The sequence below is a fragment of the Coregonus lavaretus genome (genome assembly GCF_964263955.1).
Source record: "Coregonus lavaretus genome assembly, contig: HAP1_SCAFFOLD_1257, whole genome shotgun sequence".
Lineage (NCBI taxonomy): Eukaryota > Metazoa > Chordata > Actinopteri > Salmoniformes > Salmonidae > Coregonus > Coregonus lavaretus.
Window position 1 is genome coordinate 50,583 of NW_028161821.1, and position 72,089 is coordinate 122,671.

Consider the following 72,089-nt stretch of genomic DNA (forward strand, 5'->3'; position numbering starts at 1 on the left):
CTGATTGAGGGGAGGCATCCCCTCTTATAGGGACACCTGTACTCCTATTGGCTGCAGGTGTGTGCATAATTTTGTCTCAGGCTGATACTGCCTTAGGGCAGTGGGTAAACCAATAGGAGCAGAGCTCCCCTATGGGGCGGAGCTCCACGATATAGAACCTGCAGTTGAATCTCACTGACATCATCCGGCAATAAGAAGATGTCCACTCCACACCAGTATTTCCCAGCATCCTTCAGGCTCAGCATGTCTATAATGACAGTGAAGACCGCAGCAGTGGTGTTGTCGTACATAGAGAATCTCCCCTCTCTCACCCAGACGTCATGCTTCCCGGTCCGGATCAGGTCCCGGCAGGATAGGTGGTCATCGATCCGACAGAAGTACTTGATATTGTCCTGGTTGGTGAAGGAGTATTCACAACGAAGCTCCTTCATCTGTCCCTCCAGTACTTGATATTACTTGACACTAACTGACCCATAGAAGGTTGACTGATCCAGGTCCAGTCTCTAGTGTAACAGTGTAGACCTGATCTAGGACCAGTCTCTAGTGTATCAGTGTAGACCTGATCTAGGACCAGTCTCTAGTGTAACAGTGTAGACCTGATCTAGGACCAGTGTCTAGTGTAACAGTGTAGACCTGATCTAGGACCAGTCTCTATTGTAACAGTGTAGACCTGATCTAAGACCAGTCTCTAGTGTAACAGTGTAGACCTGATCTAGGACCAGTCTCTAGTGTAACAGTGTATTCCTGATCTAGGACCAGTCTCTAGTTTATCAGTGTAGACCTGATCTAGGACCAGTCTCTAGTGTATCAGTGTAGACCTGATCTAGGACCAGTCGCTAGTGTATAAGTGTAGACCTGATCTAGGACCAGTCTCTAGTGTATCAGTGTAGATCTGATCTAGGACCAGTCTCTAGTGAAACAGTGTAGACCTGATCTAGGACCAGTCTCTAGTGTATCAGTGTAGATCTGATCTAGGACCAGTCTCTAGTGTAACAGTGTAGACCTGATCTAGGACCAGTCTCTAGTGTAAAAGTGTAGACCTGATCTAGGACCAGTCTCTAGTGTATCAGTGTAGACCTGATCTAGGACCAGTCTCTAGTGTAACAGTGTAGATCTGATCTAGGACCAGTCTCTAGTGAAACAGTGTAGACCTGATCTAGGACCAGTCTCTAGTGTATCAGTGTAGATCTGATCTAGGACCAGTCTCTAGTGTAAAAGTGTAGACCTGATCTAGGACCAGTCTCTAGTGTATCAGTGTAGACCTGATCTAGGACCAGTCTCTAGTGTATCAGTGTAGACCTGATCTAGGACCAGTCTCTAGTGTAACAGTGTAGACCTGATCTAGGACCAGTCTCTAGTGTAACAGTGTAGACCTGATCTAGGACCAGTCTCTAGTGTAACAGTGTAGACCTGATCTAGGACCAGTCTCTAGTGTAACAGTGTAGACCTGATCTAGGACCAGTCTCTAGTGTAACAGTGTAAATCTGTAAACCTACCTGAGAGGAGATATAGTATAGTGATACAGACAGTCATCATGATTCTCTCCCAGTGAAGTCTCATCTCTCCCTGTACTGTCTCCAATCACTCAACCCTTTACTACTCCTGTTACAGTACCTGTGATGCTATTGAGTCTGCTCTCTCTGTGGTTTTTCAGTGTGTGTGTATCTGTGTGTGTGTGTGTGTGTGTGTGTGTGTGTGTGTGTGTGTGTGTGTGTAAGGTGTGGGTGTGTCTCAGTCTTCCTCTTTCTCTACATGTCCACACACACTAATACTACACATTCACACTGTTTTAAACATTTTGATGAGTTTTATTGAAATATTTTAAAAGTTAAAAGGCACAGTCTATGTACAAATATAATAGATATGTAAATCTCAAAGGTACAACTGACTAATATGGTATTACTGTCTTCATTATTATAACAGCCAAAATGAAGCCAAAATGATATTACTAAATACATAGTTCATATTTACACAAATATTTACAAAAATGTTGGTTGACTTTCACAAAATCTGGAGATAAAATTGATTTTAAACTCAGATGTTCATATTTTACATACATTATATACAGTAAAACCACATGAGCTGTTTGAATACAATATGTCAAGGAGGATTTGAAACATGAAAGGGATTTCTTTTTTTTTCGTGTCATTCCAAGATGGCGGCTCTGTGGTGACAACCCTTCATCTCTCTACAGGGAGCTTCCCTTCATCCCAAATGGCACCTTGTTCTCTATAGAGCACTGCCTTTGACCAGGGCCATATGGGGGATAGGTAATAGAGTGTCATTTGAGACGTATCCCTTGTATAGATTATATAGTCCTACATTATTTTGGGTAGCTGGGCTGTAGAGTAGATGGCGTCTTCTGGAGTGTCTTTAGAGAGGTGTACAGCAGGGTATCTTGTAGATTCTACAGTATCTTTGGGTAGCTGGGCTGTAGAATAGATGGAATCATCCTGGGTTCCACTGGCTGTTGGAGGGCTTGAAGAGACTCTAGAATCTTTGGATAGATCCACATTGGAGTAGATGAGAGAAGCTGGGCGATCTGCAGTAGAATAGCTTGGATTTATATCATCTTTGTTGTAGCTAGCGCTAGCATGGATGTCACAGTGTGGGACACTGGTAGCATGGCCAGCAGGGTAGGTTGTCGAGTCTTGGCCAGCAGGGTAGGTTGTAGAAGCTTGGCTAGCAGGGTGGTTTGTAGAGTCTTGGCCAGCAGGGTAGGTTGTAGAGTCTTTTCCAGCAGGATAGAGTTGAGAGTTGGTAGGTGAGTTGACAGTAGAGTAGACTGAAGAGATGACCACAGGGAGTGTGTCTGTCTGTCTGTCTGCCTCTCTGATCTCCTCATACACACAGTCAACCTGCATAGAGAACCAATGACAATAATACATGGTCAGATATGGCCCTCAACCATCAACAACATGTTAGCCACTGTTTTGTTTCTTCATGGAATGATATTAAGCTACAGTACAATCCAACTCAACACACACACACACACACACACACACACACACACACACACACACACACACACACACACACACACACACACACACACACACACACACACACACACACACACTCACCTCTCCAGTAGGGTCAGGTTGTGTGTTGGAGGAGACTGGTGGTGGTGGTGGTGTTCTCCTGGTTCCTCTCCTCTGTCTGTAGAACAGGAGCAGGACCAGTCCTAACACTGTCACCATGACTACCAGACCAACACTGATCCACACCATCAGACCTGACCACAGACAGGAGGAGAGACTTTACAGAGTACTGTATATATCATAGATACCATCAGACCTGACCACAGACAGGAGGAGAGACTTTACAGAGTACTGTATATATCATAGATATCATCAGAAAGACAAAAACACAGACAGACAGACAGACAGACAGACAGACAGACAGACAGTCAGACAGACAGACAGACAGACAGACAGCCAGACAGACAGACAGACAGACAGACAGACAGACAGACAGACAGACAGACAGACAGACAGACAGACAGACAGACAGACAGACAGACAGACCGGCAGGCAGGCAGGCAGGCAGGCAGGCAGGCAGGCAGACAGACAGACAGACAGACAGACAGACAGACAGACAGACAGACAGACAGACAGACAGACAGACAGACAGACAGACAGACAGGCAGGCAGGCAGACAGACAGACAGACAGACAGACAGACAGACAGACAGACAGACAGGCAGGCAGGCAGGCAGGCAGGCAGGCAGGCAGGCAGACAGACAGACAGACAGACAGACAGACAGACAGACAGACAGACAGACAGACAGACAGACAGACAGACAGACAGACAGACAGACAGACAGACAGACAGACAGACAGACAGACAGACTGATAATGGAGTAGTGTAATAATAATAATAATAATAATAGTAATAAGACGATAGATAATAAAGGTGTGATAAAGGAGGAGACTGTAGTGATCATAGTAACCATAGCAATGGAGGTCATGGTGTCAGCAGCAGCTCTCCACAAAATGAAACTTACCAGAACTCTGATTCTGTCCTGCACCAGGAGAGTAGTCTGAGGGAGGAGAATCTAGAGAGGGGAGAGAGAGAGAGAGAGAGAGAGAGAGAGAGAGAGAGAGAGAGAGAGAGAGAGAGAGAGAGAGAGAGAGAGAGAGAGAGAGAGAGATTTGTCCAAAGCATAAACAGTTACAATTGATTTCTTCCAGAATTATAAGCATTTAATATCACATCATGTTAGTTGTAATGTCTGAGATGAGAGATTCATCATACCTGTTCTTGATGAAAAGTGACCACTGATATCTCCAGATGTCAGAAACGTTGTAGAGAGGTTAGGGAGGATTGTGGAGGTGTTTGGGGATGCTGCAGAGAGGTTTGGGAGGATTGTGGAGACATGGGGTCTGGAAGTGACAGGTGACGGTGTAGGAGTGGGAGGAGCTGTGAGTCAATAGAAAGTACATATAAACACCAATACTGAAAGAACTTTATATCAGGGGATATAAGTCAGGAAGTTCATTACTAGATATCAATTTATATGTAGTGCTCACTTACCATCTATAACTATGAGATGCACCTCTTGGTATGTGTCCTTTATAGATCTCTCCACTCTACACCAGTAGGTCCCAGAGTCTGACTTCATCAGGTTCTTGATGGTCACATAGAAGACTCCATCTCTGTTGTCTTCTATACTGTATCTACCTTGAGATACATTCTTTCTCCCATTAGTTTGAACCAGAATGTCTTCATCAGAACATGTCCCCTTGCAAAAGCGTTTGATGTTGTTCCCTGCCAATATGAATGAGCAGGCGAACATGACATGTCCTCCCACCACCTCCTTCACATTCATGACAGCTGACTCCACAACACACAGAGCTGTCAAACAGAAACACACAGTACAGTCACAACTGATGACCTGTGAGATATACTTTAACCTGCTCAAATCTTACTTTAACCCTGCACAAATCATACTTGAACCATGCACATCTTCCTTTAACCCTGCATAATCTTACTTTAACCCTGCATAAACCAAGGTAAAAGACCAACATATCAAGCATTCTAAGTTTAGTGCATTATCATAAGGTACATGTGAAAAACAAACTCATAACTGTAAAACCTTATAGACAAGTACATTTTTTTATTCCTTCTGTACTATATAATCCAAACAGTAGTATAGAAACTGATACAGACAGACATAACTCACCTGAGAGGAGACAGCAGGAGATAACATAGAGTATCTTCATTACTATACTGTTAAAGTTACTTGACTATACTACCAGCTAGCACAGGTCCACAACAGCTTGTCTGTCAGCTATTCGTTTGACAGCAGGGTGTTTCTAAAATGATCTGTCTTCCTTAGTTGAAGCTCCTCCCTCCTCTAACACCCCTCCTCTCTGTCTCTGTCTCTGTCTCTGTCTCTCTCTCTGTCTCTCTCTCTGTCTCTCTCTCTCTCTCTCTCTCTCTCTCTCTCTCTCTCTCTCTCTCTCTCTCTCTCTCTCTCTCTCTCTCTCTCTCTCTCTCTCTCTCTCTCTCAATTCAATTCAATGGGCTTTATTGGCATGGGAAACATGTTTCCATTGCGAAAGCAAGTGAAATAGATAATAAACAAAAGTGAAATAAACAGTATAAAATGCATGTCAGAGAGATTGAGATAGTGATGGTGGTGGTAGAGTGGGTGGACATTAGCTGATAGATCCTAATTTCTCTGTAGTGACCTCAGCGTCTACAGGTCTATATGTGCTGCAGAGTGAAACTGGTTCAAACCGGCTGAAGGTTAGACTTCCAAACCACAAGACAACTCAGCTAGCTGTGGTGACTAAGTGTTAAAACTGTCAACTTCTCTGTTCTAAAGTTACCATGTTTGTTTCAGCAGAGGAGGAACACATTGTTGAGATGATGACAACATAGTTAAAGTATACATCAATATATTGTATTACTTTTCTATGACATTTCATTGATCCAAATACAGTCTTTGTAAATGATCAACTCAACAGATGAGTTTCTGAACAGAAGAAACACTCTCCTCTACAACCCAACTCCCCCTTAATGAATGATGTCATCACATAACAGACAAGCGAGTGGCGCAGTGGTCTAAGGCAGTGCCACTAGAGATCCTGGTTCGAATCCAGGCTCTGTCGTAGCTGGCCGCGACCGGGAGACCTATGGGGCGGAGCACAATTGGCCCAGCGTCGTCCAGGGTAGGGGAGGGAATGGCCGGCAGGGATGTAGCTCAGTTGGTAGAGCATGGTGTTTGCAACGCCAGGGTTGTGGGTTCGAGTCCCATGGGGGTATATAAAAAAAAATGTATTCACTAACTGTAAGTCGCTCTGGATAAGAGCGTCTGCTAAATGACTAAAATGTAAGCAACTGAATTTAACCAGTAAACCAATAATACAACCTCCACATCGCCTCCTACAGAATGTTAGCAGTACTGACAAATAAATATCCTATAATCTCGACCACCAGCAGGCGCTCTTGCTATTGAGCCTGGGGACGAGGTTACAGTTATTCTAATGAACTATATGTGTCAATTCAGGAAGTTAAGTGAAATTCCACTCATGGAAAATGATGGTCATCGATGATAATTTGAATTGCGATTCATTGTTTGTATTGAAATGGAATTCAAGTACAGATGCAGAGTTTCAAAATGGTATATCATGCATTACAGTTGGAGGAAACATGGGAAAGTTATGCTAATTTGAAATGTAGTAAACTTGTTGTTCCGCCTTGTTCTCCACGGAGGTCATACGTAACTCATTCAAAGGTGTTAACCCTCGCAAGGCTGCCGGCCCAGACGGAATCCCTAGCCGAGCCCTCAGAGCATGTGAAGTCCAGCTAGCTGTTGTGTTTTCAGACATCTCTCTCTAGCTCAGGCCATTATCCCCACCTGCTTCAAGGTGTCCACTATCATCCCCATTCCCAAGACAGGGGAAGTACCTGAACTGAATGACTACCGACACGTAGCACTCACTTCCGTCATCATGACGTGCTTCAAGAGGCTAGTAAAAGACCACATCACCTTCTAAGCTCAACACAAAGCTCACAGCCCTGGGACTCACCTCCTACCTATGCAACTGGGGGCGTGGTGCCAGGTAAACAGGTGCCAGGTAAACAACCTCTCTCTCAACATCAGCAAAATAAAGTAGCTGATTGTGGAACCTCACAGTGTTCTACAGGCGCACCATCGAGAGCATACTGTCGGGCTGAATCACAGCCTGGTACGGCAACTCCACCACCGCTGGCTGACCGCAAGGCGCTACAGAGGGTGGTACTCAGCCGAACATACCGTTGGTGCACACTGCCTACTCTCCAGGACACCTACAACACCAGGTGTCGCAGGAAGACCAAGACGACCATCAGGGACCTCAGCCACCCGAGCCAAGCCCTGTTCTTCCCTCTTGCATCACTTAGACATGGACAGTATAGGAGCATCATGTCAACAACTGGAAGACTAAGGTTACCATGTTTGTTTCAGCAGAGGAGGAACACATTGTTGAGATGATGACAATATAGTTAAATTATATATCAGTCTATTTCATTATATATGTTTTACATTTCATTGATCCACATTTACAGTAATTGAGAAAAAAGTATGGTGCAGAATGGATTTTCATAGGTACAAAAATGATTCAAATGTTACAGAGACTTTACTGACTCACATTTTGTCATAAGCAGATGCTGTGTTCATAACATCTCATACATTTGTGAATACTAGCATACGACTGAGAACATTCCACTTGAACGTCCCTCCAACTGGTAATTACTAGTGGGAAACTTGTGTATCATCTCTGAGCTCTGACTTCACCCACAAACTGACCACTGACTTCACATACTAAGGAAATTACCTTGATAACAGCATTTTCAGCAGTTAAATACAACAAAACAATATGTATAATAAAACAATCTATTTATATGTTTTTTAACATTATAATGTGTTTACAAGCATGATAGCTGTACTTTTTTTTTCATGGTTGAGGCAGTTAATTTGATATTATCCAATCAGCGTTCTTAACGAGTTCACAGCAAGTGAATGCACACAACTTGTTGCTCCCAGTTTACTAGAAGTATTTTGAGAGTTCCCACGTGTTATGAACGCAGCATTAGTTTGGGTCTGTTGTTTAGTGGATGAGGGTTTGGTAGGTAGAATCTTGAGTTGTTGTGTTGAGGGTTTGGTAGGTGGAGTCTTGGGTTGTTGTGTTGAGAGTTTGGTAGGTGGAGTCTTGGGTTGTTGTATTGAGGGTTTGGTAGGTGGAGTCTTGGGTTGTTGTATTGAGGGTTTGGTAGGTGGAGTCTTGGGTTGTTGTGTTGAGAGTCTGGTAGGTGGAGTCTTTAGTTGTTGTGTCTGGATTGGTGACTGGCCCTGTGGAACACACAACATATAATTAATGTGTGTTTGTGTCCTTGCTTGTGCGAAGGAAAGCCGCCCTGTGTGAAACACTCTATGAGAAACAGTGACTTACTCTGAATGACCAAAAAATGATACATCTTTCACAGTCAGGCAAACCCAAGCTGTACTGTGCCGGCCTGGATATTTTCTTCACTAACAGTTCTAGCATGGTTCAAGCCTTTATGGTGGATGCAGAATCAGGCCAAATCATCTGGGCTTGGCTTGGCATGGCTCAGTGTCAGGTTAGTTCTGCAATGTGCAAACCACCATTGTGCCCTTGTGTTGTGAGTTCCTACAGTGGCTCTCTTCACACTACAGAGACAAGCTGAACTGGGCTGGCCTGGGTAGTCATTCAACTGAAGCCTGGAACTGTACTGACATTGAAAATTTGGAAATAATCAATCAGATCCAGCAGTGTGAAAAGGGGTTTAGAAACAGTACTGGTACTGCATAATATTCTCTATGCTAATAAACTAATAATGCACAGAGATGTTGTCTTTTTTTCATTTGGGAAAATATCATTTTTTAATCCTTTATATTGTTATTAGGCCCACAAAATACATTTGTGTTGACTGTGATTAGACCATGGGAATATAATACTGTCTGCTAGGCTAAACTAACTTTCAAACTAGTCTATACAGGCTGGCATTGAGCAATTATGGTGTTTCTAAGAGGGAATTCAAAGGCACTGGAATAATATGTTTTATTTATTTAATTCTAAGTAAAGAAGATGTTGGTTTATTTCATTTTATACAGCCTAAATGTGCAATTTATAGTATAAGTTGATTTAATACAACAAGGTGTTGTTGAAATGCTGAGTGCTCCTTCGCCTATAGCAAGTCACAAGTGCTTCACAAGGCTATAGCCTTGAAGAAATAATAGTTTAATATAGCCTCAATAATTCATTTTCATTACTTCTTAAGCTATATGGCTGGCTTGCTCCTGAAAGATTTAGAGTTAGTATGTTGTTTAATAGCTTACGACATGTTGTTGAAATGTTGAGAGCTTCTGAGATCTACTACGTAGTGGAGGTATACGGCCACTACAATACTTTGATAAGTATCAGTGGGGAATAAGAAGTCAGTATACCTCCACTACACTACTTTAATACTTATCAGTGGGGATTAAGAAGTCAGTATACCTCCACTACACTACTTTAATACTTATCAGTGGGGATTAAGAAGTCAGTATACCTCCACTACACTACTTTAATACTTATCAGTGGGGATTAAGAAGTCAGTATACCTCCACTACACTACTTTAATACTTATCAGTGGGGATTAAGAAGTCAATATACCTCCACTACACTACTTTAATACTTATCAGTGGGGATTAAGAAGTCAGTATACCTCCACTACAATACTTTAATACTTATCAGTGGGGATTAAGAAGTCAGTATACCTCCACTACAATACTTTAATACTTATCAGTGGGGATTAAGAAGTCAGTATACCTCCACTACACTACTTTAATACTTATCAGTGGGGATTAAGAAGTCAGTATACCTCCACTACACTACTTTAATACTTATCAGTGGGGATTAAGAAGTCAGTATACCTCCACTACAATACTTTAATACTTATCAGTGGGGATTAAGAAGTCAGTATACCTCCACTACAATACTTTAATACGAATCAGTGGGGATTAAGAAGTCAGTATACCTCCACTACACTACTGTGTGCGTGCGTGCATGTACATACAGTACATACATACAGTGCATTTGGAAAGTATTCAGACCCTTTTTCCACATTTTGTTACGTTACAGACTTATTCTGAAATGGATTAAATAAATTGTTTTCCACATCAGTCTACATACAATGCTGCACAATCACAAAGCAATAAAATATTTTTAGAAATGTTTGCAAATTTATTAAAAACAAAAAACAGAAAACAGAAACACCTTATTTACATAAGTATTCAGACCATTTGCTATGAGACTCGAAATTGAGCTCAGGTGCATCCTGTTTCCATTGATCATCATTTAGATGTTTCTACAACTTGATTGGAGACCACCTGTGGTAAATTTAATTGATTGGACATGATTTGTAAAGGCAAACACCTGTCTATATAAGGTCTCACAGTTGACAGTGCATGTCAGAGCAAAAACCAAGCCATGAGGTCAAAGGAATTGTCCGTAGAGCACCGAGACAGGATTGTGTCGAGGCACAGCTCTGGGGAAGGGTACCAAAACATTTCTGCAGCACTGAAGGTCCCCAAGACCACAGTGGACTCCATCAATCTTAAATGGAAGAAGTTTGGAACCACCAAGAATCTTCCTGAGCAGTCGGGGGAGAAGGGCCTTGGTCAGAGATGTGACCAAGAACCCGATGGTCACTCTGACAGAGCTCCAAAGTTTCTCTGTGGAGATAGCATCATGCTGTGGGGATGTTTTTCAGCTGCAGGGACAGGGAGACTAGTCAGGATCGAGGGAAAGATGAACGGTGAAAAGTACCAGAGAGATCCTTGATGAAAACCTGCTCTAGAGTGCTCAGGACCTCAACCTGGGGTGAAGGTTCACCTTCCAACGGGGCAACGACCCTAAGCACACAGCCAAGACAACGCAGGAGTGGCTTCAGGACAAGTCTCTGAATGTACTTGAGTGGCCCAGCCAGAGCCCGGACTTGAACCCGATCTAACATTTCTGGAGAGACCTGAAAATTGATGTGCAGCGACGCTCCCCATCCAACCTGACAGAGCTTGAGAGGATCTGCAAAGAAGAATGGGACAACTCCCCAAATACAGGTGTGCCAAGCTTGTTGCATCATACCGAAGAATACTCGAGGATGTATTCGCTGCCCAAGGTGCTTCAACAAAGTACTATGTAAAGGGTCTGAATACTCATGTAAATGTGATATTTCAGTTTAGTTTTTTTATACATTTATATAAAAAACGATTTTTGCTTCGTCATTATGGGGTGTAGATTGATGAGGGAAAAAAACGATGTGATCAATTTTAGAATAAGGCTGTAACGTAACAGAATGTGGAAAAAGGCAAGGGGTCTGAATACTTTCCGAATGCACTGTGCATACATACATACATTTATACACACATACATATGTACATGTGAGGTTTACTCACTTGATGATTTCCTGTCTCTCCTCCATTTGTAGATCAGTAGCAGGATGAGTCCCACCACCAACACAGTCAGACTCACACACACCATGATGACCACTGGTGTACCTGGAACTATAAATACAAGATAATAACATTCCTCTCAGACCCTTCTCCTTCTCCTTCCTAAACTACTATACCAGTTTCCTAACCACCTAGTCCTCCTACTGTACCAGTTTCATAACCACCTAGTCCTCCTACAACTACTGTACCAGTTTCATAACCACCTAGTCCTCCTACTGTACCAGTTTCCTAACCAGCTAGTCCTACTACAACTACTGTACCAGTTTCCTAACCACCTAGTCCCCCTACTGTACAACACCCAGACCAACACCAGAGAACATCAGATCACCTAGAACACCCAGACCAACACCAGAGAACATCAGATCACCTAGAACACCCAGACCAACACCAGAGAACATCACATCACCTAGAACACCCAGACCAACTCCAGAGAACATCAGATCACCTGGAACACCCAGAGACAGTACACTGGCATAATGTTCCAGTGATGCTACATTTAGCTAGTCTCTACTGTACTGTACTTGTGACGTTCTGGCTCCGGGACTCTTAGTTGTGAGCCAGGGTTGTCATTTTCTTTTGGGTGTATTTCTATGTGGGATCTAGTTGTTTCATTTCTATGTTTGGGTTTTATGTTGATTAGTCATATGACTCCCAATCGGAGGTAACGAGTGTCAGCTGTCGGCTCGTTATCTCTGATTGGGAGCCATATTTATTCTGTATGTTTTCTTGTGGGCATTGTGGGTTATTGTTCCGTGTTTCTGTGTTGCTGTTAGTCTGTATCAGTATTTTGAACGTCACGTATCGTCATTTGTTGTTTTCTTCGTGGTTGCTTTATTAATAAAGTCATCATGTTCACTCCACGCGCTGCGTATTGGTCCGCTCCTTCAGACGATCGTGACAGAATAACCCACCACAAAAGGACCAAGCAGCGCGTCCAGGAGCAAAGGGTCTGGACATGGGAGGAGGCGCCGGGTCAGGAGAGAACGTTGGTGGATGTCCTCCTCGGCTGGGGACATATTACCCAGGAGGAGGCCGTCCGGTACCGGAGGGCGATGAAGGGGGAGAACCTGACAGGAGAGGAGCAACGGCATCGGCAGGGCCATCGTCGGAAGGACGGGAGGCAACCCCAAAACGTTTTTGGGGGGGGGCACATGGCTTGGGCGGCTGGGCAGCAGGAGGCTGCCACAGGGAGAAAAGGAGAGAAGGCTAACGGAGTACGGGAGCCATTGGCGAGTAGAGGGAGGGAAGTGTTTGTGGCACGGCGTGAAGGACTGATGTGTGTTGCCAGTCCGGTCCGGCCCGTTCCTGATCCTCGGTTGAGGCCAGTGGTGTGTGTTCCCGGTACGGACCGGCCTGTTCCTACTCCAAGCACCAGGTCCACGGTGTGCTACGCCAGCCCGACCCGGCCTGTTCCGGCCACTCGCACCAGGGATGCGGTGCGCGTCGCCAGCCCAGCCCGGCCTGTTCCTGCTCCACGCACCAGGGATAGGGTGCGCTTCGCCAGCCCAGCCCGGCCTGTTCCTACTCCACGCACCAGGGATACGGTGCGCTTCGCCAGCCCGGCCCGGCCTGTTCCGGCCTCTCGCACCAGGGATACGGTGCGCGTCGCCAGCCCAGCCCGGCCTGTTCCTGCTCTCCGCACTAGGCCTTATGTGCGTCCCCAGGGTCCAGCATGCCCTGTTGCTGCTCTCCGCACTAGGCCTTATGTGCGTCCCCAGGGCCAAGCATGCCCTGTTGCTGCTTCCCGCACTAGCCCTGAGATGCGTGTCCGCAGCCCGGTACCTCCAGTTCCGGCACCACGCACCAGGCCTACGGTGCGCCTCAGACGGCCAGAGTCTGCCGTCTGCCCAACGGGGCCTGAACTGTCCGTCTGCCCAACGCCGTCTGAACTGCCCGTCTGCCCAACGCCGTCTGAACTGCCCGTCTGCCCAACGGCGCCTGAACTGCCCGTCTGCCCAACGCCGTCTGAACTGCCCGTCTGCCCAACGCCGTCTGAACTGTCCGTCTGCCCAACGCCGTCTGAACTGCCCGTCTGTACTGAGCCTGCAAAGCCGCCCGTCGGCCATGAGCCTTCAGAGCCGTCCGCCAGACCGGAGCCGCTAGAGCTCTCCGCCAGACAGGATCAGCCAGAGCCTTCCGCCAGACAGGATCAGCCAGAGCCTTCCGCCAGACAGGATCAGCCAGAGCCTTCCGCCAGACAGGATCAGCCAGAGCCTTCCGCCAGACAGGATCAGCCAGAGCATTCCGCCAGACAGGATCAGCCAGTGCCTTCCGCCAGACAGGAGCAGCCAGAGCCTTCCGTCAGACCGGATCAGCCAGAGCCTTCCGCCAGACAGGAGCAGCCAGAGCCTTCCGCCAGACGGGATCAGCCAGAGCCTTCCGCCAGCCATGAGTGGCCAGATCCGTCAGCCAGTCATGAGCAGCCAGATCCGTCAGCCAGCCATGAGCAGCCAGATCCGTCAGCCAGCCATGAGCCGTCCAGCCAGGATCCGCCAGAGCCGTCCAGCCAGGATCCGCCAGAGCCGTCCAGCCAGGATCCGCCAGAGCCAGCCAGCCAGGATCCGCCATTTAGTCAGGTGCTGCCCCTTAGTCCAGTGCTGCCCCTTAGTCCAGTGCTGCCCCTTAGTCCGGTGCTGTCCCTTAGCCTGGTGCTGCCTCTTAGTCCGGTGCTGCCCATTAATCCAGGTGGGTTTAAGTGGAGGGTGGTCATTGGGAGGAGGTTAAGAAAGCGGGTAGTAACTATAGTGGGGTGGTGGTCAAGCCCGGAGCCGGAACCGCCTCCGGGGAGCAACACCCACCCAGCCCTCCCCTATGGTGGGGTTGTGAGGCGCGGTCGCAGTCCGCGCCTTTAGGGGGGGGTACTGTGACGTTCTGGCTCCGGGACTCTTAGTTGTGAGCCAGGGTTGTCATTTTCTTTTGGGTGTATTTCTATGTGGGATCTAGTTGTTTCATTTCTATGTTTGGGTTTTATGTTGATTAGTCATATGACTCCCAATCGGAGGTAACGAGTGTCAGCTGTCGGCTCGTTATCTCTGATTGGGAGCCATATTTATTCTGTATGTTTTCTTGTGGGCATTGTGGGTTATTGTTCCGTGTTTCTGTGTTGCTGTTAGTCTGTATCAGTATTTTGAACGTCACGTATCGTCATTTGTTGTTTTCTTCGTGGTTGCTTTATTAATAAAGTCATCATGTTCACTCCACGCGCTGCGTATTGGTCCGCTCCTTCAGACGATCGTGACAGTACTTCTGTGTTTCTTCATTTCAGAGGGAGGGAAGAGGGAAGACAACATTAGACAGAGAAACAGGTGGGTGTTGAGGAGAGCAGAAAATAGAGAGGAATTGTCAGGTTCGATGTGTATGCGGCGAGTGAAGTCAAGCGCAGGACACAGAGATACTAGCAGACTTACTTTACTAATAGTAAAGAACAAAACAAAACCTCCGAACCAGGAGGGAAAAACACCATACACGTAATATGAAATACAGCAATGCCGATACCGCCTAGACACAAAACAATAACACACAAATACCAAACGTGAGACAAGGGTAATTATAGGATATACAATCAAACATAATAGACAACAGGTGTAACTACTCAAGACAAAACAAGACAAACACCGAAACATCGATCGGCAGTAGCTAGTACTCCGGGGACGACGAACGCCGAAGCCTGCCCGAGCATGGAGGAGGAGCAGCCTCGGCAGAATCCGTGACAGTACCCCCCCCCCCCCCCCCTTGACGCGCGGCCTCGGGGACGGCCAGGAGGACGCGGAGCAGGGCGAGTCGGATGACTCCGGTGGAACTCCGTCAAGAGGGAGGGATCTAGGATGTCCATCTTAGGGACCCAGCACCGTTCCTCCGGACCGTACCCCTCCCACTCCACGAGATACTGCAGACCCCCCATCCGACGTCTCGAATCCACGATGGAACGGACTGAGTACGCCGGAGCCCCCTCGATGTCCAGTGGGGGCAGAGGAGCCTCTCCTATCTCATTCTCCTGGAGTGGACCAGCTACCACCGGCCTGAGGAGAGACACATGGAACGAGGGGTTAATGCGGTAATTTATGGGCAGTTGTAACCTATAACATACCTCGTTCAATCTCCTCAGGACTTTAAATGGCCCCACAAACCGCCGACCCAGCTTCCGGCAGGGCAGGCGAAGGGGCAGGTTTCGAGTCGAGAGCCAGACTCGATCTCCAGGTGCATAAACTGGACCCTCACTGCGGTGGCGATCGGCGCTCGCCTTATGCCTACTGATAGCCTGCTGGAGATGGACATGCGCAGCGTTCCATGTCTCCTCCGAGCGCCGAAACCACTCATCCACCGCAGGAGCCTCGATCTGGCTCTGATGCCAGGGTGCCAGGACCGGCTTACCCTAACACACACTGAAAAGGAGTAAGATTAGTGGAGGAGTGGCGAAGAGAGTTTTGGGCTATCTCTGCCCAGGGGATACAGTGGGGAAAAAAAGTATTTAGTCAGCCACCAATTGTGCAAGTTCTCCCACTTAAAAAGATGCGAGAGGCCTGTAATTTTCATCATAGGTACACGTCAACTATGACTGACAAAATTAGAAAAAAAAATCCAGAAAATCACATTGTAGGATTTTTTATGAATTTATTTGCAAATTATGGTGGAAAATAAGTATTTGGTCACCTACAAATAAGCAAGATTTCTGGCTCTCACAGACCTGTAACTTGTTCTTTAAGAGGCTCCTCTGTCCTCCACTCGTTACCTGTATTAATGGCACCTGTTTGAACTTGTTATCAGTATAAAAGACACCTGTCCACAACCTCAAACAGTCACACTCCAAACTCCACTATGGCCAAGACCAAAGAGCTGTCAAAGGACACCAGAAACAAAATTGTAGACCTGCACCAGGCTGGGAAGACTGAATCTGCAATAGGTAAGCAGCTTGGTTTGAAGAAATCAACTGTGGGAGCAATTATTAGGAAATGGAAGACATACAAGACCACTGATAATCTCCCTCAATCTGGGGCTCCACGCAAGATCTCACCCCGTGGGGTCAAAATGATCACAAGAACGGTGAGCAAAAATCCCAGAACCACACGAGGGGACCTAGTGGATGACCTGCAGAGAGCTGGGACCAAAGTAACAAAGCCTACCATCAGTAACACACTACGCCGCCAGGGACTCAAATCCTGAAGTGCCAGACGTGTCTCCCTGCTTAAGCCAGTACATGTCCAGGCCCGTCTGAAGTTTGCTAGAGTGCATTTGGATGATCCAGAAGAGGATTGGGAGAATGTCATATGGTCAGATGAAACCAAAATAGAACTTTTTGGTGGCTGACTAAATACTTTTTTTCCCCACTGTATACCCCGACCACTCCTGGATTACTCTCTCCACCTACCCATTACTCTCAGGGTGAAAACCCGAGGTAAGGCTAATCGAGACCCCCAAACGTTCCATAAACGCCCTCCAGACTCTAGAGGTGAACTGGGGACCCCGATCAGACACTATATCCTCAGGCACCCCGTAGTGTCGGAAGACGTGTGTAAACAGGGCCTCAGCAGTTTGTAGGGCAGTAGGGAGACCTGGCATTGGAATGAGACGGCAGGCCTTAGAAAACCGATCCACAACGACCAAAATCGTGGTATTCCCCTGGGAGGGGGGAAGGTCCGTGACAAAGTCCACCGATAGGTGAGACCACGGCCGTTGTGGAACGGGTAGAGGTTGTAACTTCCCCCTGGGCAGGTGTCTAGGCGCCTTACACTGAGCGCACACCGAACAGGAAGAAACGTAAACCCTCACGTCCTTTGCCAAGGTGGGCCACCAGTACTTCCCGCTAAGGCAGTGCACCGTTCGACCTATACCCGGATGACCAGAGGAGGGTGACGTGTGAGCCCAATATATCAGTCGATCACGGATCTCGAGCGGCCCGTACTTCCGCCCTCTGCACACTCAGGAGGAGTAGGGTCTGTACATAACGCCCGCTCGATCTCCGCATCGACCTCCCACACCACCGGTGCCACCAGACAAGACTCCGGAAGTATGGGAGTGGGCTCAATGGACCTCTCCTCTGTGTCATATCGCCGGGACAGGGCGTCTGCCTTCACGTTCTGTGACACTGGTATATACGTGAGCTTAAATACAAACCGGGCAAGAAACATGGCCCACCTAGCCTGACGCGGGTTCAGTCTCCTCGCTGCCCGGATGTACTCCAGGTTACGATGGTCAGTCAGAATGAGGAAAGGGTGTTTAGCCCCCTCAAGCCAATGCCTCCACACCTTAAGGGCTTGAACCACCGCTAGCAGCTCCCTGTCCCCCACGTCATAATTTCGTTCCGCCGGACTGAGCTTCTTAGAATAAAAGGCACAGGGACGGAGTTTAGGAGGCGTGCCCGAGCGTTGAGACAGTACAGCACCAATCCCCGCCTCGGACGCATCCACCTCCACTTGGAACGCCAAAGAGGGGTCCGGATGTGCCAGCACCGGAACCGAGGTGAACAGGTCCTTCAGATGTCTAAACGCCCTGTCCGCCTCAGCCGACCACTGCAAACGCATCGGGCCCCCCTTTAGCAGGGAGGTGATGGGAGCTGCTACCTGTCCAAAACCCCGGATAAACCTCCAGTAGTAATTGGCAAAACCCAAAAACCGCTGCTCCTCCTTAACCGTGGTGGGAGTCTGCCAATTACGCACGGCTGAAACGCGGTCAATCTCCATCTCCACCCCTGACGCGGACAACCGATGTCCCAGGAAGGAGATGGACTCCTGGAAAAACAGGCATTTCTCCGCCTTCACATACAAGTCATGCTCCAACAGCCTACCCAACACCCGACGCACCAGGGACACATGCTCGGCTCGTGTAGCGGAGTATATTAGAATGTCATCAATATATACCACTACACCCTGTCCATGCAAATCCCGGAAAATCTCGTCCACAAATGATTGGAAGACTGAAGGAGCAATCTTTAACCCGTAGGGCATGACGAGATACTCATAGTGACCCGAGGTGGTACTAAATGCTGTTTTCCATTCATCTCCCTCCCTAATGCGCACCAGGTTGTAAGCGCTCCTGAGATCCAATTTTGTGAAGAATCGCGCCCCGTGTAATGACCCCGTGTCATACTCGCAATCAGAGCAAGAGGATAACTGTATTTAATGGTAATCTGATTGAGACCACGTTAATCAATACATGGGCCCAAACCCCCATCCTTCTTCTTCACAAAAAAGAAACTCTAGGACGCAGGAGAAGTGGATGGCCGTATGTATCCCTGTCCCAGAGATTCGGTGACGTATGTCTCCATAGCCGCCGTCTCCTCTTGAGACAGAGGATACACATGACTACGCGGAAGTGCAGCGCCTGCCTGGAGGTCTATCGCACAATCCCCCTGTCTATGAGGTGGTAATTGAGTCGCCCTCTTCTTACTGAAGACGAGTGCCAAATCTGTATACTCAGGAGGAATGTGCAGTGCGGGCATTTGGTTCGGACTTTCCACCGTTGTTGCCCCTACGGAAACACCTATACACCGCCCGACACACTGATCAGACCATTCCCTGAGAGCCCTCTGTTGCCATGAAATGTTGGGGTCATGAGATATTAACCAGGGAAGCCCCAACACCACGGGAAACGCAGGAGAGTCAATCAAATACAACTGTATAATCTCCTCATGACCCCCCTGCGTCTTCATCTTAAGTGGCGCTGTGACCTCCCTAATCAATCCCGACCCCAAAGGGCGGCTGTCTAGGGCATGGATAGGGAAGGGCACATCAACTGGTATGAGGGGAATCCCTAACTTATAACAGAAACTGCGATCAATAAAATTCCCAGCTGCGCCTGAATCGACTAGCGCCTTATGCTGGGAGTGAGAAGAAACCTCGGGAAACACAACTTGGATACACATGTGGACAACAGAGAGCTCTGGGTGAGTTAGGCGCTTACTCACCTGGAATGACTCATCAGTGCGTGGCCTGCTGCCTCGATCCCTAGGAGACCCTCCCCAGCACCGAACCGCAGTGTGTCCTCTGCGGCCACAGTTGGTGCAGGGGACGGCCTCTCTCCTGGTCTCTCTCCTCCTCTCTCTAGCACCAGCACCCCCGAGCTCCACAGGGCTCGGCTCGGAGGTGCTGGGGGATGGAATGGACGGCCCCAGCTATGGACGTCCGCAGTTAGCCAACAGGGTATCCAGACAAATCGACATGTCCACCAGCTGATCGAAACTTAGGTTGGTGTCCCTGCAGGCCAACTCTCGGCGAACGTCCTCCCGTAGGCTACACCTATAGTGGTCGATGAGGGCCCTCTCATTCCATCCCGCATTGGCCGCCAGAGTCCGGAAATCCAGTGTGAATTCCTGTGCGCTCCTCTTCCCCTGTCTGAGGTGGAACAGACGCTCCCCCGCCGCTTTCCCCTCTGGGGGATGATCGAAAACCGCCCTGAAGCGGCGGGAGAACTCTGCATAACTGACTGTAGCGGCGTCTATTCCCCTCCACTCGGCGTTGGCCCACTCCAGTGCCTTGCCGAACAGACAGGAGATGAGGGCGAAAATGCTCTCGTATCCCGAGGGCGCCGGGTGAATGGTTGCCAGGTAGAGTTCTACTTGGAGCAGGAAACCCTGACACCCGGCCGCGGTGCCATCATAAGCCCTCGGGAGCGAGAGCCGAATCCCACTGGACTCCGGAGATGGAACGATGGGTATGGCTGAGGGTGGTGGTATTGTTGGAGGAGGTGTGGGCAAACCTCCTCTCTCCCATTGGCTCAAGGTGTTCATAACATCTTGCATGGCGGTGCCCAGTTTCTGGATCATGGCGTCTTGATTGCTTACGCGCTCCTCCAATGATCCCGTTGGCACCGCTGATCCTGCTGACTCCATGGTGTGGTGTGTTATTCTGTCAGGTTCGATGTGTATGCGGCGAGTGAAGTCAAGCGCAGGACACAGAGATACTAGCAGACTTACTTTACTAATAGTAAAGAACAAAACAAAACCTCCGAACCAGGAGGGAAAAACACCATACACGTAATATGAAATACAGCAATGCCGATACCGCCTAGACACAAAACAATAACACACAAATACCAAACGTGAGACAAGGGTAATTAGAGGATATACAATCAAACATAATAGACAACAGGTGTAACTACTCAAGACAAAACAAGACAAACACCGAAACATCGACCGGCAGTAGCTTGTACTCCGGGGACGATGAGTGCCGAAGCCTGCCCGAGCAAGGAGGAGGAGCAGCCTCGGCAGAATCCGTGACAGGAATTGTCAATAATGAGGAATCAATAGTCACAATCAGATTATTCAGTCTTATATAAAGTCTCAGTCAATGTGTTTTTTTTATGGTTCAATTACAGAGTGATGCTTGGTAGTTTTAGTCCATGATACAGTATGGAACTTGGTAGTTGTAGTCCATGTTACAGTATGGTGCTTGGAAGTTGTAGTCCATGTTACAGTATGGTGCTTCGTAGTTGTAGTTGTAGTTGTAGTTTATGTATATATATATATATATATATATATATATAGAGAGAGAGAGAGAGAGAGAGAGAGAGAGAGAGAGAGAGAGAGAGAGAGAGAGAGAGAGAGAGAGAGAGAGAGAGAGAGAGAGAGAGAGAGAGAGAGAGAGAGAGAGAGAGAGAGAGAGAGAGAGATGTGTAGTCTTTAGAGAGCCATGCCTCTTAGGGTAATATATTTACCATTAGTGGAGTTTGAGGAGTCAGTTGCCATGGTGATGTTTGTTGATGGGTGTGTCATGGAGAGGAGAGGTCTGGAGGTGATGGAGGTGATGGAGCCAGGGTTGGGAGGAGAAGGAGCTGTAGAGAGAGGGAAAAGAGAGAGAGAGTCAAGGAGAGAGAGAGACATAGAGAGAGAGAGAGAGAGAGAGAGAGAGAGAGAGAGAGAGAGGGAGAGAGTGAGACAGAGATATAATGCATCAACACAAATATATAATGTGCAAAATGTAATCATCACCATAAACACACTAATAGAAACTCTTAGACACCAACCTCTCTCCACAGTTAACCTGACTTCAGTCTTGTGATACCACCACCATGAGTTTATTTCACACCAGTAGGTCCCTGAGTCCTCTAGGGTCAGGTTAGTGATGGTCACAGTGAAGACTCTTCTCTCTGTGTCGTCATACAGAGAGTATCTCCCTTTATGAGTCCACGTTGGGTGTTGATGCCTTTGGGTTTTGATGACATCAACCCGGTCGGCCCAGATCTCTTTTGAGAGGTACTTCTGGTATGTCTCAAACCCCGTGCATAAGGACACTGAATGCCAGCAGTTCCTCCTTCTGTCCCTCTCTTTGTGATCACTCCTGACACCACACAGCTCACAGCTATGACACAACCAAAGAAACAGATTCACATCATCTCTACAACATCAGTTGCCCATTGTCACCATATTTCACAGACAGTCAGGTAATGGAGATACTTGAGTGATATGTAGAGAATGTTTAATAATCTGTGGCTGAGTGATACAGTACATTTATGTGTTCAGGACTACAGCAATACAGTAAAACAGCGTTCAATGATATAGTAAAGTACAGCATTGATCACTGTCACTTATGCCAAGAATTGAGTGCTGTGTTCAGTGAGTAACACAGTTCAGTATGAGGTGTGTATTAATGTCATACATTCTAATAGTAACAGTTCAATATGGGGTGTGTATTAATGTAATACATTCTAATAGTAACAGTTCAATATGGGGTGTGTATTAATGTAATACATTCTAATAGTAACAGTTCAATATGAGGTGTGTATTAATGTATTGAGGTCTGATAGTAACAGTTCAATATGGGGTGTGTATTAATGTAATACATTCTAATAGTAACAGTTCAATATGAGGTGTGTATTAATGTATTGAGGTCTGATAGTAACAGTTCAATATGAGGTGTGTATTAATGTAATACATTCTAATAGTAACAGTTCAATATGAGTTGTGTATTAATGTAATACATTCTAATAGTAACAGTTCAATATGGGGTGTGTATTAATGTAATACATTCTAATAGTAACAGTTCAATATGAGGTGTGTATTAATGTATTGAGGTCTGATAGTAACAGTTCAATATGGGGTGTGTATTAATGTACTACATTCTAATAGTAACAGTTCAATATGGTATAAAAGTACTCACCACAGAGAAGTCTGATGTTGACAGACATGAGATTCCTCATTCTTCTCTCTAGCTTCCCTCCTATGTTGTCAACTTTATACTGTTCTCCTCTCACTCCAGTCCTCTACCAGTCACTACCAGTCTAGTCCCAGATACTCAGACTCTCTACCAGTCACTACCAGTCTAGTCCCAGATACTCAGACTCTCTACCAGTCACTACCAGTCTAGTCCCAGATACTCAGACTCTCTAAAAGTCACTACCAGTCTAGTCCCAGATACTCAGACTCTCTACCAGTCACTACCAGTCTAGTCCCAGATACTCAGACTCTCTACCAGTCACTACCAGTCTAGTCCCAGATACTAAGACTCTCTACCAGTCACTACCAGTCTAGTCCCAGATACTCAGACTCTCTACCAGTCACTACCAGTTTAGTCCCAGATACTAAGACTCTCTACCAGTCACTACCAGTCTAGTCCCAGATACTCAGACTCTCTACCAGTCACTACCAGTCTAGTCCCAGATACTCAGACTCTCTACCAGTCACTACCAGCCTAGTCCCAGATACTCAGACTCTCTACCAGTCACTACCAGTCTAGTCCCAGATACTAAGACTCTCTACCAGTCACTACCAGTCTAGTCCCAGATACTCAGACTCTCTACCAGTCACTACCAGTCTAGTCCCAGATACTAAGACTCTCTACCAGTCACTACCAGTCTAGTCCCAGATAATCAGACTCTCTACCAGTCACTACCAGTCTAGTCCCAGATACTCAGACTCTCTACCAGTCACTACCAGTCTAGTCCCAGATACTCAGACTCTCTACCAGTCACTACCAGTCTAGTCCCAGATACTAAGACTCTCTACCAGTCACTACCAGTCTAGTCCCAGATACTCAGACTCTCTACCAGTCACTACCAGTCTAGTCCCAGATACTCAGACTCTCTACCAGTCATTACCAGTCTAGTCCCAGATACTCAGACTCTCTACCAGTCACTACCAGTCTAGTCCCAGATACTAAGACTCTCTACCAGTCACTACCAGTCTAATCCCAGATACTCAGACTCTCTACCAGTCACTACCAGTCTAATCCCAGATACTCAGACTCTCTACCAGTCACTACCAGTCTAATCCCAGATACTCAGACTCTCTACCAGTCACTACCAGTCTAATCCCAGATACTCAGACTCTCTACCAGTCACTACCAGTCTAATCCCAGATACTCAGACTCTCTACCAGTTTCTACCAGTCTAGTCCCAGACACTCAGACTCTCTACCAGTCACTACCAGTCTAGTCCCAGATACTCAGACTCTCTACCAGTCACTACCAGTCTATTCACAGACACTCAGACTCTCTCACAGTCACTCCTAGCTATGAACACATCTCTATCCACGTTTTAGAGTTCTGGCAGCTGTTAAGTCCAGCCTCTCTCTCTCTCTCTCTCTCTCTATCTCTTTCTCTCTGGATCGAAATCGTCAGTTCCTCTTTCTCTACTGTATGTTGATATCTGGGGTTTTCTTCCATGTCAGAGTGTGTGTGTGTTGTTTGTTTTTAGACATACACACACTTATATTTGGGTGTTTGTTTGAATAAATATGAATGAATATGGACACGGTTAAGGTTATCTTTTTGTTATACAATGGTTGGGTATAATCCTGGATGCTGATTGGTTAGAACATCATTCCAGCCGGTGTCTATTCCACAAGTTACCACCGGCTAAAGCTATGATGTTGAAATGCCTATTTACTCTGTTCCATCTCACTGTGCAATTCACTGTCTCATCAGCCCAGCCAGGCAATTTATAAACTTGATCTCCACTGTAAAAATCATCTAAACATAATCTCCCATTTCTTTTAGACCAGCACTTGGTTTTCAATAGCTGTCTGTCTCTCTAACATTTGCAACATTGATTCATTATTGAAATTCGATTTCCAGCTGTCGCATCGTAATGAACGTGTAGGGGTCTGGAGTCGGGACAAGACAGATAGGCAGGCAGCTTTTCTCAGCCAGTCGAAATCATGAATTTGCATCATTTTCATGGATATATTCAAAGAAATGTCCATAGAAAACTGGTGAAACTAAATGCAGCTAGTTAGCAGTCTTTTCAGCCTCAGGTTGAAGTGATTGTGTTAGCTGTGTTGTTGGCTAGCTCCTCTGAACAACAGTGTTCTGACGAGAGAGAGCACATTTTCTATGCCAGGTTAGATTGTGCATCATTAGCTCATTGTTATGGATGTACCAAATAAATTTAAATAGAAAACAGCTTAAGAAATGCAAATGCAGCTTCTTTGTACAGAACTAAAAGACTGAACGACTGGGTCGCGTCTCTGCCAATAGAACCGATAGAATGAACGACCAGCCGGCTTGGGTAGCAACCCTAGATTTGTGTCGGGAATATTATCTTGTGGAAGGATGAAATAGTATGAATACATTAAAAAAAAAAATGTTTTTAATGAAAATATGTAAATCATTATTTGAACATTTTGGTAACCCGTTGTATAAAAGTGATAATGCCCTCGAAACCTAACAACACCCGTGGCAATATATCCTTGGGCCTAAAAACACCCATGCCAATATATCCTCGGGCCTAACAACACCCATTCCAATATATCCTCCGGCCTGACAACACCCGTGGCAATATATCCTTGGGCCTAACAACATCCATGCCAATATATCCTGGGGCCTAACAACATCCGTGCCATTATATCCTCCAAACACCGGCTTCTCTGGCATTATCAATTAAAAAGCACATTCACACACACACACACACACACACACACACACACACACACACACACACACACACACACACACACACACACACACACACACACACACACACACACACACACACACAGCCACTCACACACATACACACACACACACACACACACACACACACACACACACACACACACACACACACACACACAATTATATTTGGGTGTTTGAATAAATATAAGTGAATACTGCCACTTGGTGAAGGTTATCTTATTGAAAGCCACATTCACAGGTTCCTCATTGTATCATTAATCATTATAAAGTATACATTGTAACTTGTGTACATTAAAACAGAGCAACAGGCTAGTCAATACAGGCATTTGAAACCCCTGAGATTTCACACAATTAAATTACACATTTAAATTAAACACAGACTTGTTCATTAGAAAACTCTTGGGTATGTTGTGGTGGTGTGTCACTACAATTGCTTTACGGGAACCTGGTTCAATTATGTTTGTAGTATTGTAGTGTAGCTAGTCACTGAATGGCTCTGAATTCACTAACAGAGTCTGTGTCTGGGGGTTACTAACACTGGAGTATATAACAGAGTATGGGGTTACTAACACTGGAGTATATAACAGAGTATGGGGTTACTAACACTGGAGTATATAACAGAGTCTAGGGGTTACTAACACTGGAGTATATAACAGAGTCTGGGGGGTTACTAACACTGGAGTATATAACAGAGTCTGGGGGGTTACTAACACTGGAGTATATAACAGAGTCTGGGGGGTTACTAACACTGGAGTATATAACAGAGTCTGGGGGGTTACTAACACTGGAGTATATAACAGAGTCTGGGGGGTTACTAACACTGGAGTATATAACAGAGTCTGGGGGGTTACTAACACTGGATTATATAACAGAGTCTGGGGGGTTACTAACACTGGAGTATATAACAGAGTCTGGGGGGTTACTAACACTGGAGTATATAACAGAGTCTGGGGGGTTACTAACACTGGAGTATATAACAGAGTCTGGGGGGTTACTAACACTGGAGTATATAACAGAGTCTGGGGGGTTACTAACACTGGAGTATATAACAGAGTCTGGGGGGTTACTAACACTGGAGTATATAACAGAGTCTGGGGGGTTACTAACATCAGTGTCTTTACTGAAGGAGACAGTAGCATAGTGTAGACAGGATGGATCTCTTGGGAAGTTGACAGTAGTGTAGTGGAGACAGGATGGATCTCTGGGAAAGTTGACAGTAGCATAGCTCACAGTCTCTGGAGCCTCTGTAGATGGACCAACATTGGAGTAGATGTCATCTGGACAAGGATTGGTTGTTGTGGTGATGTCACAGGATGTATCTAGGTTCTGATTGGCTGGGGTGGGGTAGATGGGGTGGAAGGCAGTCCTTTTGGAGTTAACAGATTCTGAGGATTGTAAAGAGGACATGTAATATATATGTAATCACTGTGTGTGTCTGTGTTTGTGTGTGTGTGTGTGTTTGGTTTTACTATCATTGTGGCTAGCTTTGCACTTAACTGGCTAACAGTAGCTACTAAGGGTAAGTTATAACCTACATTTATTTTTGTTTTGTTTTTACCAGAGTCGTTCAAGGGAATTCGGGACATGGGTGACTAGTTAATGTTAGCTTGGCTCTCTCTGTGTGTTTCGTGCCGTGGGAGGAGGGGTTGGTTCATTGGCAGATAGCAATGGCTAGCTAGTATGCTAACTATTCTAGCTAACTAACTGGCTGAATAAGTTGACGACGTACTCACTCAAACTGTCAAAACTAACCCAAAACTTTACACAACGTTAGACACGGATACGAATGATCTGTTTGGCGTGTTAACACACTGGTGGTTTGTTGTAACTGAGTATTGGTATTAAACCGTGTTATTGGAGGCTGGCATGCTAGTTGGCTATGGCGTCATAGGATTCGGTGCCCTGGGCGGTTTTCACAGAAGAATACTGTACCAAGTTAGCTAGCTGAATAAACTAAGTTAGAGTCTATACCTAGAAAACATTGAACCACTGTAGTTTACAACAATTATAATTTCTACAGTGGAAGTTGGGAGAGTTATATTTGAGTGTTTCAGTGAAACATAAGTGAGGGAGGCCCCGCTCTCTCGCTTTCCCAGATGTTTAGTTCATTTCATTCCGATCTCCTTTGCATTATTGTAGCCTTTTTCTGTAGCCTGTCAACTATGTGTCTGTCTATCCCTGTTCTCTCCTCTCTGCACAGGCCATACAAACACTTCACACCGCGTGTCTGCTGCCACTCTAATCTGGTGGTCCCTGCGTGCACGACCCACGTGGAGTTCCAGGTCTCCGGCAGCCTCTGGAACTGCCGTTCTGCGGCCAACAAGGCAGAGTTCATCTCAGCCTATGCTACCCTCCAGTCCCTCGACTTCTTGGCGCTGACGGAAACATGGATTACCACAGAAAGCACTGCTACTGCTACTGCTCTTTCCTCGTCCGACCAAATGTTCTCGCATACCCCGAGAGCATCTGGTCAGCGCGGCGGTGGCACAGGAATCCTCATCTCTCCCAAGTGGACATTCTCTATTTTTCCCCTGACCCATCTGTCTATCTCCTCATTTGAATTCCATGCTGTCACAGTCACTAGCCCATTCAAGCTTAACATCCTTGACATTTATCGCCGTCCAGGTTCCCTTGGAGAGTTAATCAATGAGCTTGACGCCTTGATGAGTTCCTTTCCTGAGGATGGCTCACCCCTCACAGTTCTGGGTGACTTTAACCTCTCTACGTCTGCCTTTGACTCATTTCTCTCTGCCTCCTTCTTTCCACTTCTTTCCTCTTTTGACATCACCCTCTCACCGTCCCCCCCTTCTCACAAGGCAGGCAATACACTTGACCTCATCTTTACTAGATGCTGTTCTTCTACTAATCTCACTGCAACTCCCCTCCAAGGCTCCAACCACTACTTTGTATCCTTTTTCTCTCGCTCTCCTCCAACACTACTCACTCTGCCCCTCTCAGATGGTAATGTGCCGTCGCAACCTTCGCACTCTCTCTCCCGCTACTCTCTCCTCTTCCATCCTATCATCTCTTCCCTCTGCTAAATCCTTCTCCCTCCGATCTCCTGATTCTGCCTCCTCAACCCTCCTCTCCTCCCTTTCTGCATCTTTGACTCTCTATGTCCCCTATCCTCCCGGCCGGCTCAGTCCTCCCCTCCTGCTCCGTGGCTTGACGACTCATTGCGAGCTCACAGAAGAGGGCTCTGGGCAGCCGAGCGGAAATGGAGGAAAACTAGACTCCTTGCGGACCTGTCATCTTTTCACTCCCTCCTCTCTACATTCTCTTCCTCTGTTTCCGCTGCTAAAGCCACTTTCTACCACTCTAAATTTCAAGCCTCTGCCTCTAACCCTAGGAAGCTCTTTGCCACCTTCTCCTCCCTGCTGAATCCTCCTCCTCCTCCCCCTCCCTCCTCCCTCTATGTGGATGACTTCGTCAACCGTTTTGAAAAGAGGGTTGACGACATCCGATCCTCATTTATTAAGTCAAATGACACCGCTGGTCCTGCTCACACTGCCCTACCCTATGCTTTGAATTCTTTCTCCCCTCTCTCTCCAGATGAAATCTTGCGACTTGTGATGGCCGGCCACCCAACAACATGCCCGCTTGACCCTATCCCCTCTTCTCTTCTCCAGACCATTTCCGGAGACCTTCTCCCTTACCTCACCTCGCTCATCAACTCATCCTTGACCGCTGGCCATGTCCCTTCCGTCTTCAAAAAACCTATACTCGATCCCTCCGATGTCAACAACTACAGACCAGTATACCTTCTTTATTTTCTCTCCAAAACTCTTGAGCGTGCCGTCTCTAGCCAACTCTCCTGCTATCTCTCTCAGAATGACCTTCTTGATCCAAACCAGTCAGGTTTCAAGACTGGTCATTCAACTGAGACTGCTCTTCTCTGTGTCACGGAGGCTCTCCGCACTGCTAAAGCTAACTCTCTCTCCTCTGCTCTTATCCTTCTAGACCTATCTGCTGCCTTTGATACTGTGAACCATCAGATACTCTTCTCCACCCTCTCTGAGTTGGGCATCTCCGGCGCGGCTCACTCTTGGATTGCGTCCTACCTGACAGGTCGCTCCTACCAGGTGGCGTGGCGAGAATCTCTCTCCGCACCACGTGCTCTCACCACTGGTGTCCCCCAGGGCTCAGTTCTAGGCCCTCTCCTATTCTCTCTATACGCCAAGTCACTTGGCTCTGTCATATCCTCACATGGTCTCTCCTATCATTGCTACGCAGATGACACACAATTAATTTTAACTTCTGATAACCAGGTGGCGAATCGCATCTCTGCATGTCTGGCAGACATATCAGTGTGGATGTCGGATCACCACCTCAAGCTGAACCTCGACAAGACGGAGCTGCTCTTCCTCCCGGGGAAAGACTGCCCGCTCCATGATCTCACCATCACGGTTGACAACTCCATTGTGTCCTCCTCCCAGAGTGCAAAGAACCTTGGCGTGACCCTGGACAACACCCTGTCATTCTCCGCTAACATCAAAGCGGTGACCCGATCCTGCAGGTTCATGCTCTACAACATTCGCAGAGTATGACCCTACCTTACACAGAAAGCATCACAGGTCCTAATCCAGGCACTTGTCATCTCCCGTCTGGATTACTGCAACTCGCTTTTGGCTGGGCTCCCTGCCTGTGCCATTAAACCCCTACAACTTATCCAGAACGCTCAGCCCGTCTGGTGTTCAACCTTCCCAAGTTCTCTCATGTCACCCCGCTCCTCCGCACACTCCACTGGCTTCCAGTTGAGGCTTGCATCTACTACAAGACCATGGTGCTTGCCTACGGAGCTGTGAGGGGAACGGCACCTCCTTACCTTCAGGCTCTGATCAGTCCCTACACCCAAACGTGGGCACTACATTCATCCACCTCTGGCCTGCTAGCTCCCCTACCTCTACGGAAGCACAGGTCCCGCTCAGCCCAGTCAAAGCTATTCGCTGCTCTGGCACCCCAATGGTGGAACAAGCTCCCCCACGACGCCAGGACAGCAGAGTCACTGACCACCTTCCGGAGATACTTGAAACCCTACCTCTTTAAGGAATACCTGGAATAGTATAAAAGCAATCCTTCTTCCCCCACCCCCCATAAAAAATTAAATAAAATAAAAAGTGGTTGTCCCACTGGCTATCATAAGTTGAATGCAACAATTTGTAAGTCGCTCTGGATAAGAGCGTCTGCTAAATGATGTAAATGTAAAATGACCAGAAGTCCTCACAAGGATAGTAAAACTTGGAAAATTCAGACAAGTGGGGACATGTCACTGAAAAAGGCAATTTTAGGATTAGGGGTTAAGTTTAGGGTTTGAATTAGGGTTAAAATGTGGGTTAGGTTTAGGGTTAGGGGTTTGGGGTAAGGTTAGTGTTAGGTTCAGGGTTAGGGTTAGAATTAGGGTTAGTGTTACAATTAGGGTTAGGGGTTAGTGTTAGGTTTAGGTTTAGGGTTAGGGGTTTGGGGTATATTTAAGGTTAGAGTTAAGTTTAGGTTTAGGGTTAAAATAGGATTTTGAATGGGAATCAGTTGTTTGGTCCCCACAAGGATAGTTAAACAACATGTGTGTGTCTCACCAGTAGTTATCTTTGTTCTGGTCCTTTGTCTGATGAATATGATGAGAATGAGGGCAAACACACACACCACCATCCCCAGACCTGTCCCCATATACACCAGTACACCTGGAGAACACACAGTAACACATTAGTAACACACACACCACCATCCCCAGACCTGACCCCATATACACCAGTACACCTGGAGAACACACAGTAACACACATACACAAAAACACACACAGGTTTCTTACCAGTGGATGAATCGGTTTTCATTGCTTCTGTTGGGGTTGCTATTGTTAATGGTTCTTCGCTCACTGCTTTCTCTGAATCAAGACAGAGATGAGAGAGAGAGAGAGAGAGAGAGAGAGAGAGAGAGAGAGAGAGAGAGAGAGAGAGAGAGAGAGAGAGAGAGAAAATCAGGTGTGTAGTGCTAGGGTAAAAATGTGCACCCCTCGGGGTCCCCAGGACCAATAATTAGTACCACTGGTTTAGAGGTTACCTGTTGTTATGACTACCGATGTCCTGCTGACTATGAAAGGTGGGCGGAGACTGGACCTAGGGATGTCAGGCTGAATAGGCGGAGCTGAAAAGAAAAGTATAAATGATGTTCTGTGTAAGACTGTGTTGTTAGAACAGGGAAGCTGAACAGGAAGTTATGTTAGTAGTAACAGCTGAACAGGAAGTGATGTGTGTAACAGCCACAGTGTGACACTGAGTAATAGATAACATTCTGCTCCTTAATAAGAATGATGTGCTGCTAAATACTAATACTGAATATTACTGTTTCTCTTCAGTACTAATACTATTACTAATGTGTGTTAAACTAAAGACAATATAGCTCTAGTACTGAGAGAGAGAGAGAGAGATAATGCATGCAGAGAAGAATTAGGCAGATATAATGTTTACTCTACAGGTGTTTAGAGGTGTTTAGATCAGTGCCTGATCACTGATTACTTTCTGAATGGACTGTATACCCTGGTATCTGGATGCTGGGCAGCATATAATGCAGATGTACTGTCTCAATCTATGTCTAGAGCAGTGTATCTTAATCCTGGTCCTGGGGACCCAAAGGGGTGATCATTTAGTTTTAGCCTCAGCACTACACACCGGATCCCACTAATAAAGGTTTTGTGTGTAGTGCCAGGGTCCAATAATGAGTACCACTGGTTTAGAGGTTACCTGTTGTTATGACTACCGTTGTCCTGCTGACTATGACAGGGGGGCGGGGACTGGTCCTGGTGATGTCAGGCTGAATAGGCGGAGCTGAAAATAAAAATATAAATGATGTTCTGTTCTGTGTAAGACTGATGTAAGACTGTATTGTTAGAACAGGGAAGCTGAACAGGAAGTGATGTGTGTAATAGCCACAGTGTGACACTGAGTTATAGACAACATTCTGCTCCTTAATAAGAATGATGTGCAGCTAAATACTAATACTGAATATTACTGTTTCTCTTCAGTACTAATACTATTACTAATGTGTGTTATACTAAAGACAATAGAGTTCTAGTACTGAAGAGAAACAAGATGGTGAAATTCAATTCCTCTGTAAATACAACAACATGAAACACGTACCATCCAGGACTGTGAGAAGCACTTCATGAGACGTGTCTATGAAGAATCTATCCACTCCACACCAGTAGGTCCCAGAGTCTGACATCTTCAGGCTCTTGATGGTAACAGTGAAGTCTCCATCTCCTATGTCATCTATACTGTATCTCCCTCTCTCAATATAGTTCTTGCTGTCCTCAGTTTGAACCAGAATATCTGAACCAGTGCAGGTGTCCTCGCAGAAGTATTTTATGTTACTCTTTGCGAATTTATGTGAGCATTTGATTTCCACCTGTCCTCCTAAAAGTCCAGTCACTGCCAAACCCTCTGACTCAGCTGGACACAGAGCTGTCACATGAAAACATGAGAAATAGTCCAGTTCATATTAAAACCTGTCACCCCAACACTTCATAATATGTTATGAATACATAAAACACACACTAGAGTACCTACAGTATGTAATTAAACTGTAATACAACTGAGTGAACTCACCTAACAGAAGGGTAACCGTGGTGATGAATTCTTTCTCCATGCTGTTCTACCCCAACTCTCTCTCTCTCTTTCTCCCACTTTCTCCCCCTTCTTCTCTCTCGCTCTCTCTCTCTCTCTCTCTCTCTCTCTCTCTCTCTCTCTCTCTCTCTCTCTCTCTCTCTCTCTCTCTCTCTCCAGTTCCAGTATTCTATATTTCTTCTTGTTTTCCGGGTGACTGTTCAGCTTCCTCTTTCTCTCTCTCTGTCCAACCTCTTTCAGCATGTCTACAATGATGAGTACTACTTCCCCATATCTCTCTCTCTCTCTCTCTCTCTCTCTCTCTCTCTCTCTCTCTCTCACACACACACACATTCTCACTTACTCTCTCTCTCTGCCTCTCTCACCCTCCTTCCCCACCCTACCATACCTCCTTGCCCACCCTACCATACCTCCTTGCCCACCCTACCATACCTCCTTGCCCACCCTACCATACCTCCTTGCCCACCCTACCATACCTCCTTGCCCGTCCAAATTAAATATTGAAATATTGATCATTTATTTGACAGAAACGCGCGCCGATAGAAGGACGCATCAATCTCAGTTAAAGCATCCGAGCGAGCGAAACAGCGCCCCTCTGTCTCTGTATGTGTAGACCATGTATCTAATGCTGTCTGGTCATAAAGAGTATGGCATGTTCATACTATTTCTGTCCAGACAGCATCAGATACATGGACTACATATAGTAAGAAAGAGGGTCGCTGTTTCGCTGTCTAGGATGCTTTCTCTGGTCAGAGAGTTTCAGTAGAGAGGAAGAGGCGAAGCGAGAGGGCTCACTCGCTCCAGAATCTGTCCAAAATTAGCCCAATGCGTTTCTATGGACAGAATAAGCAGAACTAATCTTGTCGCCTGCTTTCCCGCCATTGGGACAACAACTCGCATTGTTAGGGTGGAGACATGAGTATCTCCTCATTATATACAGATCTCTGGTTTCAGCCACTTGTGAATTAGGAAGGAAAGTTGGAGGATGCACAGTGTAGTGTTCGGATGCTGCCTCCCCTAAAGTAAATTGATATTTTGCCAAAATTATATAATTACTCCCGTCTAAGTAAAATCATTCAAAATACTTTACCAGAGAGCTTGACTTAGCCACAGAGGACCATTAGCTACTATTTGGGAAGCCAGCAATTTGGGCATCTCCAATAGGCTATCTCTGAGTTCCATGTGCTAATTTCTTTAGCCGCCAATGGATCACGGTGTATCAATGCGTCCATATGGCAAAGGCTGGTGTTCTTTCATTAGTTTCATTCCACCAAAATATGCATATAAAAACAATCATAACTTGCTTGCAGATAGGTAGAAATTGTAGGATAAATTGTAAGCTTCCCCAAACTTGAAAGTCATGAGCTGCCTATGGTTTTTATTACAGCACCATTAACAACATGTGGACGTCCCGGGAAAAACACGCGCCAGCCTATAGAAATGGCTGTCCAACTGATTCGTTCTGGAGCCGGACCTGCACGTCACTTCATCAATCTAACACACTAACAGCGCCCCCTATTAGCTCATTGAAGTTACTGCGTTACAGACATGATTTGTGGAGATTAGAATAGAATAGCAGAGGAGATTTTCAAGAAGTTTTATTAGTTTGGTTTATATGACTTTAACTTTGATTCATATTTTGACTCTGCTATAAACAGTGACCTAATTGGTGGACAACTATTGATTCTGCTATAAACAGTGATCTATACTGATCAAAAATATAAATGCAACATGCAACAATTTCAAAGAGTTACAGTTCATATATGGAAATCAGTGAATTGAAATAAATTCATTAGGCCCTAATCTATGGATTTAACATGCTTATCTATGGACAAGGCTCAACAATATCCTAGACCTCTATTAGACAGGGTTAGGATTAAAACACAGGCTCAACAATATCCTAGACCTCTATTAGACAGGGTTAGGATTAAAACACAGGCTTAACAATATCCTAGACCTCTATTAGACAGGGTTAGGATTAAAACACAGGCTCAACAATATCCTAGACCTCTATTAGACAGGGTTAGGATTAAAACACAGGCTCAACAATATCCTAGACCTCTATTAGACAGGGTTATGATTAACTATGTCATACTCTATAAATGGTTTATAAACATTCATAGTGTGTTGTGTAACATTTGACAATTCACCCTACAGTGGGAGTTGTTATGTCAACATTACACCATTCGTAGAGCATGACATACGGTTATAGATGATTTGTGAAGCATTTATGTAGTGCTTATGAAGCCTTTATGTAGTGATTCGGAAGCATTTATATGTGCTATATAAATCCTTTATTAGTGGTACTTTGTTTAAAGAGGGACAGGATTAACCAATGAAACACAGAGATAAAGTGCCTACCTGGTGTAACGATTAGTTACCGGAGTGTAACTCCAGTTCCATGAGTGGAGCGGAGCCCCATAGGGGAGCTCTGCTCCTATTGGTTTACCCACTGCCCTAAGGCAGCATCAGCCTGAGACAAAATTATGCACACACCTGCAGCCAATAGGAGTACAGGTGTCCCTATAAGAGGGGATGCCTCCCCTCAATCAGCCTCCCGAGATATTTATCTTCAGTGAGACTAGAGAGGGTCGGCAGGGCCTTAAGTCCTATGGGGCTCCGCTCCACTCATAGAACTGGAGTTACACTCCGGTAACTAATCGTTCTATATCGTGGAGCTCCGCCCCATAGGGGAGCTCTGCTCCTATTGGTTTAAGGCGGAGCGTAGCGCTCCAAAATGTACTCCCTGCCGAGCCCAACACTTCCCATCAAAATGAAAAGGTCAGGCCTAGCAATGGCTTCAACCAATTCCCGCAGTACTGCAACCACTGTACCCATACAGGCGTCACAATATACCGCGTCATCGGTTAAAGACCCGCCCCACCTAGTCCAATGGCAACACCAATGACTAGTGGGCAGATCACCAGAATAGAAGCCATACTAATCTGAACTAGCAGATAGATGGTGCCTCAATATCCTGTGAAAATACTACCGACCACTAATGGAATGACACAAAGTGTCACTCTACATTGTGTACACAGTAGGCCGCCTCACTCAATCAATGGAACCCCAGAGATTAGTGGGCAGATACCATGATGGAAACCTGTCTCCACAGTCCTGCTTTCCTCTCCTTCTAGCTCAAGGTCTCCCCTCAGCTACACTGAGTACAGACCGAGCCAAAGAGTTAGAAGACATATCCAAGAGATAGAAACGGATAAATGGAGACGGCGTTGACCATGACGCCGCTCTACAGATATCCTCTACCCCTGTTCCTCTGAAAAGGGCAGTAGAAGCTGCCACTCCACGAGTGGAGTGAGCTCTGATACCCTGAGGCAATTGTCGCCCCGCTGCCTCATAAGCTGTCTCAATGCCTTCACAAAGCCAATGAGACAAGCGCTGTTTTGAAAGTGGTCTACCTAGTGCAGCCGCACCGTGACACACAAACAGCTGAGGCGATGACCTAATCGCTGCTGTGCGCTCAATGTAACATGCCAAAGCGCGCACTGGGCACAAGCAATGAAGCCTTTCCTCACTCCTCTCCCTATGAGGAGGGGGAGAAAAAGCCCACAACTCCACGGTCTGTGACCTATATGAGCTCTTAATAACCTTCGGCACAAAAGCCGGGTTAGGACGTAACACCGCTCTGCTCAGATCGCCATTAATGGCAAGGCAGTCGGGTCTCGTCGAAAGAGCACACAAATCACTGACACGCTTAGCAGTAGTCAAAGCGAGCAACAGTGCCGTCTTCATAGACAGCATCTTGAGGGGTATTTGATTCAATGGCTCAAACGGCGACTTACATAGCGCCTCGAGTACCAAAGCCAAATCCCACTGGGGCAGCGTGGCTCTAGGCGTTGGCCTAAGCCGCTACGTTCCCAATAAGAAACGTTTCACTAGAGGGTGGCTGAAAACATTAGTTCTGCCAAACCCCTCGTGACCAGCTGAAATCGCCGCTGCAAACACCTTAATGGTGGCGGGCGATCTCTGCTTATCAAACATAAACTGTAGGAAAGAGAGCACACTCTCAACCTGACAGTTCATGGGGTCCACACCTTCTGTGATACACCATCGTGAAAAAACGTTCCATCTGCTGGCATACATCCTAGAAGTGGAACTGGCCCGTGCACCCTGTATGGTTCTGATCACTGCATCAGACAACCCACGGCGCCTCAACCTGTCCCATTCAGGAACCAAGCCTTCATTGGTTGGCCGATTATGGGCAACTGCCCCATCGAGCCTCCCGCCTGAGTCAACGCGTCCCGTCGATGTGGAATTGGCCAAGGTGGCGCAATCAACATCTGACTCATCTCCGCAAACCATGGAGCCCCTGGTCGATCAGGGGCTATCAATATCATTGACAGCCCTCCTGATCTCACCCTGGCTAGCAGTGGGAGAATGCAAGACAGCGGAGGGAATGCATACAGAAGAACTCTCTGCCACGGGTGGTGCGCGAATGCGTCTCTGCCCAGTGGTGGTTCGTCCTGTTCCCTCAGAGAGAACCATAGGGGACATTGCGCGTTCACACGTGACGCGAATAGATCCACCTCGGCTCTCCCGAACTGTTCCCAAATGTGGAGAACAATGTCCGGATGCAGACACCACTCGTCGTCTCGAGGACCCCCTCTTGACATGAGGTCTGCTCCTACGTTCAAGTAGCCCGGAATGTGTGCTGCTCTCAATGAGCGAAGATGCTTGTGAGCCCAGAGCCACAATTCCTCTGCTGCCCGGTGGAGAACAGGAGACCTGACTCCTCCCTGGCGATTTATGTGAGCTACTGTGGTCCGGTTGTCTGACCAGACCAGCACCTCGCGACCCCGAAGGGTAGACGCGAAGTGGGTCAGAACCAGTCGAACCGTTTCCAACTCCAAGAGGTTGATGTGGCGGCTCGAACGAGGCCACACACCTCCTATCGCTTGTGTCTGGCATGTCCCTCCCCATCCAGTCAGAGAGGCATCTGTAAACACTGGAATGTAGGATGACACCTTGCCTATCGGGACTCCGTGCGTGAGAACTGCCCTTAGCGAGAGAGGAACCACCACCAACCGATGACGTTGACGCACTGGGTCTAGTCTTATTTGGGCGAACCATCGCTGCATCCTGCGCATGTGCAGGAGCCCCAGCGGGACCACTGAATGTGCTGACGACATGAGACCCAAAAGTGACATGATTGACAGCGCCGTCACAGTGTGATTCGGACGACACTTCCTCAGGGCTAGCAATAGTGCTTCCCTTCGAGGGTCCGAAATTCGAGCCCTCATCATTACAGTGTCTAGCTGTACTCCCAGATAGACAATCTGATGACTGGGCCAGGGCGCACTCTTTTTCCAATTCACAGCGAACCCCAGACGTGTGAGATGAATCACTGTCTGTGTCGTGTGAGTGAACGCCAGCTCTGCTGACGGGGCGAGAACCAGCAGGTCGTCTAGGTAGGCTAATAGCCTTATCCCCTGACGCCGCAACGGTTCCAATGCCGCCTCCACACATTTGGGAAACGTTCGAGGTGCCAGGGCGTACCCGAATGGCATCCTCGTGAACTCGCACGCCACCCCTTGAAAGGCGAATCGCAGAAACTTCCTGTGACGCGATTGTATCGGCACATGAAAGTACGCGTCCTTTAGGTCTATGCTTGTACAAAAGTCTCCCTTCTGGACACATTCCAGTAGACGTTTTGTCTTCAGCATTCGGAAGGGCCGTTTGGTTACGCTCTCATTGAGAGTGCGTAAATCCAATATCGGCCTCACTCCCCCCGTCTTTTTGGGCACTAGGAAATAAGGCGAATATAGCCCCTTGTTCCTTTGCTCCTGGGGAACTACTGTGACCGCCTCCTTCGCCAAAAGTTCCGTATACTCTGACATCAGAGAGGCCACTTTTTCTGGCGTTTTCATCACCGTCTCCACCACTCCCCTGAATGGGGGTGGGGTCCGATGGAATTGGAGGGCATAACCCTTCTGCAACGTCTGTTCTAGCCAGCATGAGAGGGTACAGCTTCGTTGCCACTGCCAGCAATGCAGAGAAAGCGGGCGAGCACGAAGCTGTGGTGCATTCAGTAGGAAGGACCTGTATTCCTCTATGGCCCTTGCTGCCGCTATTCCCCAACACTGGGTTGGTGGAACAGCCCAAGGCGGGCCCCCCTCGAAAGGGAGAGGAAATATCAGCACGTTCTGAGAGAATCGGGGGCCCTAATACGTTGGTTACGTCTGTAACTCTAGTATTCCGGCCCTCCGTGAACATAGCACGGGTTTGAACTGCGCTGACTAAGGTGTCAACCTGAGACAGAGCGCCTTCCCCGGATAGCAATTGCGTCATCATGCCATTGTCTGGCCGAGACTGCTGCCTGCCATGAGAACCATCCACTACAGTACTCCTAAGAGTCTTCAAAGTGCGGTCTCTAACTGGTACCACAAGGTGGCGCCATGATACCTCTTTTTCACTAGTCACATGAGTCTGCTCAACTGCGCACTCTAGGTGGGCTGAGCTGTACTCAGAGTAGTGGGTATCATTGCGTTCTGTGTTAAACGGGGGCGCTGATACGTTTGTTACGCCTGTAACTCTAGTATTCCGGCCCTCCTTGAACGCAGTATGAGTCTGTACTACGCTGACTAAGGCATTAGCCTGAGACAGAGCGACATCCCCATATGTAGATCGCGTCATCATGTCATACTCTGACCGAGACTGCAATCTGTCGTGTGAGACTCTCTCTACAGAGCTCCTAGGAGTCTGTGACATGAGGTCTCTCCTCGGTAACATAGGGCTGTGCCCTGATACCTTCCTCACATTCGCCTCCTGTGTATGCTCCATTACACACCTCTGGTGAGTCGGGCTACATACAGAGTGGTGAGAATCAATACGTTCTGTGAGAACAGGGTGCGCCGATACGTTGGTTACACCCGTAACTCTAGTATTCCGGCCCTCCTTGAACGCAGCACGGTTCTGAGCCGCCCTGACTAAGGCATTAGCCTGAGACAGAGCGGCCTCTCCATGCATAGGTCGCGTCATCCTGTCATCTTCTGACTGAGACTGCAACCTGTTGTGAGAGACTCTCTTTACAGCACCCCTAAGAGTCTGTGACATGAGGTCTCTATTAGGTAATGCAAGGCGGCACCTTGTAACCCTCTTTTCACGCGGCTCTAGTGTTTTCTCAGCTTCGCACCTCTGGTGGGCTGAACTACACTTGGAGTGGTGAATTTTAACGCGTTCTGTGGTGAGTGGGGGCGCCAATACGTTGGTTACTTCCGTAACTCTAGTATTCCGGCCCTCCGTGAACGCAGCACGGGTCTGAACTGCGCTGACTGAGGCATTAGCCTGAGACAAAGCGTCATTCCCAACTAGCGGCTGCGTCTTCATGTCATATTCTGACTGAGACTGTAGCCTGCTATGTGAGACCTTCACTACAGTGCTCCTAGGAGTCTGTAGTGTGAGATCTTTATGAGGTGAGCTAAGGCTGCGTCTTGCTACCTTTTTCTCTCTCCTCTCTTGTGTGTGCTCAGCTACACACCCTAGGTGGGTTGAGCTACACTCAGAGTGATGGGAGAGAAACATAGGGCGTGAATTACTCTGAACGTTCTCCAACGTGTCATGGAAAAAGGGCTCTCTTGTGACAATGTCAGTGGGAGCCAACTCTTTATTAAACACATGAAAACAAACATTTCCCTCCAAGCCCCGAACAGAAGGGTGGGGGGGAACAGTGGGCTCGGTCGCGTCCCACGACGAGCCATCTCCCATTCTCTCCCCCTCGTCCCGTCATTGTCTTCGCCTCTTCTGCGTCCCCTTAGGGTGCTGCCAGGGCGACTTGACGACAACCTCTCTCGCTGGCGGAATCGTCGTGACCACGGGTGCTGCTGGGGGGGGGCGGGGCCCGCTCTCCTGCTGCTAGTGGCCGACGTCTGACGCCTGACACGCCGCCTCACCGTAGAAGATCTACCGGGGGCGTTCGAGGTGGACGGTTTTGCTGGCGTATGGCTGGATCTCCCTGCCAATGGCAGGTGTCTAGCCAGCTGCTTCCTGTCTTCGTCTAACTTCTTAAAACGCTCCGTCGCCTCTTTGACAGCGACTCCAAAGAGCCCGTCGTCAGAAAGGGGGGCCTTGAGCAGCGACGCTCGGTCAGTCTCCTTCATGGCAGTCAATGACAGCCAGAGGTGACGTTCAATAACCACCGAAGTGGTCATGGACCTTCCCGCGCAGATAGCAGACGCCTGTGTCAGATGGAGAATAGCGCCAGAAATCCTGGACGCCTCTTCCACCTCCTCACTCGTTAACTCAGACCTTCCCGTCGTTAAACGGGATAGGGAGGCCGCGAGGAGGGCAATGTTGTTTGCTGCTGACACAGCCTGGGCTCCCAACGTAAAGGACTTCTCTGCCAGCTGTGCTGTGAGCCTGTCCTTTTGGGTTGGTAGAGTGGCTTTCTTGGAGGCCGCCCAGGGACTCGAACCTGGCACTAGATACGCCGCCATGGCGCTCTCGAGCCTAGGGATTCCCCTGGCAGCCCTCTCTCGTCCTTCCACTCTTGTGAATGGGCAGTACATCTTGGCCAGCGAACGCGCCGCCAAGGGTGCCTCCCATGAGCCCTCGACATATTTGCTGAGAGAAGGCATAGCCGGAGCCAATGGCTCAGCTGCCTTCCTCGGCCGAGAATAGGGTCCGCCCTCCATCATATCCACCTCCGCAGGGGGGGGAATGGGGGGCAGCGCTATCTCCAGTCGTTTGGCCGCCCGCTCAATGAGCCCAGGGAAGTCTGAGCGCAGAGAGGCCGCTGCGAATGACAGGGCTACTGACGTGTCAGAGCCCGTGTCGTCATCACCCAAGGAGCCATAAGACCTCTCGCTTTCCAATGGAAAGGGGGTCTTAAAAGTTTGAGTGTGAGGGTCGGACTGTTCCATGGGAATATCCATCTCCTCTCCTCCCTCCTTGTCATCCTCTGATTCAGCACCGTCTGACGACGCCTCTGAAGCAGAGGCTAGTATAGACAGTACGTCCTCTAAGGGAATATCCTCCCTAAAGAACGCCCAACGCTGCTTCCTCTCCTTCATAGGAAGGAGGGCGCAGGAGGCGCAATTAGGGGGAACGCCGGTTCCGTCTTTGGCGTGCTGCGCACCCAAACACACGAAACACAAGTCGTGGGGGTCCGTAGTCGCCATAGAGGAACAACGGCATTGAGCTCTGAAAATAGCTTTTGGGGGTGGAAAATCTCCTGCTGCGCTCATTTAGGACGACGTCGATGAACTGGAAAATCGACGGCGTATCTTCGTCCTGAGTCTTCTTCTTCGTCTCTTCTTGGCTTCTTCAGTCTAGTCCAGTCGCTGAAGATAAAGGGGGGCTGATTGAGGGGAGGCATCCCCTCTTATAGGGACACCTGTACTCCTTTTGGCTGCAGGTGTGTGTATAATTTTGTCTCAGGCTGATACTGCCTTAGGGCAGTGGGTAAACCAATAGGAGCAGAGCTCCCCTATGGGGCGGAGCTCCACGATATAGAACCTGCAGTTGAATCTCACTGACATCATCCGGCAATAAGAAGATGTCCACTCCACACCAGTATTTCCCAGCATCCTTCAGGCTCAGCATGTCTATAATGACAGTGAAGACCGCAGCAGTGGTGTTGTCGTACATAGAGAATCTCCCCTCTCTCACCCAGACGTCATGCTTCCCGGTCCGGATCAGGTCCCGGCAGGATAGGTGGTCATCGATCCGACAGAAGTACTTGATATTGTCCTGGTTGGTGAAGGAGTATTCACAACAAAGCTCCTTCATCTGTCCCTCCAGTACTTGATATTACTTGACACTAACTGACCCACAGAAGGTTGACTGATCCAGGTCCAGTCTCTAGTGTAACAGTGTAGACCTGATCTAGGACCAGTCTCTAGTGTAACAGTATAGACCTGATCTAGGACCAGTCTCTAGTGAAACAGTGTAGACCTGATCTAGGTCCAGTCTCTAGTGAAACAGTGTAGACCTGATCTAGGACCAGTCTCTATTGTAACAGTGTAGACCTGATCTAGGTCCAGTCTCTAGTGAAACAGTGTAGACCTGATCTAGGAACAGACTCTAGTGTAACAGTATAGACCTGATCTAGGAACAGACTCTAGTGTAACAGTATAGACCTGATCTAGGTCCAGTCTCTAGTGAAACAGTGTAGACCTGATCTAGGACCAGTCTCTAGTGTAACAGTGTAAATCTGTAAACCTACCTGAGAGGAGATGTAGTATAGTGATACAGACAGTCATCATGATTATCTCCCAGTGAAGTCTCATCTCTCCCTGTACTGTCTCTAATCACTCAACCCTTTACTACTCCTGTTACAGTACCTGTGATGCTAGTGAGTCTGCTCTCTCTGTGGCTTTTCAGTGTGTGTGTATCTGTGTGTGCGTGCGACCTGTGTGTGTGGGTGGGTGGGTGGATGTGTGTGTGTGTGTGTGTGTGTGTGTGTCTCAGTCTTCCTCTTTCTCTACATGTCCACACACACTGAAAAACACACACTACACACACTAATACTACACATTCACACTGTTTTAAACATTTTGATGAGTTTTAATTAAGTGCTTTAAAAGTTAAAAGGTACAGTTTATGTACATATATAATAGATACAGTGAGGGAAAAAAGTATTTGATCCCCTGCTGATTTTGTACGTTTGCCCACTGGCAAAGAAATAATCAGTCTATAATTTTAATGGTAGGTTTATTTGAACAGTGAGAGACAGAATCACAACAAAAAAATCCAGAAAAACGCATGTCAAAAATGTTATTAATTGATTTGCATTTTAATGAGGGAAATAAGTATTTGACCCCCTCTCAATCAGAAAAATTTCTGGCTCACTCTTAAAGGGAGTGCTCCTAATCTCAGTTTGTTACCTGTATAAAAGACACGTGTCCACAGAAGCAATCAATCAATCAGATTCCAAACTCTCCACCATGGCCAAGACCAAAGAGCTCTCCAAGGATGTCAGGGACAAGATTGTAGACCTACACATGGCTGGAATGGGCTACAAGACCATCGGCAAGCAGCTTGGTGAGAAGGTGACAACAGTTGGTGCGATTATTCGCAAATGGAAGAAACACAAAAGAACTGTCAATCTCCCTCGGCCTGGGGCTCCATGCAAGATCTCACCTCATGGAGTTGCAATGATCATGAGAACGGTGAGGAATCAGCCCAGAACTACACGGGAGGATCTTGTCAATGATCTCAAGGCAGCTGGGACCATAGTCACCAAGAAAACAATTGGTAACACACTACGCCGTGAAGGACTGAAATCCTGCAGCGCCCGCAAGGTCCCCCTGCTCAAGAAAGCACATATACAGGGCCGTCTGAAGTTTGCCAATGAACATCTGAATGATTCAGAGGAGAACTGGGTGAAAGTGTTGTGGTCAGATGAGACCAAAATCGAGCTCTTTGGCATCAACTCAACTCGCCGTGTTTGGAGGAGGAGGAATGCTGCCTATAACCCCAAGAACACCATCCCCACGTCAAACATGGAGGTGGAAACATTATGCTTTGGGGGTGTTTTTCTGTTAAGGGGACAGAACAACTTCACCGCATCAAAGGGACGATGGACGGGGCCATGTACCGTCAAATCTTGGGTGAGAACCTCCTTCCCTCAGCCAGGGCATTGAAAATGGGTCGTGGATGGGTATTCCAGCATGACAATGACCCAAAACACACGGCCAAGGCAACAAAGGAGTGGCTCAAGAAGAAGCACATTAAGGTCCTGGAGTGGCCTAGCCAGTCTCCTGACCTTAATCCCATAGAAAATCTGTGGAGGGAGCTGAAAGTTCGAGTTGCCAAACGTCAGCCTCGAATCCTTAATGACTTGGAGAAGATCTGCAAAGAGGAGTGGAACAAAATCCCTCCTGAGATGTGTGCAAACCTGGTGGCCAACTACAAGAAACGTCTGACCTCTGTGATTGCCAACAAGGGTTTTGCCACCAAGTACTAAGTCATGTTTTGCAGAGGGGTCAAATACTTATTTCCCTCATTAAAATGCAAATCAATTTATAACATTTTTTACATCCGTTTTTCTGGATTTTTTTGTTGTTATTCTGTCTCTCACTGTTCAAATAAACCTACCATTAAACTTATAGACTGATCATGTCTTTGTCAGTGGGCAAACGTACAAAATCAGCAGGAGATCAAATACTTTTTTCCCTCACTGTATGTAAATCTCAAAGGTACAACTGACTATTATGGTATTACTGTCTTCATTATTATAACAGCCAAAATGAAGCCAAAATGATATGACTAAACACATAGTTCATATTTACACAAATATTTACAAAAATGTTGGTTGACTTTCACAAAATCTGGAGATAAAATTGATTTTAAACTCAGATGTTCATATTTTACATACATTATATACAGTAAAACCACATGAGCTGTTTGAATACAATATGTCAAGGAAAATATGAAACATGAAAGGGATTGGCTTTTTCCATGTCATTCCAAGATGTGGTGACAACCCTTCATCTCTCTACAGGGAGCTTCCCTTCATCCCAAATGGCACCTTGTTCTCTATAGAGCACTGCCTTTGACCAGGGCCATATGGGGGATAGGTAATAGAGTGTCATTATAGACGCATCCCTTGTATAGATTATATAGTCCTACATTATTTTGGGTAGCTGGGCTGTAGAGTAGATGGCGTCTTCTGGAGTGTCTTTAGAGAGGTGTACAGCAGGGTATCTTGTAGATTCTACAGTATCTTTGGGTAGCTGGGCTGTAGAATAGATGGAATCATCCTGGGTTCCACTGGCTGTTGGAGGGCTTGAAGAGACTCTAGAATCTTTGGGTAGATCCACATTGGAGTAGATGAGAGAAGCTGGGCGATCTGCAGTAGAATAGCTTGGATTTATATAATCTTTGGGGAAGCTAGCGTTAGCATAGATGTCACAGTGTGGAATCAAGTATGGGTTTGTAGAGACTTGGCCAGCAGGGTAGGTTGTAGAGTCTTTTCCAGCAGGGTAGGTTGTAGAGTTGGTAGGTGAGTTGACAGCAGAGTAGACTGAAGAGATGACCACAGGGATTGTGTCTGTCTGTCTGTCTGCCTCTCTGATCTCCTCATACACACAGTCAACCTGCATAGAGAACCAATGACAACAACTACATGGTCAGATATGAAAAGAAGTGGAGGGCCCTCAACCATCAACCAGTGTTGCTTGCCACTGTTTTTCTTCATGGAATGTTAGCAGGTTACACCACAATCCCACTAGAGGACGCTATAGACTCACACAGTCAACCATAAGATGTTTAGTTTACCATCACACACAGTCAACCTCCCTGTCTATCACCTCTGCATTACAAGTTGTTATGGACAAACACACACACACACACACACACACACACACACACACACACACACACACACACACACCCTTGTATCTCTCACCTCTCCAGTAGGGTCAGGTTGTGTGTTGGAGGAGACTGGTGGTGGTGGTGTTCTCCTGGTTCCTCTCCTCTGTCTGGAGAACAGGAGCAGGACCAGTCCTAACACTGTCACAATGACTACCAGACCAACACTGGTCCACACCATCAGACCTGACCACAGACAGGAGGAGAGACTTTACAGAGTACTCTATATATCATAGATACCATCAGACCTGACCACAGACAGGAGGAGAGACTTTACAGAGTACTGTATATATCATAGATACCATCAGACCTGACCACAGACAGGAGGAGATACTTTATCAGGGTTAAACGTTTCAGTAAATTTCCCCAATCTTTCAGGTTTTCCAGAAATGACCAGAATAACTCAACCCTATGCTTTACAGGATATAGATATCATACTGATGGATCGTTACCAGGGTCATCTGGTGGGTTGGTCGGTAGACTGGTGGATAGGTCAGTCAGTAAAGTAAAGTAAGGTAGGTTGGAAGATTGGTCAGTTGTTTGGTCGGTCAGTTGGTTGGCAGAGTCTGTCAGGTGACAGACAGACAGGTAGACAGGCAGACAGGCAGACAGACAGGCAGACAGGCAGACAGACAAAACACAGTCAGACAGACAAAAACACAGACAAAGAGAGAGAGAGAGAGAGGGGGAGAGAGAGAGAGAGAGAGAAAGAGACAGACAGCCAGACATACAGACAGATCGACAGACAGACAACAACACAGACAGACATACAGAGTAGATAGATTATAAAGGTGTGATAAAGGAAAAGTCTGAGTAAGACAGTGATCATAGTAACCATAGCAACAGAGGCCATGGTGTCAGCAGCAGCTCTCCACAAAACCTCAAATGTTGCATCACTTCCTGTGGGCCTCAGAGATTCACATCTACATGGCCTCAAATCTTCCCTGGGACAGATGTAAATTAGCTGTTAGCTAAATCTGATTATACGCATCAGTTCTCACTTCTGAGACTTCTGCCACCACTGAAGTCAGTAGACATGAAACATACCAGCACTCTGACTCTGTCCTGCACCGGGAGAGTCCAATGGAGGAGAATCTAGAGCGAGGGGGAGAGAGAGAGAGGGGGGGGGGGGTGAGAGAGAGGAGAGAGAGAGGAGTGATTTCCTCCAGCGTTACATCATTTTATATCACAACATATTAGTTTTAATGTCTGAGATGAGAGATTCATCATACCTGTTCTTGATGAAGAGTGACCACCGATGTCTTCAGATGGCAGAAAGGATGTTGCAGAGAGGTTTGGGAGGGTTGTGGAGAGGTTTGGGAGGGTTGTGGAGAGGTTTGGGACGGTTGTGGAGATGTTAGAGGATTTTGCAGAGAGGTTTGGGAGGGTTGTGGAGACATGGGGTCTGGGGGTGACAGCTGTAGTAGCTGTGTTGAAAGACAAAGAACAGGTATCCGCAAATACAGTCACCATTTTGCTTTTCTCTCACTGGAAATATGACATGAAGCCTATAAACAAGCAATAAACTGGGAATTTGAAAAGGCTAATGTGATTGTGTAAACTTACCATCTGTAACTATGAGATGCACCTCTTGGAATGAGTCTCGGCCAAATCTCACCACTCCACACCAGTAGGTCCGAGAGTCTGTCTTCATCAGGTTCTTGATGGTCACATAGAAGACTCCATTTCTTAAGTCTTCTATGGTGTATCTCTCTTTCTCATTATAATGTTTGCTGCCCTTAGTTTGAACAAGTAAATCTCCCTGGTTACATTTTCTTTTGCAGAAATATTTGTCATTGTCACCTGCCCATGTGTGAGAGCATTTGATTTTGACATGTCCTCCCACCACCTCCTTCACATTTTTGACAGCTGACTCCACAACACACAGAGCTGTCAAACAGAAACACACAGTACAGTCACAACTGATGACCTGGGAATATACACTGCTCAAAAAAATAAAGGGAACACTTAAACAACACATCCTAGATCTGAATGAATGAAATAATCTTATTAAATATATATAAATATAAATTTTCTTTACATAGTCGAATGTGCTGACAACAAAATCACACAAAAATGATCAATGGAAATCAAATGTATCAACCCATGGAGGTCTGGATTTGGAGTCACCCTCAAAATTAAAGTGGAAAACCACACTACAGGCTGATCCAACATTGATGTAATGTCCTTAAAACAAGTCAAAATGAGGCTCAGTAGTGTGTGTGGCCTCCACGTGCCTGTATGACCTCCCTACAACGCCTGGGCATGCTCCTGATGAGGTGGCGGATGGTCTCCTGAGGGATCTCCTCCCAGACCTGGACTAAAGCATCCGCCAACTCCTGGACAGTCTGTGGTGCAACGTGGCGTTGGTGGATGGAGCGAGACATGATGTCCCAGATGTGCTCAATTGGATTCAGGTCTGGGGAACGGGCGGGCCAGTCCATAGCATCAATGCCTTCCTCTTGCAGGAACTGCTGACACACTCCAGCCACATGAGGTCTAGCATTGTCTTGCATTAGGAGGAACCCAGGGCCAACCGAACTCACAAGGGGTCTGAGGATCTCATCTCAGTACCTAATGGCAGTCAGGCTACCTCTGGCGAGCACATGGAGGGCTGTGCGGCCCCCCAAAGAAATGCCACCCCACACCATGACTGACCCACCGCCAAACCGGTCATGCTGGAGGATGTTGCAGGCAGCAGAACGTTCTCCACAGCGTCTCCAGACTCTGTCACATGTGCTCAGTGTGAACCTGCTTTCATCTGTGAAGAGCACAGGGCGCCAGTGGCGAATTTGCCAATCTTGGTGTTCTCTGGCAAATGCCAAACATCCTGCACGGTGTTGGGCTGTAAGCACAACCCCCACCTGTGGACGTCGGGCCCTCATACCACCCTCATGGAGTCTGTTTCTGACCGTTTGAGCAGACACATGCACATTTGTGGCCTGCTGGAGGTCATTTTGCAGGGCTCTGGCAGTGCTCCTCCTGCTCCTCCTTGCACAAAGGCGGAGGTAGTGGTCCTGCTGCTGGGTTGTTGCCCTCCTTCGGCCTCCTTCACGTCTCCTGATGTACTGGCCTGTGTCCTGGTAGCGCCTCCATGCTCTAGACACTATGCTGACAGACACAGCAAACCTTCTTGCCACAGCTCGCATTGATGTGCCATCCTGGATGAGCTGCACTACCTGAGCCACTTGTGTGGGTTGTAGACTCCGTCTCATGCTACCACTAGAGTGAAAGCACCGCCAGCATTCAAAAGTGACCAAAACATCAGCCAGGAAGCATAGGAACTGAGAAGTGGTCTGTGGTCACCACCTGCAAAACCAGTCCTTTATTGGGGGTGTCTTGCTAATTGCCTATAATTTCCACCTGTTGTCTATTCCATTTGCACAACAGCATGTGAAATGTATTGTCAATCAGTGTTGCTTCCTAAGTGGACAGTTTGATTTCACAGAAGTGTGATTGACTTGGAGTTACATTGTGTTGTTTAAGTGTTCCCTTTATTTTTTTGAGCAGTGTACTTTAACCCTGCTCAAATCTTACTTGAACTCTGCTCAAATCTTACTTTAACCCTGCTCACATTTTACTTAAACCCTGCTCAAATCTTACTTTAACCCTGCTAAAATTGTACTTTAACCCTGCACAAATCTTACTCTAACACTGCACAAATCTTACTTTAACCCTCCACAAATCTAACTTTAACACTACATAAATCTGACTTTAACCCTGCACAAACCCAGGTAACAGACTCACCTGAGAGAAGACAGCAGGAGACAACATGGAGTATCTTCATTCTGGACAGTTACTCCTCAGTCACTACACTGTTCAAGTAACTTTACTATACTACCAGCTAGCACAGGTCCACAACAGCTTGTCTGTCAGCTATTCGTTTGACAGCAGGGTGTTTCTGAAATGATCTGTCTTCCTTAATTGAAGCTCCTCCCTCCTCTGACACCTCCTCTGACACCCCACTCCTCTCCTCCTCTCTCGCTCTCTCTCTCTCTCTCTCTCTCTCTCTCGCTCTCTCTCTCTCTCTCTCTCGCTCTCTCTCTCGTGCTCGCTCGCTCTCTCTCTCTCTCTTTCTCTCTCTCTCTCGCTCTCTCTCTCTCTCCCTCTCTCAATTAAATTACATTCAAAGGGCTTTATTGGCATGGGAAACATATGTTTACATTGCCAAAGCATGTCAGAGAGATTGAGGTAGTGATGGTGGTGTTGGGAGGGGGAGGGCATTAGTCTACATATCCTGATGATTTCTCTGTAGTGACCTCAGTGTCTGCAGGTCTATATGTGCTGCAGAGTGAAACTGGTTCAAACCGGCTGAAGGTTAGACTTCTAAACCACAAGACAACTCAGCTAGCTGTGGTGACTAAGTGTTAAAACTGTCAACTTCTCTGTTCTAAAGTTACCATGTTTGTTTCAGCAGAGGAGGAACACATTGTTGAGATGATGACAATATAAATTAGTTAAAATATACATAAATCTCTTGTATTACTTTTCTAAATGATCAACTCAACAGGTGAGTTTCTGAACAGAAGAAACATCCCTCCTCTACAACCCAACTCCCCCTAAATGACAGATGTCATCACATAACAGACAAGCAACTGAGATCTCAGTAAACCAATAGAATGACCTCCACATCGCCCCCTACAGAATGTTATCAGTACTGATTAATACATACTCTAATCTTGACCACCAGCCGGTTCTTTCTCTCTCTATTGATCCTGGGGACGAGCTTACAGTTATTCTAATAAACTATATGTTTCAACTCAGTCAATTCAGGAAGTGAAGTGAAATTCCATTCATGGATTGAAAAGTCAACATGGAAAATGATGGTCATCAATGATAAATTGAATTGTGATTCATTGATTGTATTGAAATGGAATTAAATAAAATGTAATCGGTCCCCAGCTCTGGTAACAAGAACACTGTGTCACAACCAGACAATCAGACGACCTCTTCTCTTCAGACTACAGAGCATATAATTACATATTAGAACTTAATTACATATTAGACTTCAATTAGTGTTACAGAGTCTATTCAGAGTCTGTGACATTGTTAAGGCTCTGGTAGACATCCAATGCTTTGTGGTCCAGCGCCTGATAGGCTGATTGGTAGAGGGAGGGGTCATGAGCAATGCATTCTGGGTCAGCGTTGGACACGGGCTGAGGGTCCACTGCATTCTGGGTAGAAGTTGTATTTTCTTCATCCTCACCATCCTCCTCATCATCAACATGTTAGACAGTGAGGAGAATCATTAGGTGAAGAAAGACACAGATGTGCACACAAGCACACAAACACACGCATGCACACACACACACTTACACACACACACACGTACACATATTCGTACACTCACCCACAGACACACACACGCATGCACACACACACTTACACACACACACGTACACACACACGTACATTCACGCACAGACACACACACGCATGCACACACACACACACTTACACAAACACACGTACACACATACGTACAGACACAACACGGGCACGTAAACAAACGTAAACACATACGTACACTCACACACGTATACAGACGTACACACACTCACACACACGTTAACAATGTATAAGTCAAATTCTCCGATAGAGTTATTATTATCAACTTTAATATTGCAGATAGATTGTAACTTCCATCAATGTAATTGTCTGCATCACTTCTCAAAAAAATAAAGGGAACACTTAAACAACACAATGTAACTCCAAGTCAATCACACTTCTGTGAAATCAAACTGTCCACTTAGGAAGCAACACTGATTGACAATAAATTTCACATGCTGTTGTGTAAATGGAATAGACAACAGGTGGAAATTATAGGCAATTAGCAAGACACCCCCAATAAAGGACTGGTTTTGCAGGTGGTGACCACAGACCACTTCTCAGTTCCTATGCTTCCTGGCTGATGTTTTGGTCACTTTTGAATGCTAGCGGTGCTTTCACTCTAGTGATAGCATGAGACGGAGTCTACAACCCACACAAGTGGCTCAGGTAGTGCAGCTCATCCAGGATGGCACATCAATGCGAGCTGTGGCAAGAAGGTTTGCTTTGTCTGTCAGTGTAGTGTCCAGAGCATGGAGGTGCTACCAGGAGACAGGCCAGTACATCAGGAGACGTGGAGGAGGCCGTAGGAGGGCAACAACCCAGCAGCAGGACCACTACCTCCGCCTTTGTGCAAGGAGGAGCAGGAGGAGCACTGCCAGAGTCTTTGGGGGGCCGCACAGCCCTCCATGTGCTCGCCAGAGGTAGCCTGACTGCCATTAGGTACCGAGATGAGATCCTCAGACCCCTTGTGAGACCATATGCTGGTGCGGTTGGCCCTGGGTTCCTCCTAATGCAATACAATGCTAGACCTCATGTGGCTGGAGTGTGTCAGCAGTTCCTGCAAGAGGAAGGCATTGATGCTATGGACTTGCCCGCCCGTTCCCCAGACCTGAATCTAATTGAGCACATCTGGGACATCATGTCTCGCTCCATCCACCAACGCCACGTTGCACCACAGACTGTCCAGGAGTCGGCAGATGCTTCAGTCCAGGTCTGGGAGGAGATCACTCAGGAGACCATCCGCCACCTCATCAGGAGCATGCCCAGGCGTTGTAGGGAGGTCATACAGGCACGTGGAGGCCACACACACTACTGAGCCTCATTTTGACTTGTTTTATGGACATTACATCAAAGTTGGATCAGCCTGAAGTGTGGTTTTCCACTTTAATTTTGAGGGTGACTCCAAATCCAGACCTCCATGGGTTGATACATTTGATTTCCATTGATCATTTTTGTGTGATTTTGTTGTCAGCGTATTCAACTATGTAAAGAAAAAAGTATTTAAAAAGATTATTTCATTCATTCAGATCTAGGACCTACTCACTGCCACAGTCATACTCTGGACCTAGTTTTGTCCCATGGAATAAATGTTGTAGATCTTAATGTTTTTCCACAAAATCCTGGACTATCGGACCACCATTTTATTACGTTTGCAATCGCAACAAATAATCTGCTCAGACCCCAACCAAGGAGCATCAAAAGTCGTGCTATAAATTCTCAGACAACACAAAAATTCATTGATGCCCTTCCAGACTCCTTCTGCCTACCCAAGGACGTCAGAGGACAAAAATCAGTTAACCACTTAACTGAGGAACTCAATTTAACCTTGCACAATACCCTAGATGCAGTTGCACCCCTAAAAACGAAAAACATTTGTCATAAGAAACTAGCTCCCTGGTATACAGAAAATACCCGAGCTTTGAAGCAAGCTTCCAGGAAATTGGAACGGAAATGGCGCCACACCAAACTGGAAGTCTTCCGACTAGCTTGGAAAGACAGTACCGTGCAGTACCGAAGAGCCCTCACTGCTGCTCGATCATCCTACTTTTCCAACTTAATCGAGGAAAATAAGAACAATCCAAAATTTCTTTTTGATACTGTTGCAAAGCTAACTAAAAAGCAGCATTCCCCAAGAGAGGATGGCTTTCACTTCAGCAGTGATACATTCATGAACTTCTTTGAGGAAAAGATCATGACCATTAGAAAGCAAATTACGGACTCCTCTTTGAATCTGCGTATTCCTCCAGGGCTTAGCTGTCCTGGATCTGCACAGCTCTGCGAGGGCCTGGGATCGGGAGAGACACTTAAGTGTTTTAGTACTATATCTCTTGACACAATGATGAAAATAATCATGGCCTCTAAACCTTCAAGCTGCATACTGGATCCTATTCCTACTAAACTGCTGAAGGAGCTGCTTCCTGTGCTTGGCCCTCCTATGTTGAACATAATAAACAGCTCTCTATCCACCGGATGTGTACCAAACTCACTAAAAGTGGCAGTGATAAAGCCTCTCTTGAAAAAGCCAAACCTTGACCCGGAAAATATAAAAAACTATCGGCCTATATCGAATCTTCCATTCCTCTCAAAAATTTTAGAAAAAGCTGTTGCGCAGCAACTCACTGCCTTTCTGAAGACAAACAATGTATACGAAATGCTTCAGTCTGGTTTTAGACCCCATCATAGCACTGAGACTGCACTTGTGAAGGTGGTAAATGACCTTTTAATGGCGTCAGACCGAGGCTCTGCATCTGTCCTCGTGCTACTAGACCTTAGTGCTGCCTTTGACACCATCGATCACCACATTCTTTTGGAGAGACTGGAAACCCAAATTGGTCTACACGGACAAGTTCTGGCCTGGTTTAGATCCTACCTGTCGGAAAGATATCAGTTTGTCTCTGTGAATGGTCTGTCCTCCGACAAATCAACTGTACATTTCGGTGTTCCTCAAGGTTCCGTTTTAGGACCACTATTGTTTTCACTATATATTTTACCTCTTGGGGATGTTATTCGAAAACATAATGTTAACTTTCACTGCTATGCGGATGACACACAGCTGTACATTTCAATGAAGCATGGTGAAGCCCCAAAATTGCCCTCGCTAGAAGCCTGTGTTTCAGACATAAGGAAGTGGATGGCTGAAAACTTTTTACTTTTAAACTCGGACAAAACAGAGATGCTTGTTCTAGGTCCCAAGAAACAAAGAGATCTTCTGTTAAATCTGACAATTAATCTTGATGGTTGTAAAGTCGTCTCAAATAAAACTGTGAAGGACCTAGGCGTTACTCTTGACCCTGATCTCTCTTTTGACGAACATATCAAGACTGTTTCAAGGACAGCTTTTTTCCATCTACGTAACATTGCAAAAATCAGAAATTTTCTGTCCAAAAATGATGCAGAAAAATTAATCCATGCATTTGTTACTTCTAGGTTAGACTACTGCAATGCTCTATTTTCCGGCTACCCGGATAAAGCACTAAATAAACTTCAGTTAGTGCTAAATACGGCTGCTAGAATCCTGACTAGAACCAAGAAATTAGATCATATTACTCCAGTGCTAGCTTCCCTACACTGGCTTCCTGTTAAGGCAAGGGCTGATTTCAAGGTTTTACTGTTAACCTATAAAGCGTTACATGGGCTTGCTCCTACCTATCTTTCCGAGTTGGTCCTGCCGTACATACCAATACGTACGCTACGGTCACAAGACGCAGGCCTCCTAATTGTCCCTAGAATTTCTAAGCAAACAGCGGGAGGCAGGGCTTTCTCCTATAGATCTCCATTTTTATGGAACAGTCTGCCTACCCATGTGAGAGACGCAGACTCGGTCTCAACCTTTAAGTCTTTACTGAAGACTTATCTCTTCAGTAGGTCATATGATTGAGTGTAGTCTGGCCCAGGAGTGTGAAGGTGAACGGAAAGGCTGGAGCAACGAACAGCCCTTGCTGTCTCTGCCAGGCCGGTTCCCCTCTCCACTGGGGTTCTCTGCCTCTAACCCTGTTGCAGGGGCTGAGTCACTGGCTTGCTGGTGCTCTTTCATGCCGTCCCTGGGAGGGGTGCGTCACTTGAGTGGGTTGAGTTACTGACGTGATCTTCCTGTCTGGGTTGGCGCCCCCCCCCTGGTTTGTGCTGTGGTGGAGACCTCTGTGGGCTATACTCGGCCTTGTCTCAGGATTGTAAGTTGGTGGTTGGGGATATCCCTCTAGTGGTGCGGGGGCTGTGCTTTGGCGGAGTGGGTGGGGTTATATCCTTCCTGTTTGGCCCTGTCCGGGGGTTTCTTCGGATGGGGCCACAGTGTCTCCGGACCGCTCCTGTCTCAGCCTCCAGTATTTATGCTGCAGTAGTTTATGTGTCGGGGGGCTGGGGTTAGTTGGTTATACCTGGAGTACTTCTCCTGTCTTATCCAGTGTCCTGTGTGAATTTAAGTATGCTCTCTCTAATTCTCTCGTTCTCTCTTTCTCTCTGAGAACCTGAGCCCTAGGACCATACGTCAGGACTACCGGGCATGATGACACATTGCTGTCCCCAGTCCGCCTGGCCTTGCTGCTATTCCAGTTTCAACTGTTCTGCCTGCGGCTACGAAACCCCTACCTGTCCCAGACCTGCTGTTTTCAACTCTTAATGATCGGCTATGAAAAGCCAACTGAGAGACCTGAGCCCTAGGACCATACGTCGGGACTACCGGCCGTGGTGACTCCTTGCTGTCCCCAGTCCGCCTGGCCTTGCTGCTATTCCAGTTTCAACTGTTCTGCCTGCGGTTATGGAACCCCTACCTGTCCCAGACCTGCTGTTTTCAACTCTTAATGATCGGCTATGAAAAGCCAACTGAGATTTATTCCTGATTATTATTTGACCATGCTTGTCACTTATGAACATTTTTGAACATCTTGGCATGGTTCTGTTATAATCTCCACCCGGCACAGCCAGAAGAGGACTGGCCACCCCTCATAGCCTGGTTCCTCTCTAGGTTTCTTCCTAGGTTTTGCCTTTCTAGGGAGTTTTTCCTAGCCACCGTGCTTCTACACCTGCATTACTAGCTGTTTGGGGTTTTAGGCTGGGTTTCTGTACAGCACTTCGAGATATTAGCTGATGTAAGAAGGGCTATATAAAATAAAATTGATTGAATTGATTGATGAGACCCTCTCCAGGATACCGTCTCCAACTACACGGAAGTTACCTTACTTCCCCCAGTCCTCCCCCATGTGCTGCCCTTCTGGCAGCTTTGTGGGCACAGCTGGTGAGCAATCCGCCCTTAATTACTCACCAGCTCCCAATCAGCCCCAATACCTGGCATGTCCAGCAGATGGAGCCACCTCCTCATGATGTATACTCCATCTGTTACCAGGCCTCAACGAGTCTCCCCCTGGTGGCTGACATCCCAAAATGTATTTTCATAGGTACAAAAATGATTCAAATATTACAGAGACTTTACTGACTCACATTTTGTCATAAGCAGATGCTGTGTTCATAACATCTCATAAATGTGTAAATACTAGCATACGACTGAGAACATTCCACTTGAACGTCCCTCCAACTGGTAATTACTAGTGGGAAACTTGTCTATCGTCCCTGAGCTCTGACTTCACCCACATACTGACCACCGACGTCACACACTAAGGAAATTACCTTGACAACAGCATTTTCAGCAGTTAAATACAACAACAAAACAATATGTATATTAAAACAATATATTAATAGGGTTGTTGAACACTATAATTTGTTTACAAGCATGATAGCTGTACTTTTATTTCATGGTTGAGGCATTTAGTTTGGTATTAGCCAATCAGCGTTCTAAATTAGTTCACAGCATGTGAATGCTTACAATTCGTTGCTCCCAGTTGACTATAAGTATTTTGAGAGTTTCCCACGTGTTATGAATGCAGCATTAGTTTGGGACTGTTGTTTTGTGGATGAGGTTTTGGTAGGTGGAGTCTTGGGTTGTTGTGTTGAGGGTTTGGTAGGTGGAGTCTTGGGTTGTTGTGTTGAGGGTTTGGTAGGTGGGGTCTTGGGTTGTTATGTTGAGGTTCTGGTAGGTGGAGTCTTGGGTTGTTGTATTGATGTTACCCTCTCTTACTCCATGCAATCTCCATAGACAAACATTGCCATTCGAATGACCCTACTGAAGAACTCCGTGACTTTCAACGTGGCACCGTCATAGGATGCCACCTTTCCAACAAGTCAGTTTGTCAAATTCCTGTCCTGCTAGAGCTGCCCCGGTCAACTGTAAGTGCTGTTATTGTGAAGTGGAAACGCTACCCCAACATCATACAATGACATTCTAGACGATTCTGTGCTTCCAACTTTGTGGCAACATTTTGGGGAAGGCCCTTTCCTGTTTCAGCATGACAATGCCCCCGAGTACAAAGTGAGGTCCATACAGAAATGGTTTGTCGAGATCGGTGTGGAAGAACTTGACTGGCCTTTACAGAGCCCTGACCTCAACCCCATTGAACACCTTTGGGATTAATTGGAACGCCGACTGAGAGCCAAGCCTAATTACCTAGCATCAGTGCTCTTGTGGCTGAATGGAAGCAAGTCTCTGCAGAAATGTTCCAAAATCTAGTGGCAAGCCTTCCAAAAAGAGTGGATGCTGTTATAGCAGCAAATGGGGGAACAACTCCATATTAATGCCCATGATTTTGGAATGAGATGTTCAACGAGCAGGTGTCCACATACTTGCAGTGTCCACATACTTTAGGTCATGCAGTGTATCATAAACAATGGTGGCAGTGTGTGTGTCTGTTGCCTGCGTGCGTGTACAGTGGCATGCAAAAGTATTCACTCCCCTTGGCATTTTTCCTATGCCTTACAACCTTGAATTAAAACTGATTTTTGGGGGGTTTGTATCATTTGATTTACACAACATGCCTACCACTTTGAAGATGCAAAATATGTTTTTGGGTGAAACAAACAAGAAATAAGACAAAAAAACACAAAACTTCACATGCATAACTATTCACCCCACGCTACCCCCCCCCCCCCCCTCCCCCTCCCCCTCCCCCAAGTCAATACTTTGTAGTTGCAGCAATTACAGCTGCAAGTTTCTTGGGGTATGTCTTTATAAGCTTGGCACATCTAGCCACTGGGATTTTTGCCCATTCTTCAAGGCAAAACTGCTCCAGCTCCTTCAAATTGGATGGGTTCCGCTGGTGTACAGCAATCTTTAAGTCATACCACAGATTCTCAATTGGATTGAGGCCTGGGCTTTGACTAGGCCATTCCAAGACATTTAAATGTTTCCCCTTAAATCACTCAAGTGTTGCTTTAGCAGTATGCTTAGGGTCATTGTCCTGCTGGAAGGTGAACCTGCGTCCCAGTCTCAAATCTCTGGAAGACTGAAACAGGTTTCCCTCAAGAATTTCCCTGTATTTAGAGCCATCCAGGCGCCTGACCAGTTTCCCAGTCGCTGCTGATGGGAAACATCCCCACAGCATGATGCTGCCACCACCATGCTTCACTGTGGGGATGGTGTTCTCAGGGTGATGAGAGGTGTTGGGTTTGCGCCAGACAATTGCGTTTACCTTGATGACCAAAAAGCTCAATTTTAGTCTCATCTGACCAGAGTACCTTCTTTCATATGTTTGGGGAGTCTCCCACATGGCTTTTGGCGAACACCAAACGTGTTTACTTATTTTTTTCATTAAGCAATGGCTTTTTTCTGGCCACCCTTCTGTAAAACCCAGCTCTGTGGAGTGTACGGCTTAAAGTGGTCCTATGGACAGATACTCCAATCTCCGCTGTGGAGCTTTGCAGCTCCTTCAGGGTTATCTTTGGTCTCTTTGTTGCCTATCTGATTAATGCCTTCCTTGCCTGGTCCGTGAGTTTTGGTGGGTGGCCCTCTCTTGGTAGGTTTGTTGTGGTGCCATATTCATTCATTTTTTAATCATGTATTTAATGGTGCTTCGTGGGATGTTCAAAGTTTCTGATATTTTTTTATAACCCAACCCTGATCTGTACTTCTCCACAAGTTTGTCCCTGACTTGTTTGGAGAACTCCTTAGTCTTCATGGTGCCGCTTGCTTGGTGGTGCCACTTGCTTAGTGGTGTTGCAGACTCTGGACCTTTCAGAACAGATCTATATATACTGAGATCATGTGACAGATCATGTGACACTTAGATTGCACAGAGATGTACTTTATTTAACTAATTATGTGACTTCTGAAGGTAATTGGTTGCATCAGATCTTATTTAGGGGCTTCATAGCAAAGGGGGTGACATTTATTTGGATACATCCATAACAATGTGCTAATGAGGCACTATTTCGCATGGCATAGAATGGTAGCCAACAAAATAGCTAACACATTCACTTCGTACCGAAGCTGGAAACACTGCAAACTAGCTGCTCTTTTTTCAATTTACATTTCTTTGTATATATCCATAAAAATTATGCCAGCTGATTCATGATTTCGACTGGCTGAGAAATGCTCAGTGCCTGTCTGTCTTGTCCCTAAACGTTAATTACTATAGGACAGCTGGAGATCGAATTTGAATGTTGAAACAATGTTGCAAATGTCGGAGAGACAGACAGCAATGTTTATACAAATCTCTGCTGTTGAAAACAAAATGTTAGTTTAAAAGAAATGTGAGATAATCTCTAGATGCTTTTATAGTGGAGATCAAGTTTATAAATTGCCTGGCTGGGTTGATGAGACAGTGGACTGTGCAGTCAGATGGAACAGAGTAAATAGGCATTTCAACATCATAGCTTTAGCCGGTGGTAACTTGTGGAATAGACACCGGCTGGAATGAGGTTTTAACCAATCAGCATTGGTAGAGAGAGAGAGAGAGAGAGAGAGAGAGAGAGAGAGAGAGAGAGAGAGAGAGAGAGAGAGAGAGAGAGAGAGAGAGAGAGAGAGAGAGAGAGAGAGAGAGAGAGAGAGAGAGTGTGTGATAAGTTCAGAGGTAGGTGGATGGTTGAGTATTAACCTGTAGAGTGGTAGTTTCCCTCAGTCTCTCTAGATGTGAATGCTGGTGGTGTGAAGAGGACATGGGGTCTGGTTGTCAGAGATGAGGTTTTAAATACGTTAAAACATGAATTAAACTATGAGTGAGAGATTTGAGAACATGTGATTGAGTGTTAACTTACCACCACACCATAGGTCCCAGAGTCTTCAGGATCTTGATGATAACGGTGAAGTCTCCATCTCCTCTGTCATCTATACTGTATCTCTCTCTCTCAATATAGTTATTGCTGTCCTCAGTTTGAACCAGAATATCTGAACCAGTGCAGGTGTCCTTGCAGAAGTCTTTTATGTTTTTCTGTGTGAATCTATGTGAGCATTTGATTTCCACCTGTCCTCCTTCAAGTCCAGTCATTGCCAAACCCTCTGACTCAACTGGACACAGAGCTGTCACATGAAAACATGAGAAATAGTCCAGTTCATATTAAAACCTGTCACCCCAACACTTCATCTTTCTAAATGTACTGTTACACACTATTTGTATGAATACATAAAACACACACTAAAGTACCTACAGTATGTCATAAAACTGTAATACAACTGAGTGAACTCACCTAACAGAAGGGTAACCATGGTGATGAAGACTTTCTCCATGCTGCTCTACCCCAACTCTCTCTCTCTCTCTTTCTCCCACTTTCTCCCCCTTCTCTCTCTCTCTCTCTCTCTCTCTCTCTCTCTCTCTCTCTCTCTCTCTCTCTCTCTCTCTCTCTCTCTCTCTCTCTCTCTCTCTCTCTCTGTGGAGAACACTGAAAGTACTGGGGAGTGGCTTCCGTCTGGCCACTCTACCATAAAGGCCTGATTGGTGGAGGAATGGTTGTTCTTCCCGAAGGGTCTCCCGTCTCCACAGAGGAACTCTGGAGCGCTGTCAGAGTGACCATTGGGTTCTTGGTCACATCCCTGACCAAGGCACTTCTCCCCCGATTGCTCAGTTTGGCCGGGCGGCCAGCTCTGGGAAGAGTCTTGGTGGTTCCAAACTTCTTCCATTTAAGAATGATGGAGGCCACTGTGTTCTTGGGGACCTTCAATGCTGCCGAAATGTTTTGGTACCCTTCCCCTGAGCTGTGCCCCGACACAATCCTGTCTCGGATCTCTACGGACAAGCTTGGTTTTTGCTCTGACATGCACGGTCAACTGTGGGACCAATCAATTGATTTTACAACAGGTGGACTCTAATCAAGTTGTAGAAACTTCTCAAGGATGGTCAATGGAAACAGGATGAACCTGAGCTTAATTTCGAGTCTCATAGCAAAGGGTCTGAATTCTTATGTAAATAAGGTATTTCTGTTTTTATTTTATTTTAATACATTAGCAAAAATATCTAAAAACCTGTTCTTGCTTTGTCATTATGGGGTATTATGTGTAGATTGATGAGGAATATTATTATTTTATTTTTTTTCATTTTAGAAGAAGGCTAACGTAACAAAATTTAGAAAAAGTCAATATATTTTATACAATGTTTATTAACTAGTGACGACCATGAGAGAGTGTTGAATTTGGTCAACATAAACAGATTTATATTACACCAAAAAACACAATATAATAGTACAGGGTAACAATAATAATAATAATAATAATAATAATAATAATAATAATAATAATCAACTGGGTGATTATCACTAGAAGTCTCAGTCAGAGACAGTATAACTCTTCTCCCAGTAATACCAGAGACAGTATAACTCTTCTCCCAGTAATACTAGTATAAGTCTCAGTCAGAAAGAGACAGTATATATCTTCTCCCAGTAATACTAGTAGAGGTGTCAGCCAGAGACAGTATAACTCTTATCCCAGTAATACCAGTGGAAGTCTCAGTCAGAGACAGTATAACTTCAGTATAAAATATTAAAATGTAAATAGTTGTTTTTATTTGTCTTCTGTTTGTCTTCTTTGAAAGTGATGAAGATGATGCAGATGGTGATGATGACCAATTCAGTAACTGGGTGTTCAATTATATAGGTTGAGACACACTAACCATTTCCTTGAAATAGCCCACGTGTCCTGCGTGTTTTCTGAACGGATCTCATGCTGCAAGTCTGTGGTCGCGTTATGAAACATTTTCAAACTGTCTGTTCAGTTTAAAACCACAAGAGAACACCATAGAAGATTCTGAGAGGGAAGAATGGGCGGGTCAAGTAAAATGTCCACTTCTATTTCAGCACTAAAGTACTGTCTATGTTGTATCAAGAAATACAAACATCCTAAGAAATAGCCGGTTGTTCCACATTTATTTTCAACTTGATATCAGAACAACATTTATGTCAACATGAAGATTTTTTATATTTTACAAAAAAGTCAAACTTTCAACATAGGCCAGAAATACAGTATTTCATAATGTCAATGTCACTTACATGTTGGGCACACCACATTATATACAGAATATTTATATACATATTTATTTCTTATATATGTTATACTAATGTAAAATAAAGTTACATGATAGAGAAGTGAATAACCAAAAGAAGTCTCCCAGTCTAATCCAGAAGTCTCCCAGTCTAGTCCAGAAGTCTCCCAGTCTGGTCCAGAAGTCTCCCAGTCTAGTCCAGAAGTCTCCCAGTCTGGTCCAGAAGTCTCCCAGTCTGGTCCAGAAATCTCCCAGTCTAGTCCAGAAGTCTCCCAGTCTGGTCCAGAAGTCTCCCATTCTGGTCCATAAGTCGATTATTAATGAATTCATTAGATTGTCTGATATCACAGTTGGGAGAAAAGACTTCAAACTACACTGTAAAAAAAATAGGCCAGTTACCTTTAAGTTACTGTAAAAAAAAAGTACAGTATATTATTGTAAATGCAACAGAAACTTTGGTTTGTAATGTACTGTTAAACCTGAGTTTCTTTGGAATTTACAATAACATACTGTACTTTTTTAAAGTAATGTGTTTGGTTGCAGTACGTTTCCGTAAAAACAACAGGATTCTTTTTACAGTGTACTTGCTAGCATCTAGTAAGTGAGTATCTTAAGTAGACTCAGCGATATGAAGTAGATGCATAAAGTAAACAGCATAGTGGGTCATTTTCCGCAACAACTAAGAACGTTGAAATGCGAGGGTAGACTTCTCTGATGTTTTGGTCACAGACCTACCACACTGTGACAGGATGAAGCGAACCTGTGCACATGCGCATGTACCTGTGTGAGAGCGAAGTCTTGCATGTTGCCCATCGCAATATCTGTGGTGCTGCTCGTGGCAATGTCATTTTTCTGAGTTTTCATATACATGTTCACCGGTGATATTGGATGGTAAAAAGTACCAACATTGAAGCCTATATTACAGCAGGTGGCAACATAGGCAGACTTTGTCTTGTTTGGCTGGGGTGTTCACGGGCGCAGGGGAAAACAAAGTATGCCTATGGGAGGCAATAGAAACACTTCCACTTCAAAAGCCGCAAATTAGTCCCTAAATCCAATCTTTGTTTGCAGTTCTAGGTTTTGGTAAATTGAATCTTGGTTTGCAGTCTTCTGGTTCATGGTTTGGTAAGTTGAATCTTGGGTTGTTGCAGTGTTGGGGTTCAGGCTTTGGTAAATTGAATCTTGTTTGCAGTGTTGGGGTTCAGGGTTTGGTAGACAGCATCATCGTTTTTGATATGAACCATGGTGTCTGTAGCAGGGTCATTCTCATAGTCCTGGTTCCCCTGAAAAGTTGCAACAACATTAGGCCATAATCGGTACCATCAGACAGTGGTGTTATGTCCATAGTCCTTATTTGGGGAAATATGAACGTGCTTTATTCTGTATTCATGTTGTATAAATACATTTGATGAATTGTTACAGGTGATGATCTGAATGGTTAGGTTAAATCTGTTAATCTGTTAGCTCAGCAGACACCCCGATGACCAACCACCCCGTCCTAACCTTTAACCCCTCACCTCCTCACTGTTTCCTGGGTGGGTGTTTGTTCTGCTAGAGGTCTGTCTGCTGGAGGAGACCAGCCCTGTGGAACACACAACATCTTAAATAGAGTACACACTTGTAATGTTTTGTGTGTGTGTGGGCGTGTGTGCGTGTGTGTCTGAAACATACCTTGCACCTTGTTACATTTCCATCTGTAGACTGTGAACAGGATGACAGTTAACACCAACACAGTTAGACACACAGACACCATGATCACTACAAACTCCATTGGGATTGATGGTGATGTGGATGATGACGGGGAGACAGATGATGGTCCAGGGTAATTGGAGGTCCCTGGGGTGGATGAAGAGGTGGGTGAGGTTGGTGGTGCGGATGGTGGTGCAGGAGACCTGGATATCACTGAGGTGAAAACATCATGTACAGTGGGGGGAAAAAAGTATTTAGTCAGCCACCAATTGTGCAAGTTCTCCCACTTAAAAAGATGAGAGAGGCCTGTAATTTTCATCATAGGTACTGTAGTGTATTAAGAATTATGACTTTGCTAATGTTTTTAAGTGGAACCTGAGAGGATGTTTATTCAGTTTCAGAGGGAGCCGTTTTAGGGTGACACCCCATAGAACAGACAGAGTCTGTGTGTTGTAGACAGGGGATTGGACAATATGGGGAACCCCCCATATTTTGGGAAAGATTATAAGTACTGGGTTTGAACAAAGAACATTAGAGCAGCAGACATATTCTTTTCGGACACTGCTCTCCGGATGCTCTAGACATCTGTAAACTTATGCTGAAATCTTGTGATATGAATAAAACTTATGATCAAAGTTCAGTATAAGCGGACTCCTTTGTTTAACAGCATAATTAGCAACATTGACTCGACACTACAGTACACGTCAACTATGACAGACAAATAGAGATTTTTTTTTCTCCAGAAAATCACATTGTAGGATTTTTAATGAATTTATTTTCAAATTATGGTGGAAAATAAGTATTTGGTCACCTACAAACAAGCAAGATTTCTGGCTCTCACAGACCTGTAACTTCTTATTTAAGAGGCTCCTCTGTCCTCCACTCGTTACCTGTATTAATGGCACCTGTTTGAACTTGTTATCAGTATAAAAGACACCTGTCCACAACCTCAAACAGCCACACTCCAAACTCCACTATGGCCAAGACCAAAGAGCTGTCAAAGGACACCAGAAACAAAATTGTAGACCTGCACCAGGCTGGGAAGACTGAATCTGCAATAGGTAAGCAGCTTGGTTTGAAGAAATCAACTGTGGGAGCAATTATTAGGAAATGGAAGACATACAAGACCACTGATAATCTCCCTCGATCTGGGGCTCCACTTGGCTCCATTTGGATGATCCAGAAGAGGATTGGGAGAATGTCATATGGTCAGATGAAACCAAAATAGAACTTTTTGGTAAAAACTCAACTCGTCGTGTTTGGAGGACAAAGAATGCTGAGTTGCATCCAAAGAACACCATACCTACTGTGAAGCATGGGGGTGGAAACATCATGCTCTGGGGCTGTTTTTCTGCAAAGGGACCAGGACGACTGATCCGTGTAAAGGAAAGAATGAATGGGGCCATGTATCGTGAGATTTTGAGTGAAAACCTCCTTCCATCAGCAAGGGCATTGAAGATGAAACGTGGCTGGGTCTTTCAGCATGACAATGATCCCAAACACACCGCCCGGGCAACGAAGGAGTGGCTTCGTAAGAAGCATTTCAAGGTCCTGGAGTGGCCTAGCCAGTCTCCAGATCTCAACCCCATAGAAAATCTTTGGAGGGAGTTGAAAGTCTGTGTTGCCCAGCAACAGCCCCAAAACATCACCGCTCTAGAGGAGATCTGCATGGAGGAATGGGCCAAAATACCAGCAACAGTGTGTGAAAACCTTGTGAAGACTTACAGAAAACGTTTGACCTGTGTCATTGCCAACAAAGGGTATATAACAAAGTATTGAGAAACTTTTGCTATTGACCAAATACTTATTTTCCACCATAATTTGCAAATAAATTCATTAAAAATCCTACAATGTGATTTCTGATTGATTGGACATGATTTGGAATGGCACACACCTGTCTATATAAGGTCCCACAATTGACAGGCCATGAGGTCGAAGGAATGATGGACTCCATCATTCTTAAACGGAAGAAGTTTGGAACCACCAAGACTCTTCCTAGAGCTGGCCGCCTGGCCAATATGAGCAGTCGGGGGAGGAGGGCCTTGGTCAGGGAGGTGACCAAGAACCCAATGGTCACTCTGACAGTGCTCCAGAGTTCCTCTGTGGAGATGGGAGACCCTTCCAGAAGAACAACAATCTCTGTAAGCACTCCACCAATCAGGCCTTTGTGGTAGAGTGGCCAGACGGAAGCCCCTAATCAGTAAAAGGCACATGACAGCCCGCTTGGAGTTTGCCAAAAGGCACCTAAAGGACTCTCAGACCATGAGAAACAAGATTCTCTGGTCTGAGAAAACCAAGATTGAATTCTTTGGCCTGAATGCCAAGCGTCATGTCTGGAGGAAACCTGGTACCATGTTTACGGTGAAGCATGGTGGTGGCAGCATCATGCTGTGGGGATGTATTTCAGTGGCAGGGACTGGGAGACTAGTCAGGATCGAGGGAAAGATGAACGGAGCAAAGTACAGAGATATCCTTGATGAAAACCTCCTCCAGAGCGCTCAGGACCTCAGACTGGGTCGAAGGTTCACCTTCCAACAGGACAACGACCCTAAGCACACAGCCAAGACAACGCAGGAGTGGCTTCGGGACAAGTCTCTGAATGTCCTTGAGTGGTCCAGCCAGATCCTGGACTTCAACCCGATCAAACATCTCTAGAGAGACCTGAAAATAGCTGTGCAGCGATGCTCCCCATCCAACCTGACAGAGCTTGAGAGGATCTGCAGAGAAGAATGTGAGAAACTCCCCCAATACAGGTGTGCCAAGCTTGTAGCGTCATACCAAAGAATACTTGAGGCTGTAATTGCTGCCAAAGGTGCTTCAACAAAGTACTGAGTAAAGGGTCTGAATACTTATGTAAATGTCATATATCCTTTATTTTTTTGTCTTAGTCATTATGGGGTGTTGCGTGTAGCTTGATGAGGATTAAAAACAATTTAATCCATTTTAGAATAAGGCTGTAACGTAACTAAATGTTTAAAAAGTGTACCCTGTATTAACTGGTATCTGGATGCTGTGCAGCTTAGAATGCAGATGTACTGTCTCAATCTATGTCTAGAGCAGTGTATCTTAATCCTGGTCCTGGGGACCCAAAGGGGTGATCATTTAGTTTTAGCCTCAGCACTACACACCTGATCCCACTAATAAAGGTTTTGTGTGTAGTGCCAGGGTCCAATAATGAGTACCACTGGTTTAGAGGTTACCTGTTGTTATGACTACCGTTGTCCTGCTGACTATGACAGGGGGGCGGAGACTGGACCTAGTGATGTCAGGCTGAATAGACTGATGTAAGACTGCATTGTTGAACAGGGAACAGGAAGTGATGTGTGTAATAGCCACAGTGTGACACTGAGTAATAGACAACATTCTGCTCCTTAATAAGAATGATGTGCAGCTAAATACTAATACTGAATATTACTGTTTCTCTTCAGTACTAATACTATTAACAATGTGTGGTATACTAAAGACAATAGAGTTCTAGTACTGAAGAGAAACAAGATGGTGAAAATAAATTCCTCTGTAAATACAACACCATGAAACACGTACCATCCAGGACTGTGAGAAGCAATTCCTGAGGGGTCTACGAATAATCTGTTCACTCCACACCAGTAGGTCCCAGAGTCTGACATCTTCAGGTTCTTGATGGTAACAGTGAAGTCTCCATCTCCTATGTCATCTATACTGTATCTCCCTCTCTCAATATAGTTATTGCTGTCAGTTTGAACCAGAATATCTGAACTAGTGCAGCTGTCCTTGCAGAAGTATTTTTTGTTGCTCTGTGCAAATATATGTGAGCATTTGATTTCCACCTGTCCTCCTACAAGTCCAGTCACTGCCAAACCCTCTGACTCAGCTGGACACAGAGCTGTCACATGAAAACATGAGAAATAGTCCAGTTCATATTAAAACCTTTCACCCGAACCCTTCATCTTCATTAATGTACTGTTACACACTATGTTCTATCATGAATACATAAAACACACACTAGAGTACCTACAGTATGTAATACAACTGTAATACAACTGTAATACAACTGAGTGAACTCACCTAACAGAAGGGTAACCGTGGTGATGAATTATTTCTCCATGCTGTTCTACCCCAACTCTCTCTCTCTTTCTCCCACTTTCTCCCCCTTCTTCTCTCTCTCTCTCTCTCTCTCTCTCTCTCTCTCTCTCTCTCTCTCTCTCTCTCTCTCTCTCTCTCTCTCTCTCTCACACACACACATACATTCTGACTTACTCTCTCTCTCTGCCTCTCTCACCCTCCTTGCCCTCCCTACCATACCTCCTTGCCCACCCTACCATACCTCATTGCCCTCCCTACCATACCTCCTTGCCCACCCTACCATACCTCCTTGCCCTCCCTACCATACGTCCTTGCCCACCCTACCATACCTCCTTGCTCACCCTACCATACCTCCTTGCCCACCCTACCATACCTCCTTGCCCTCCCTACCATACGTCCTTGCCCACCCTACCATACCTCCTTGCCCACCCTACCATACCTCCTTGCCCACCCTACCATACCTCCTTGCCCGTCCAAATTAAATATTGAAATATTGATCATTTATTTGACTGAGACGCGCGCCGATAGAAGGACGCATCAATCTCAGATAGAGCATCCGAGTGAAACAGCGCCCCTCTGTCTCTATATGTGTAGACCATGTATCTAATGCTGTCTGGTCATAAAGAGTATGGCATGTCATACTATTTCTGTCCAGACAGCATCAGATACATGGACTACATATAGTAAGAAAGAGGGTCGCTGTTTCGCTGACTAGGATGCTTTCTCTGGTGAGAGAGTTTCAGTAGAGAGGAAGAGGCGAAGCGACAGGGCTCACTCTCTCCAGAATCTGTCCAAAATAAGCCCAATGCGTTTCTATGGGCAGAATAAGCAGACCTAAGCTTGTCGCCTGCTTTCCCTCCATTGGGACAACATTGTTAGGGTGGAGACATGATTATCTCCTCATTATATACAGATCTCTGGTTTCAGCCACTTCCGAATTAGGAAGGAAAGTTGGATGCACAGTGCACTGTCCGGATGCTGCCTCCCCCTAAAGTAAATTGATGTTTTGCCAAAATTATATAATTACTCCTGTCTAAGTAAAATCCTTCAAAATACTTTACCAGAGAGCTTGACTTAGCCACAGAGGACCATTAGCTACTATTTGGGAAGCCAGCAATTTGGGCATCTCCAATAGGCTATCTCTGAGTTCCATGTGCTAATTTCTTTAGCCGCCAATGGATCACGGTGTATCAATGTGTCCACATGGCAAAGGCTGGTGCTCTTTCATTAGTTTCATTCCACCAAAATATGCATATAAAAACAATCATAACTTGCTTGCAGATAGGTAGAAATTGTAGGATAAATTGTAAGCTTCCCCAAACTTGAAAGTCATGAGCTGCCTATGGTTTTTATTACAGCACCATTAACAACATGTGTGGACGTCCCGGGAAAAACACGCGCCAGCCTATAGAAATCAAATGGCTGTCCAACTGATTCGTTCTGGAGCCGGACCTGCACGTCACTTCATCAATCTAACACACTAACAGCGCCCCCTATTAGCTCATTGAAGTTACTGCGTTACAGACATGATTTGTGGAGAATAGAATAGAATAGCAGAGGAGATTTTCAAGAAGTTTTATTAGTTTGGTTTATATGACTTTAACTTTGATTCATATTTTGACTCTGCTATAAACAGTGACCTAATTGGTGGACAACTTTTGATTCTGCTATAAACAGTGATCTATACTGAACAAAAATATAAACGCAACATGCAACAATTTCAAAGAGTTACAGTTCATATAAGGAAATCAGTGAATTGAAATAAATTCATTAGGCCCTAATCTATGGATTTCACATGCTTATCTATGGACAAGGCTCAACAATATCCTAGACCTCTATTAGACAGGGTTAGGATTAAAACACAGGCTCAACAATATCCTAGACCTCTATTAGACAGGGTTAGGATTAAAACACAGGCTCAACAATATCCTAGACCTCTATTAGACAGGGTTAGGATTAAAACACAGGCTCAACAATATCCTAGACCTCTATTAGACAGGGTTAGGATTATAACACAGGCTCAACAATATCCTAGACCTCTATTAGACAGGGTTAGGATTAAAACACAGGCTTAACAATATCCTAGACCTCTATTAGACAGGGTTAGGATTAAAACACAGGCTCAACAATATCCTAGACCTCTATTAGACAGGGTTAGGATTAAAACACAGGCTCAACAATATCCTAGACCTCTATTAGACAGGGTTAGGATTAAAACACAGGCTCAACAATATCCTAGACCTCTATTAGACAGGGTTATGATTAACTATGTCATACTCTATGAATGGTTTATAAACATTCATAGTGTGTTGTGTAACATTTGACAATTCACCCTACAGTGGGAGTTGTTATGTCAATGTTACACCATTCGTAGAGCATGACATACGGTTATAGATGATTTGTGAAGCATTTATGTAGTGCTTATGAAGCCTTTATGTAGTGATTCGGAAGCATTTATATGTGCTATATAAATCCTTTATTAGTGGTACTTTGTTTAAAGAGGGACAGGATTAACCAATGAAACACAGAGATAAAGTGCCTACCTGGTGTAACGATTAGTTACCGGAGTGTAACTCCAGTTCTATGAGTGGAGCTCCGCCCCATAGGGGAGCTCTGCTCCTATTGGTTTACCCACTGCCCTAAGGCAGCATCAGCCTGAGACAAAATTATGCACACACCTGCAGCCAATAGGAGTACAGGTGTCCCTATAAGAGGGGATGCCTCCCCTCAATCAGCCTCCCGAGATATTTATCTTCAGCGAGACTAGAGAGGGTCGGCAGGGCCTTAAGTCCTATGGGGCTCCGCTCCACTCATAGAACTGGAGTTACACTCCGGTAACTAATCGTTCTATATCGTGGAGCTCCGCCCCATAGGGGAGCTCTGCTCCTATTGGTTTAAGGCGGAGCGTAGCGGTCCAAAATGTACTCCCTGCCGAGCCCAACACTTCCCATCAAAATGAAAAGGTCAAGCCTAGCAATGGCTGCAACCAATTCCCGCAGTACTGTAACCACTGTACCCATACAGGCGTCACAATATACTGCGTCATCGGTTAAAGACCCGCCCCACCTAGTCCAATGGCAACACCAATGACTAGTGGGCAGATCACCAGAATAGAAGCCATACTAATCTGAACTAGCAGATAGATGGTGCCTCAATATCCTGTGAAAATACTACCGACCACTAATGGAATGACACAAAGTGTCACTCTACATTGTGTACACAGTAGGCCGCCTCACTCAATCAATGGAACCCCAGAGATTAGTGGGCAGATACCAGAACATGACTCATACTAATCTGGACAAGCAGATAGATGACTTCACATTCTGTCAAATTGTCATGACCGGTCTAATAGCATCGTAACCAAGTTACTACTATTATCACCCATCATTCCGCCTCACTCCAGTGAATCACTGGTGGGCAGATCA

The 72,089-nt window shown here is 46.0% G+C and overlaps 2 protein-coding genes across 2 annotated transcripts; both read right to left on the minus strand.

Moving 5' to 3' along the window:
* Window positions 1–7,614: 7,614 nt before the first annotated feature.
* On the minus strand, window positions 7,615–22,632 carry LOC311120033 (CMRF35-like molecule 2; the record flags this gene model as incomplete). Its single annotated transcript, XM_084194664.1, is given in 6 exon segments — window positions 7,615–8,340; window positions 11,446–11,553; window positions 21,151–21,267; window positions 21,460–21,714; window positions 21,717–21,794; window positions 22,593–22,632. Coding segments are annotated over 6 exon segments (840 nt in total). The 3' UTR covers window positions 7,615–8,098.
* A 2,914-nt stretch (window positions 22,633–25,546) lies between these two features.
* On the minus strand, window positions 25,547–33,125 carry LOC311120032 (uncharacterized protein). The gene is made up of 7 exons (XM_084194663.1): window positions 32,945–33,125; window positions 32,477–32,800; window positions 32,081–32,164; window positions 31,401–31,484; window positions 31,153–31,224; window positions 30,920–31,024; window positions 25,547–26,731 (listed from the first exon to the last, which is right to left on the minus strand). Exons 1-7 carry the CDS (start codon window positions 32,982–32,984, stop codon window positions 26,208–26,210), a joined length of 1,233 nt encoding a protein of 410 aa, XP_084050789.1. The 5' UTR covers window positions 32,985–33,125; the 3' UTR covers window positions 25,547–26,207.
* Window positions 33,126–72,089: the final 38,964 nt, after the last annotated feature.

Bases quoted from the DNA above. Each gene is read 5' to 3' on its own strand.
- LOC311120032 (XM_084194663.1), bottom strand. From the start codon at position 32,984: ATGGAGAAAGAATTCATCACCACGGTTACCCTTCTGTTAG. The intron at 31,485-32,080 runs GTAACCTCTAAA...TTTTCTTTTCAG, and splicing joins AACGGTAGTCATAACAACAG to CTCCGCCTATTCAGCCTGAC. The intron at 31,225-31,400 runs GTAACCTCTAAA...GTCTTGATTCAG, and splicing joins ATCGGTAGTCATAACAACAG to AGAAAGCAGTGAGCGAAGAA.